Source organism: Gymnodraco acuticeps, unplaced genomic scaffold (genome assembly GCF_902827175.1).
Source record: "Gymnodraco acuticeps unplaced genomic scaffold, fGymAcu1.1, whole genome shotgun sequence".
In the NCBI taxonomy this organism is placed as follows: Eukaryota; Metazoa; Chordata; class Actinopteri; order Perciformes; family Bathydraconidae; genus Gymnodraco; species Gymnodraco acuticeps.
The window spans coordinates 5,556,328-5,628,416 of record NW_022990501.1 but is presented as its reverse complement, the minus strand read 5'-3'; the positions used below and the strand labels follow the sequence as shown (position 1 = coordinate 5,628,416).

The 72,089-nt window shown below is 41.0% G+C and overlaps 1 long non-coding RNA gene across 1 annotated transcript; it reads left to right on the top strand.

Moving 5' to 3' along the window:
• The first annotated feature begins 14,542 nt into the window (after positions 1–14,542).
• LOC117552886 lies at positions 14,543–67,729 on the top strand. Its single transcript, XR_004570049.1, has 3 exons — positions 14,543–15,000; positions 50,341–50,389; positions 64,835–67,729. It is a non-coding gene; the product is annotated as an uncharacterized LOC117552886 (long non-coding RNA).
• Positions 67,730–72,089: the final 4,360 nt, after the last annotated feature.

Genomic DNA, 72,089 nt, shown 5'->3' with positions numbered 1-72,089 from the left:
TCAGTTACCTCTAATCATTAACCCATGTTTGTATAATGTAGTTAACTCCGTGTGTTGCTGCTAGCATACAGAACACCTGACGTGGAAACGTTACGCGTGGATGGAGCTACAGAGCTGCTAAAAAGACGGTCGAACCCGGTACATTCCTCCGTCTGCATGCGGTGCACTTTTGCTAAATGTTTAGACAAATTGCTCGTGCGCCCTTACATGCTGAACTCTTATTGCACTTATGGTAACAAGTATTCTCCACATCGAGACGGGTAAAGTTTAACCACACCTCGGAGCGCGTTCTCTCCGCCATCTCCGCAGTGTGCTCCGCTGCATGTAGCAGCTGCGTGTGTGTAAACTGCCCCGCCCCCTCGCACACAGACGGGGGAGAGAGATCTCGTCTGATCGAAAATACATCATAGACGCATTTGTTGTCTTGCATATTAGAAACGAGTTGGCGACACTAAGACTGCGATATGTTTTTATTTTAATTTTAATTTTTTAGCAATAATACATGACATATATTTTATAAATGTCTCCGGTACCGATAAAAGACCAATACGTTGGAACTTAACGGCGCGTAAAACACACGTGATGACGTCACCAATGAATCGACGACTGAAAGAGTTGGTAACTAATTTGGTAATCGATTAAGTCGATTAGTTGTTGCACCCCTACTGCCGAGGAGATGTTGTTGTCGCAAATCCAGCCGTTGGTGCAACGGGAAACGGAATATTTCTTAGTGGAGAAGAAAGAGAAAAAATACGATCATTCAGTCAATAATCATTAAATTAATATTGGGAGTGAATTCCTAATTTATTTAGTATCTGGTCGTGTCATAAACAGAATAATGTGCAGCGACTTGGTCATTGAGGAAAAGAAGCCCTACGAAACGCCATTTATTTCAGGTAACACTGTGTTGAAGCTTGAAACTGCGTTAGTTACTGAGCATTGTAATGGGTAGTAATTACCCGAACTGCATTAGTAATGCAAGTAATACGTTACTGAACTCCATACTGTAACACGTTACACCCAACGCTGCCTGCTGGGACTTACCTAACCCTGAACTAAAGGTAGCAATGCATAGTGTTGAATTTCCTGTCGGCTCCCAGACCGTAGTCGAGGAAACGGGGGGGATGACTCTCTGTCGTCTCCCAGGGCAGAAGCAACACGCTTCGGGTTCAATAACCCATTTATCGGAGATACTGGAGAGAGGCGAGCTCTTCTTGGGAGGTCGTTGCATTTATTTAGCTCTTCTGTTTCGCAAGATCACAGACCTTCCTTTTTCTGCTGCCTCGTTATTTCTAGAAAACATGTATCCCGCTCGCTCTACCATACCATGCCCGCGCACACAGGCACGCGCCACACCCCTCTCTTAAAGGGGTAGCGATCTCACTCTGGATGACCCGAATGTCATAACGATATACGAAACATCTCGTGAATTTGTTGCAACTGCCTCTTGCCAGCGCTACCCTGACGCCTGCTTTAGAGGTGAGGCGCAGGAGGAGGAAGTAGCTTCAATGGGATGTAGCTTACGCCCTGCCTGCCTGCAGGAGGGGTTGTGGTTGAAGCCGATGGGTAAAGCTTCGCATGCGATGAGGACCCGTTCTGCGTGAAGCCGGAAGCGCCGCATTTGAGCGGCCCTGATGCCGGTGATGCCCTCTTGAGAGACTGAAGGCGTGCGTCAATTGTTTGCGTGAAGTAGCCCATTTCCATTAGCCGGAGAAACTTCCGTGGAGCCCGATTTCCTTGTCTTTTCCTCCCGCGTCCGTGTTTGCGGGGCGGCAGGCTGAAACCGCTAGCCGACTGGGGGACGCCGCCTGTAGTTTAATCCGCAAGACTGCGGAGCTGATGAATAATGCCTGGAGCTGGGACGAAGCCCTGCTGCTGCTTGTGCGTTGACACCTGAAATGACAACTGACAGGAAGGGGAGAGCAGATTTAAAGAGGTTAGCAGGTGCAATGATTGGCTAGCCGGGGCGTAATGCTCCTGATCACTTATTGAAATAACGTGTGACACCCGATGATGTTGTCTTCCTGATTGAACTTACGCTGAGCTACATTTGTCAGGGCTAGCATGAGGGACAAGGTTTATAGTGTCGGTGAGTAGTGATAGCAAGAGTACCGTTAACCTAGAGTTAATTTATTCACATTAGTGACATTAATTCCCATCAACAAATCCATTTTATGTGTCACATGAAATCTTTATTAGGCAAGGCAAGGCAAGTATATTTATATAGCACCTTTAAACACAAGGCAATTTAAAGTGCTTTACAAAAATGAAAGACATTAAGAAAATGGCATTTAAAATCAGTCATTAAAAAGAAAAGCTAATAAAATAAACATTAAAAGAAAAAATACATGGATAAAAGTTACAGTGCAGTCTAAGATATGAATAGTTCAATTAAAAGCAGCGGCAAAAAGAAAAGTCTTTAGTCTGGATTTAAAAGTAGTAAGAGTTGCAGCGGACCTGCAGGTTTCTGGGAGTTTGTTCCAGATATTTGGAGCATAATAACTGAACGCTGCTTTACCATGTTTAGTTCTGACTCTGGGGACAGAAAGCTGACCAGTCCCTGAAGACCTGAGAGATCTGGATGGTTCATAATTTAGCAGTAGATCAGAAATGTATTTTGGGCCTAAACCATTCAGTGCTTTATAAACCAGCAGCAGTATTTTTGAAATCTATTCTTTGACACACAGGAAGCCAGTGTAAAGACTTCAGAACAGGAGTGATGTGATCCACTTTCTTAGTGTTAGTGAGGACTCGAGCAGTGGCGTTCTGAATCAGCTGCAGCTTTCTAACAGATTTTTTAGTGAGACCTGTGAAGACACCATTGCAGTAGTCGAGTCTACTGAAGGTAAAAGCATGGACAAGTTTTTCCAAATCCTGCTGTGACATTAGTCTTTTAATCCTAGATATATTCTTTAGGTGATAGTAGGCTGATTTAGTAACTGTTTTAATGTGACTGTTGAAACTCAGGTCAGAGTCCATGACTACACCTAGATTTCTGGCTTTATCTGTTGTTTTGAACATTGCAGACTGAAGCTCAGCGCTAACTTTTATACGTTCTGCCTTGGCTCCAAAAACCATTACCTCAGTTTTATCTTTGTTTAATTGGAGAAAGTTCTGACACATCCAGTCATTGATTTGTTCAATGCACTTACTCAGTGTTTTAACTGGAGAATAGTCTCCTGGTGAAATGGTTACGTAAATGTGTGTGTCATCTGCATAGCTATGGTAACTTATTTTGTTGTTTTTCATTATCTGAGCCAGTGGTAGCATGTAGACGTTAAAGAGAAGAGGCCCCAAGATTACAAATATTACACACCAGAAAACACAGAAATATCCATGAAATAAACATACAGTAGGCTATAAACAATTAAAGGGATAATTGGGAAGGCATTACGCAGTGTGCGAAAAAGTACACGTCCCACCGTCCGGGACGTGTTATTTACAATATCGGACAAGTAGATCTTTCAATTGACTTGTCCGGTGGACAAGTGACGTTTTTCGCCCTGATTTATTGACAAATTATTGATATGTTCTGTTTACAAAAGGCAGAACTCATTCGCAAATTGTACGTGTATGCCATTGTTCGTTTAGAAATGTTAGTTTCGGTTCTGCTTGTTGATTCCTAAGGAAATGCATCTCGCCGCTCTCTGTACAGTTAGACGGGGCGGGGCGGGAAGTGTAGCACCAGTGGCAGGGTTGGGAAGCAAAACTCGGTTCCGAGTAGGAACAAATAACAATTGGTCCGGTACCGGGTATTAATAAGAGTTGTGAGGACGGGAGGCGAGGCCGAGCCCCGCGGACTGCAGCTCTCTCTATGCTCCGTATCAGCTGATGGCTGCACGGTGCAGCTCAGCCGTCTCTCTCTCTCTCTCTCATCTCAGTCTCCCTCTCTCTCTCTCTCTCTCCCCTCTCCTCTCCTCTCTCTCTCTCTCTCTCTCTCTCTCTCTCTCTACCTCTCCTCTCTTCTCTCTCTCTCTCTCTCTTCTCTCTCTCTCTCTCTCTCTCTCTCTCTCTCTCTCTCTCTCTCTCTCTCTCTCTCTCTCTCTCTCTCTCTCTCTCTTTCTACACACAGCGGATCCGCTGCCCGTTTAACAGCCTCATCTTTGTCAAACTTTCTTTCTCTAACACGTAATGAAGGTTATTAAGCGTTTTAGCTCCTGTGTTGTTAATATTGACCGCCATTTCCTTTATGAAGTGAAGCAGCCTCCCTGTCTGTGTCCTCGCGCTGTCCTCACATCCCGGACCCCCAGACTCGGAGGAGCACAGGGATGTCAGTATTGTTTATGAAGCAGGGTATAGAAAGTACATTATTGAAATGAAAATACTATTTATTTACTTTTACAAACAGTGAGCAGCTGGGCAGCTGCAGCATGTGTAAATAAATGCGTGCATGCGTCTTTGAGTTGTAGAAAAGCGCTAGGCCTATAGGCTATAAATATAATGTATCATTATTATTATTAGGCCTATGTGTTGGACATGTGTGGTTGGACTCTGTCTCAAAGGCAGGTTGCAGTGTAACATCAGAGGAGACTGGGCCAATTGTACATTCTCAAACTGCACCACTTAGAACTAACTAAACAATGCAGAGATTATTTTTATATAATTTTATTCAATAACCGTAACGAAATTCAACAGTATGAAGTGATTTGTAAATAGGAATACAGATTTGACTTAATGTTTTCATAAATATATTTTTCTCCCAGTTTGTCATAGGACTTATTTTGACCCTCTCAAAGAACCGGAACCGAAAATAACCGGAATCGAAAAGCAGAACCGGAATCGTTAAAATCCAAACGATACCCAACCCTTTGTGTGATGGTGTAAAATCTTACCGCTCACTTACGTTAGCGGTGTCATAAAAACCGTGGGAAAATGTAAAATACGATGGCGAAGAAGAAGATTCCAGTGGCCCCAATTTTTGTCCATTCTGGACTAGTGAAAAATGTATTCGGACAAGTAAATTGCCAAACTCACTTGTCCATGGACAAGTACTCTCTAAAATCTTTTTCTCACACTGACACAAATGTAAATATATTTTAAATAATAAAACAATCCCACCACCACAGGTATCTACAGGAGAAGAGGGAATTCTCTCCACAAAATGTGAATGCCCACGTGGAGAATGGAAATGCAGTCATGCAGCTGCATTAGCCATCTTTGCCATCCACAATTTCATCTGCACTGACACCCCCTGTCAGTGGAATAAGCCAAAGGCAGCTAAACGTACACATTCAGTGGAGGAGCTATTTCCTCCAACCAATAACTAATTTAACCCGCTGACAAGAGAGCCCACCTCCGAAGATCATGACTGGCTGAGGGACAGACTCGGGGGCAGGTTCTCAGGAATTTCTTGGCTTCTCTCCCCCGAGCCAGAAGAGGAACACTACAGCTTGGAAACACTTACTGTTCCTGAAATTATCAAATCTGTTGGGCATCAGGGACCTGAGACAATTGTGGCAAGCATGGCATTGTCTGAGGAGCAACAGAGGGCAATTCAGGTGGCTACCACTGGTCAGCGAACCAACCCAAACTGGCATTTGTTCAGGAAAGGAAGGTTGACTGCCAGCAACTTTGGAGCTGTCCTGAGGTCAAAGCGTGTGACTGCTTCCCTTATTGCCAGGGTAACAACAGGCCCTTGATGATGTTTTGTCTGTACAGTGGGGGACTATGAATGAATGTGAGGGCGTCAGGGCATTCACCACTGCAACCCAGATGCAGGTCCATGAGTCAGGTTTGTGGCTCTCCCAATCAGGATTGTTGGGGGCATCTCCAGATGGTCTGGTAGGGTCTTCCGCTGTGCTGGAGGTAAAGTGTCCCTACGGAGCCAGGGAAATGACAATTAGTGAAGCATTGTAAATCAAGGGCTTCTGTGTCAGTAAGGAGGGAGAAACATTCAGCCTGTGTGAGGAGCATCCTTACTGGCACCAAGTGCAAGGTCAGCTTCACCTCACTGCAAGAAAGAAGAAGAAATTAAGAAATTGTGAATCGTTTTTAATTTACATTTACTCGCCTTTGCAATGTTGTGGTTGTTAGAGTGTTAGGTTTCCTGTCAACTCGTCTGTTGGGAAGATATAAAATATTAGTTTCATGGAAGTTACACCGTCACATATAAGAGCAGTAAGACATACAGTACATAGGCTAAAACAAAACATCTAAAGATATAACCTTGCACTTTGTCTCGTGAACATTTTCACTATTTTGACATTTTTATAGATGAAAATTGAACTAAAGAAATAAAGGTAGATTAATCCATATTGAAAATAGGTGTCAGCTGCTACACTAATTATAATAGTTATATTTCTTAATGAATTAAGATAAGATATTACTGTATTGATCCCAATTTGGGAAATGTTTGTGTTGCAGCAGCATAACAAGAAAAACAAAATATAAGTTATTATATATACAAAAGTATGTGAGGGATGGAATATTAAATTGAATATAAATGTAAAATGTACATGTGATTTGACGTCCAAGAGAAGCTATGGAGCAGAGAGTTCTCTGCCAGCCAGAGGTGTTTTGTTATTAGTTCAATATGTCAAACTGATTTCCCTGACTACAATCTTTAGTTACATGGTGAAACGTTATGCTGCTTGTACTAATTAGACTTATCATATAAGCCACACAGGTTTTAATCGGATGTATTCATTACCTTTACTTATGTTGCGGTCTTTTCAGCAGTGCCATCTCTAAAACGGCGATACAGTCACTCACTACCCATCATTTACATTTCACCGTGACATGGACAAAAATGTAACGTCAGCTTAGCTCATGGCACGAATCCAGACTCTCCTTTGGAAAACATTGGCCGGGAAACGATAGAACGAGCACGTTTCATGCGAAGACCTGTGGCTGCAACCCGGAGCAAAGCAACAAACCATTGCATAGCTAACTAGTAGCGCTAGCTTTAGCTAACGTTAGCTAACGAAACGAACTGCCGAGTAAAATTGGAAAACATTGGTAATTAATTATTCTATAATTTGTAAAACTACGGTGTTAAAAACGAAAATTTCAAAAATACAGATTCTAATGGTCAGATATAGATATACAGATACTAAAGATAGGCAGGTACTTGCTTTCAAGCAGAACACAGGGGAAAACAAATGTAGCGGGAGTGTTTACGTGTTAGGCATAATGACGTACAACGGCCTCGACAATTTCTGTAGTCCTATTCAGCCACTCGGTAACAACCATCGTTTTTCACACGTAAACTCTTCAAAAATCACCAGTGGGGTCACTGCTGATGTATTTAATGTCGTAGAACAAAACGTGATTTATCTCTTAAATTTGTGTCAACCACAGACCTTATTTCGAGCTATTTTCCAAAACCCTATGGAGAAAATGCATTGCTTTTTGACGAAGGAACCGGAAGTGCTAAAAATGCTAACTTACTTCCGGGTTTTACGACGCGTCACTGCGGTTCTCTATAGTGCCCGTAATAGTGTTCACTGGAGTCCAGCACCTCAGCACCCCCACTCAAAATACCTTCCCGCGCCTCTGGCCAGGCCTGTAAGTCCAGGCGCTGTAGTCTGCCACAAAAGCAGCGAAGAAGACTTCCCCCCGCATGGTTGCCATGGTTGCCACGTTGTGGACGCTCTGGCTCTTTTTCTCCCTTCCCGAGGCAAGCGTTTGCTCCTGCTGCTGTAATTCTCTCCGGAAGTCCACCAGCAGATGAAAAACACCCACCTCTCCACCTCTTCCAAGGGACGAGGGGACCGTGCGGCAGAGTTTCAGTTCGATTTTTTTTCGCCATGTCCGTTAAAGTTGAAATCTTCCGGACAAAATTAGAAAAGTGCCGGTCAGAGGTCTTCTTTGTTATTTATTGAGCTTTAAAACAAATGAATAATGACTATATAATCATATAAGATAAAACACGGAGGACGGAGCCTCTCTTTTCCTCCCCATCTTCTGAAAGCCCAGCAGCTGATCTCTGAGCACGCTCCCCTCTCCTGCAGGGAGCTAATTTGCATTAAAGCAACGTCACAGAATCAGACCTTGCAAAAACAGGGCTGGAATAGAGCATATAGAGCGAAATGAGGCATGGCTAAAATGCATGATCTGTTTGGTATTTTGAAAAAACAACTTCACAGACATGTTTTATATAGGTATGGCCCTACAATATATTTTTCAAATATAGCATGATAGGTCCACTTTAAGGGGAAACTCAACTGCGCATGACATGACTCTATGACAGGGTTATGGCTAGAAAGGATCCGTCTTGTGTAAATATGACGTCACGTTCTCGTTGTAACTCTTGTTGGAGCGGCTCGGAAACACATCTACAGCAGTAACATGCAACATACACATGAATGCAGCAGCAATATTAATAGAGAAACATCAGACATCATAGTAAAACACTGAAAGGGAACATTTTATTGCACCAGGAGCTATCTTGGGACTTTTACTGCAACAACGTTGACTTGCCTGTGAATAAAAAATAAACCATAGTGTTGGTGATCTACAGTGTTGTCATTCTTCTTTGAACAGCAAGACTGCTAACACCCTATTTCAACAATCACACTCCCTGTAATTGACATCATTAATAGATAGTTTAGCTTCTCACCATCATTTGATGTGGCCCACTGATGTTAACGATCGTAACTGAAAGGCTGCCTGCCAAACGTAAACATTCAGCCACGTGACTTGCAAACTCTCGCGAGAGTTTTACACAAGACGGATCCTTTCTAGCCATAACCCTATGACAGGGAAAATGGCGGCCCTCAGATTAATTTATAAACAACGTAATTAATAATAATTTAAAAAAAGTATTATTATTTGTAATTGTTTTACTTGTAGTACTGATACCGTCCACTAGACTCCTAGTTATGTCGCGAGCTGCGTACATGATTTCGTTCAGCAGCCAAATACCGCAAAATAATCTGTGACGCGTTTGTGTGTATTGTGTTTGTTTCCCGGGGAATCCCTCGCAAGAAACACCGGCTGATGTTATGCCTGCTGTGACGTTAAGTTGCCGCTTGTAATTATGCCTTTACAAGCTTAAAAGTTGTATCATCTGAATTTGGCGAAACAAGTTTAATATTCTAAAAATCAAGACTTTGTTTATTTGAAATCAGATGAAAACAAACTGTCACAGACCCTTCCGTGTTATCTATGATTACTATACGCTTTTCATTCATAATTTCAGCGGGAGGGAGGGAGAGCGGCGCTAAGGAACAGCAGAGTGCGGGCTGACAGGTGTCTGTGTTGACATTCCCCTTATTGTGGAATAAGGGGAATGCAGAGACAGGCTACAAGTGTTTTAGGTTCAAGTTAGACAACTAATGTCTGGGTTAGTGTTCATGACTTCATGTTTATGTCATCTCAATGCACACACATTTTCCGTGCTTTCCAATAGTTTAAAATAGTTTTATTCCACTGTTTAATAACCTGTTCAATACAAACATGCCACTTGTAAAAATTAAATAACATTTCTGTGAACTGATATTTGTTTAGTGAGCTTATTAGGATGTTCCCTGAAAGATTGTAAAATGTCAATGAAGATGTCAGACTTAGTATATTTGTTAATAATTACATACACAACATGGAATTTGTGTGTGTGTGTGTTCCAAGTGAATCTGCGGCCCCCTGGTGGCCAGTACATCAATTATGTGGCCCCCACCACCATTGAAGTTGCCCATCCCTGACCTATGAGCACACATACGGGTACTTCTGCTCTGACAGCCAGGTATGACGGGTAATCTGTGACGTTTTGCTCTCGAAAATCTCAGGCCATTTTGTTCTCATGCGCCAATGAGCAGCCATAGGAAAGAACGAGACCGCGCCACCCACGCTGTATCCAGTTCTTATTATACATCCATGGCACATACGGGTACGTCTGCTCTGACAGCCAGGCATGACGGGTAATCAGTGACGTTTTGCTCTCGAGAGCATCAGGCCGTTTTGTCTTCATGCGCCAATTAACAACACTCATAGGAATGAACGAGGCCCCGCCTCAAACGATGTATCCAGTTCTTATAATACATCCATGGTTCGTCCTTGCAAGTTGATTTACGTGAAAAAAATATGCATCCGCTGACTTACAGACTTCTCGTTCCCCATTTTAAGTCATGCGAGCCATTTACTTTTTTGGGGCCCTCATGACGCATTGCGAGATGTAGTAGACTTTAGTAAAAAACTCTTGTTTTAGTCATTTTGGTGTTTGAGTAGATTTTAAACAAACAAAGGCTTGGCTTTTTGGAAATCAAACTTTGACCATATATTGAGCCATATTCAGACAATGAACACATTTCTGAAGCTTGTAAAGACAGGGTGACAACTTAAGCAATCGCCGCTCCCATTCCCTACATCTTCCTATTAAATGACAGCCAAATGGTCCATGTATAAGGGTTTCGCTCTGATTTAAATTAAAAACAAAGTCTTGGCTTTCAGAATTATTAAATATTATCGCCAAATTTAGATGATAAATACCGCATTGTAGCTTGTAAAATGTTGTGAACACATGACAAAAACAGAATTCTTAATCCCACCGTTTGTCCACTACAATATTGTTATTCTACGCACGGTTTACTTGGGGATTGGTGCCAAAAGTGTGAAAGAACTGCTGCAAAGATAGAACATTCAAGGTACCCTACATTTAAACAAGCAGTCTTTCACACTTATATTTACTGACTAAGCAAATAAAAAGGTTTTTTTTTGTTGAATCTTTTGTTCATTTTTAAAAAGCACCTTGAATTCTTGTAAAGAAACATGTTAATTATTTTATTGAAGTTTTTAACAATATTTAAAATGTATATACACTCAACGGTATATTAACGGTATATTCCAAATGTGTAGATGTACGTTGTAATCGTCACCATTCATACAATGCTTTGGCTATACGGGATGTCGTTATGCTCAAGCCAATACAGCAAGTTGAATGTGAGAGACAGACAGAGAGAAAGGGACCCGCATTAGCTGGGACACTTGAATGAATTTGAAGAATAGGTCACAATACTTGGCTCTGACTGGCAGACATTTCCAGCTTCTCTGATTCAAACGATGCAAACCTGCCTGATTGGAGGGATTCAAAAACGTGTTAAAACAGATCGCCCAAACAAAACCAAGTCCAGTGGTGTAAGCTTTACTGCTACTGAACGGCTAAAACGGAGCCTATTATAAAAAAAATTCTAAGCGTCTCAGATGCAATCTTTGAATGTGTTGTCAACTCTGTCACAAGACATGAGTATGAGGTGATTTGGTCTTCCGAGTTCTTCCTTCCCTTCATATCAGTATTATGTTTCACTGTGATTTTGTAGGAAAGCAAATTATCTACAGAGAATAATAACATTCAGTTACATTTGTTTTGCTATTGTCAATATGTCGCAAGCTTGTTGACCAACATTCAAAATGGACTAAAGCCATTAAATATTGATTATACATTTTAACTATAGTGTCTAACCCCTAGATTCTGCGTCGCATTACGGACGCGTTACGGACGTGTTACGGACGCGTTACGGACATGTTACGGACGCGTTACGGACGTGCTACGGCTGCGCTGCGGCGTTCGCCAAAATCGCGGCCACTCTAGTCAATGGGTGCTATTCCACCAGACTCAGTAGCGTGCGTCCCAGAAGCGTCTCGGCGCTGGGCTCCACTCAAAATAGGATTCAAGTCTATTTTTCGACGCGAGGCATTGCAGAGTGGACCGTGGACCGGTCAGGGCATCCGGCCCATCCCCAAAATAAACTAATTTTGCAGACCCTATCCCTCCGTAGTCTTTCAAGTAGGAGGAGAAATGCCAGCGTTCTCCTCCGGTTTACAGGCACTGTGTAAATTATATTTATAGAATAATTATGATGATGAATGCTTTTCTTTACCACTAAAATACAGCAACACATCTTTGATTCATGTCGTTTATAACTTGAATATTACAATTATTATTAACTTTGTCTGTACAAAGTAGCCTTTGCAGGAAATATGCCCAAATCAACAAAAACTGCAAGCCGGCAGGCAAGACGCTCCGCTTCTGAAATGCTTCTAACACGCCCGGTAGACAGACCCGGTGGAATCGAGGGGTAAGAGTTATCTGAAATTAAGGTACCTTAAAAGTACATTGCAAAGCCAATCTCTTGTCAAATGATTGTGCACAAATGATTGCCATGCTATTATGTGGCACAACCATAGACTGTATATATAAATGGACGTAGTGTCCGTGACGTCACCCATAGGATTCTGCAGAGTTGCCGTGAAGCCCTTAGTATGCGGAGTCGGCCACTAACGGCTTGACAGCAACGTCAGAGTCTAATCCCGCCTGCTCCAAATAAGGGCAAAGAGGCGGAGCCGAGGCGGGACCTGCTGCCTCCGAACTGGAAGTAAACAGAGCTAGCTCAGGCTAATAAGCTAAGCTAACATGAAATACATGCATACCAAGTTACTGCTAACAGTGTAGTTCCCCTATATAAACGTTACATTCATAATCAAATGAGACAATCTGCAAGAGAATTAGCTATATTTTGTTTTTCTTAATGCTTGTCATTCACACGTTAAGAAAATAAGTACCGATACATAGCAGAACAATTGTGGCGATGTTCAGCTTAATAAGCCTTGTTCAACATAATTTATTTAGCTAATACTACAGCAGGCGAACCAAGTCTGCGTTTCGCTGCATTCCTTGATCTCCAGTTATAACGACGGACTCCACCGCCCGGACCTAACGGAGCCGCAGTGGGCTAGCTCCGGGACGCCGGCTGGAGCTAGCCCCCTTCGGCTCCGTTAGCTCCGGCGGCCACCACTGGGATAATTGGGTCTCCTATTAACATTTGCTCCCGTTTAGCATTATGGGCGTCATAGCCATAGACTATAACAGTCTTACCCAAGGCTGAATCATAAACTAAAATGTATATGTATGCATAAAGGGTTACGTCCTTAGCTGGCTAATAAGTAACAAGCTAAGCTACCAAGCACACAAACACCTGCGAACGGGGTAAACATGTATAATATTATCATTTTAGACTTCTTAGAAGTTCTGTTAGTACATTCAAGCGCACAGCACGACATTTTAATTGTCTGGTATTTGTAACAATATTCCCTAAAAGGCACAATCACCACGAACACGGCTAAAGCTAAAGGGTCAAGTACAGTACTATGACTAACTAACGTTGTAGCTAGCCTCTATGGTTGTAGCCTAGCAGAGTGGACAAGTTGCTGTTAGCTGACAGTGAGGCATGTACGTGTCCATCAAAGTGACCACGCCCTAATTTATGCAACAACTTTAAGACCTAATATAAATAAAAGGGTCGCGTTAGAAAACAATTCACTCACAGATCCATAATCATGAAGGTGGAATCTAACTATATCGATAATAAAAATGTATGGAGCCAGGGGTAGAAACATGTTTTTTTCTGCTGTAAAGTTGGGCATTTTAACATGGGGGTCTATGGAAATTGCTCCTTTCTGCAGCCATCGCCTATCGGCCAATATATGAACTGCAGTGTGTGGCACTTCCGTATTGGCGTCCCGGCTCTTCCCCAGAGTTTGCCGCTTGGGCACAACACAACATGGAATGAGAAAAGAAAAATGTATTACATTAAAACAAAATAAAGATTTTTTTTAAATCCTAATGTGTTTGGCCAAAAAACACTGCAACCTGCCTTTGTATCTCCACTATGATGGCCTATACATAGGTATGTCGTCCAAACTATTTTTCAATTACTTTCAACTACAATAAAATGTATTAAAAAAAACAAATTTCAAAAGTGAAATATAGGGTTTGGTACTATCCTCTCCACATATAAAACAGCTCTATTCAAATTCCTCTTATGGAGAGCAGGCAGCGACGGTGTGTGTGTTACACCAATCAGTGTTACATTGATTGTGACTTGTTACAGCAGAGTACATGTTCCACAGTAAAATCACTGTACGGTCATGTGATCTCGTGAGGCAAAGCTGGCCCCACAAATGTAAGTATATACAGACATAAAAGTAACCCACCCCTCCTTCCCTCAAACACACACACACACACACACACACACACACACACACACCATGTATACATCACTTCAGGGGACATTACATTGACTTACATGCATTTCCTGGAGACTTATCCTAACCTTAACCATAACCAACACATGCCTAACCCTTACCCTTAACCTTACCCTAACCCTAATCCTAACCAAGTCTTCACCCTAAAATTAATGATTCCCCTCATGGGGACCTCCAATTTGTCCCCATAAGGGAGGCGAGTCCCTACACGTGACTGTGTAAACAGATTTAGGTCCCCACAAGTATAGTAATGCTAGGCCACACACACACACACACACACACACACACACACACACACACACACACACACACACACACACACACACACACACACACACACACACACACCCACAGCGTCTGACCCTGGGGTCAAGGTGCAGTGACTCTGAGGGTTGTCTAACTGGGCCCCTTGAAACTCTTGCCTTGCATTCCAGCGCCCGGAGGAGGGGTGGGGGCTGCAGCCAGGCATATTACCAGAGAGCGAGAGAAAACAGAGAGAGAGAGAAGAGGGGGGAGAAAGAAGCTGGAAGGTATTATGCACTGTTTCCTCGGCTTTCTACAAGGTCCCTCTTGTTCCCTCCCACTCCTACGACAGAAAGAGGAACGCTCAAAACTTGAACCTGCTTTCCAGATGCCTCGGCCTTCCTCACCAGCTCACTTTGTGTCGTTCCTTCTCTACGCTTCTCTCCCCCCGTCCCTCTCCCTTCCTCTCTGGGCTGTGTGTAAGAGGATCACTTTGTTTCCGTTGTCTTTTTTCCGCGGTGCTGCAGAACACTCGTAGAGGAGAGGATTGGATTTGAGGAGATACTGACGGGGGTGCACAGCTGCAACAGTCCCCTCCATCTCTACACTTGGACTAATGCACCCCCCCTCTCTTCTCCTTCTCTCCGACTCTCCCTCTGTTGCACTCTTTCTGCCTCTCTGGGTGGGGGGTGCCATATGGGAGCTCAGAAAAATGGAAGTGGATCAGAGATAGAAGAGAGGAATCTTTCATTCTCGGTCTCGGATAACGGGCTCGACGTGGTAAGTGCTTCTCTCTTTCTCTCACTCAACACTTTCTGGAAGTTCTCTCCTCTACCAAGAATCTCTGTATGCCTGGGTTCCCGCTCCGTTGATTCCTCATTGCTTTTGATTCATGCAGTTACCTTTTTTGAGTTTTATTGTTTAATTGGCAGTTCTTCAAGGGGAAAACATTTTCCTTCACTTCATATGTTTCATTGCTACAAAATATTTGCAAGCTGTGACAAAAGGGGCTCTATGCATTTGATTTTGCTCACATTTTTAAGGGTCAAGGTAGAGCGAGATGGAGTGGGGGAGGGGAATTTGGAGGGGTCAAAGAGAATGGCACTTGGCCCAGGCAGCACAAAGGCTCCGAAACTTTACTAGTATGACATTGTCACTGCGGAAAATGTGCCTTGGAACTACTTATTGTTTCAGCCGGCTTGTTGGAGCTTTGTTGTAAAGATCATTTATTTAGGACATGAAATTGATCATTTGCTCGGCGGTCTCACTTTTTCACATGGTTGTGATTTTAAAGTTTTGTTTGAGTGCAGTTTCTGAGACATTAAAAATGTTGACTCACCCATACCATCTGACAAAGCTGTCAAATTTTATTTTAACCTAATTTATTTCGAGAAATGGCACACGTAGAGGTGAACAATGACTTTCAAAGATAAGAAATGCACTGCTCACGTATTCTGTTATCTGTGGAATATATTCCATATTTCCTCAGGACACGTTTCACTGCTTCATGAATGTAGAGGATAGCGGCTTTAAAAAGTTACTTGTTGCAGATTATTAGCTGTAGGTTCATCTCCATAGAAACAGGTCTCGGTGGTTTTCTGATTCGCCTTATATGATAATTGTACTCTTTACCTCTTTAGCACTGGACTCGCATACAACCATTAAAGTTTGTTTTACAGTAATGTTGATGAGGAATTATTGCAATTAACATTCCCCATACATTTTTATTTCATTCAATTTTAAAGACTTAATGGGATTGAATACCTTTTTTACTAGGCTCTAGTCTAGGTTTGTGCACAAAGAATCATTCCCTAAAATACAACTGTTTAAACAACCAACCAGTCTTATCCTCTACCTCACAACAATCTTTAATATAAAATGTATAAATTGAAATACACTTGCAGGCTTAATTCTAAGAAATAATGAATAGTCTTCTCTCCTCATAGTATTTGTTCTCCTTTTAGGAAGCTTTGAACTTGAGAGTTTTGATTTATGCGTCTCCCCTCGGTGGTTCTTTAGCGGTTTAAGGTTTTGACCTAACTCCCAGGACTCTTCAAATCAGATCCCGTCCCTCTGACCGGCCCTTTCTGTGCCTCCCTCAGTCCCTCTGTTCATTAGACATAGTACTGACATGGGAATGAAGTGTCCTCACTGGCCTCAATATACTTTTTTTCTTCTGTTAAAGGCAGCAATAGACGCAAAAATGGTTGAGGTTAGTTTTGGCTGTTTGAATTCATTGTTAGTCTGCTCTCTGTGTACCATAATTAATTTCACTAGTATGCACAGGAAGCTTCTGGATTTCAGTCTATCCTTAAATACACTCAAACTCTGTCTGCAGCTGAATCTAGTTCTTTAATTTGGGCATGTGGGTCACAAGCTAATGAAGCAGCACTGCATACCTTCCTAATGAGAACTAGTGAAGTCACTGTCAAAGAGCTGCAGTCTTGGCTCCTGCCACAGATATATGACATGATAAACTATAAAAGCATATATTGCCTGCACAGTAATGGAAAATAGTGTTTTTGGATTACTGTTTGTTGATAACAAGTTTCAAATAGTTTCTCTCACAACATTTGAACAGTTATAAAGAATCAAAATGAAATCAGGAACATTTCTGTGTTCACTGCCATCCCAAAGCTTTCTGCCAAGTAACCGTGTTTTTAGAGAATTACATGTTTTGTTGTGTGCATTGCTTATATACTGTATATTTCATTTTGAGGGACATTCATCAGTTACATTTTTCTAAAATATAATGAACAATGTGAGAGCCTTACTAACGTATACATTTAGGTGCAGTATAACTGCCTAAATAAAATGACTGGATTATTTCATTCTAGGATGTATTTTAGGATTTTAATAATAATGGTCATCCAGTGTATGTCTAAACATCATCTTAGTTTTTGGTTTTCCTTTATGCAAATTAATACATGTTGCAAGATAACCTGCCTGACCTCTTCGCTTATTTTAGCCTCTCCCTCATGCCTCCTCTGGTTATAAATTAGCCTGGTTGCTGTTTGCAAGCAGTGCAAGGAAAAGCTCACTTATGGCGCATTTCCACTACAGCGCGGTTTAAGCGTGCCGCGCCCGGTCCGTTTTTGGTTGCGTTTCCACTAGGCGTAGTTCCGGCTAGCAGGTACTTTTTCACAGTTTTTCTGGCTCTCCAAAATCGAGGTTCTTTCCGGGCCAACAACCGGGCTGAGTATGCTAAACTAGTGAGAGAATCGCTGGCAACTACAACAAAATGAACATATTTTACCATGATTTAATTGTAAGACACATTTCAAAATGATGCCGAAGTAACAACATACTGATACCGGTTAGTGAATTAATGCTTTGACAAGTCTGCGAAAAACCTTTTTAAGATGCGTGTTTTCTGAATGGAGATCGGCTAAGCTAACGTTGTATATGCTCCGACCGTCCACACTCACAACAACGGCCTACAGACATAAATAAACCAGCGACTGTATTCACCATGACACAGACAGTCTGTGGTTTGTACTTGTTTAACTTTTGTCTAGTTTCTGAACAGATATGAGGAGCTGTGAGCTCTGAGGGCTAACAGCTAACGGCTGGTTTTGTGTTTCGCATTGAAGATGACCTCACGGCTCCGCCTACACTGCGTTACTATAGTTACTACCTCAGTTCCTAAACTGTAATGGTAACGCAGCATAAAGTGAGCCTGGCCTACCAAGGCCTAACTATACCGTACTAAGCCGTATGAGGCCCTGCAGTGGAAATGTGCCATTAGTAGCAGTGATTTATTAGTTGTTAGCCTCCTGCTGCCTAGTGAATGACAGAGGTCCATTCACGGTGAAAACAGAAACCCTAAAAGCAAGCGGGATATGACTTCTATAGGAAATAGGAGGTGGTTTCCTTTAGTGCCACTCAAGCAAAAGAAAAAAAGCACAATTTAACTTTTAGTATTCCTTCCATAATACATTAGGTTGTGCAGAGAGCATGTTAATAGTGCAAATCCCTACTCACCAGGAGTTGTTTGATAGCCATAAGGAGCTGTGAACACCTACAGAGATATTGGAATGTAAAAGTAACATTGGGTTCATTACTTTTACATGACGTTAACACAAAGTTCTTATTTTATCCCGCCTTAGGCTCTTTCTTTAAAGACACTGCTTTGCATGTGGTTCACTCTGTGACTTAGTAGTATGTGTGCAAAATCTGCACAGTTACAGTTAAAAGACTAAATGGAGCATACATGTTGAGTCATTTGAAAATGGGAAGAGTAATCCATCTCTGAACATTTAGTTGTGGCTTCTCCAATTACCCCATTAATGCAAGTAAGATCATTATGTCACAAATCAAATCAAAGTTGATTTATAAAGCACATTTAAAAGCGATTTTTGGTCGGGCCAAAGTGCTGTACATGTAATAAATACTACAATCACATAAAAACACATTACTACAATCACAATAAAAGTAGGGCTGTCAAACGATTACAAATTTTAATCAGATTAATCACAGCTTAAAAATTAATTAATCATGATTAATCACCATTCGAACTATATCCAAAATATGCCATTTATTTATGTATATTGTTGTGGGAATGGAAAGATAAATGAAAGAAGGCGGATATATCCATTTAACATACAGTATGTAGGCCTATGTATGTTTATTATAACATTGTTCTGTGTGTCAAAATGAAAGACACACCTATCAATCATCACACCGTGGGGTCTTATTTCATTAGGCCTACGTGTTGATTTCTATCAACACGTAATGTTGTATCGACGTATAGAGATGTACTACAGCAAAAGTATTCTCCGTAGGGACTTCCTGCAACAACACCACGCCGTTATCTTGATTCTGATTGGCCAGAAGACATTATCAAAGATGTTCTATTGAGAAGACGATCACTACGTGACAAAAGTTTTCAAAACCGTTTCTAGTCTTCGGTATTGTGGCTACTGAAATCAATCTTACTAACTGCTGTCTGTGCAATTTACTCCGCGCGAGTTGGCGGACTTTATTTTGCTTACTTTAACATCATTTTTCATGGTGGGGCTAAGCCATTTCTTGGTATGGGTGTAGCCTACCCCAGCCATACCCTGGCGCTGGGATGTATGGTGGGATGTATGGGGCGGGCCATTCTGCGCATGCGTTAAATGCGTTAAATATATTAACGCAATTAATTCAATTAATTCAAATTAATTACCGCCGTTAACGCGATAATTTTGACAGCATTAAATAAAACAGATATATAAAAAACACAAGGAAAAGTCAGGAGTCGTGCTCCGCTCTGACTAGAAGGCCAGGGAGAAGAAGTGTGTTTTAAGAGTAGATTTAAAAACCCCTAGGGTCTGGGCCGACCTCACATGGAGGGGCAGAGTGTTCCAGAGCCTAGGGCCTGCTGCGAAGGCTCGGTACCCTCGGGTTTTGAGCCTGGTCTTGGGCACTACCAGCAGCAGCTGGTCAGCAGACCTTAAAGCTCTGGCTGGGGTGTAGCGCTGGAGGAGTTCAGCTATATAGGCCGGAGCCAGCCCATTTAGGGCTTTGAAAACAAATAAAAGGAGTTTAAAATCCATTCGGAACCAAATTGGAAGCCAGTGCAGTGAGGCCAGAATTGGGGTGATGTGGTCACGCTTTTTGTGGCCAGTGAGTAGACGTGCAGCTGCGTTCTGCACTAGCTGCAGGCGTTTAATTGACGCCTGGTCCATACCCACGTACAGAGCGTTGCAGTAGTCCAACCTCGAGGTAACAAAGGCGTTAATAACCCTTTCCAGGTCTTTAAAGTGACATAACAAGAGAGACAAACAGGGTTCTCTCTCATTGTGTTTAAATGCTTTTTAGTAATTCGATTACAACCCGTGTAAGGCAATACAGAGATTCTTGTGACTGACGAACAAACATTGTGACCAAGTCGTTTTTATCTTTTAAAAAGTATTCATGCAGGAAAACCCTTCCTCTGGAACAAGGAATACTTTCAGGCACAAATCTGAGTTCCCTCTGTGAGGCTTTTCTGCTGTGAATGGGAAGAACATGTGAGGTATTCTTAATGCTGCACTTCAGTAGACTAATGGCAGACACAACCTAGTCTTGAAACTGGACAAAGGGATTTTCCTCATGTTGAGTTTTGCTGATTAATGTGGGAACACAGTGTGTGACTGTGAATCCCTGCTGTTCCAGGAAGGAATACGAAGTGAATCGTTTTGAGAATAACTGCTCCAACAATGCAGCTGCTCATGCAGTCCGAGGAGGACGAGAGAACAAGAGCCCCACCGAGTCCATCTTGTTCCATCTTGATGAAGCGTTTCTCAAAGCGTTTTCCCAACATTGTCATCCATATCCTTTTGCTCAAGCAGAAGGTCCAGCCAAAACGTGGTTAACAAAAGAGTAGCATTAGTGTCACAGTTAATATTTGAGTTTTTTCTGCTCTAAGCTAGTCATCTTTTCTGATTTACAGCAATTACAGTAGCCCAATTGCTCACCATTGACTTGTACAAGCTTCCGGTTTTATTTCCCTCCAGTTCTGAGCAGTGCTGTGGTTCACTTGACCAGGACGGAAGCCTTTGTGTGTGGTGAGAGGAGTCTAACAGACATGCAGCCTCTAATACCTCTTTACCAAGGTGGTCCCAGGGCTGGTTAGGGAACAGTGCCCAAATGCGAACCAGGTTTTTGGGTTTCAAAAGCAGCGGTATCTGCTCTGCACTCGAACAATGGTTAAAATGGATCACAAACATTCTGCCGTATATGTTGGGAGTAGAAAGTTGTTGCAGAAGTGGTAGCTTTGAGCTACAAACAATAACCAGGCAATAGCAACATGAGCACAACGTAGTCCGCCATTGTCGTTATTGTCAGGGATATTCACGCTTTAGTTGCAGCAACAAAAATTATGAAGTCATGACTCATGATGTAACTTCTCTCAGGCTCTGGTCATTAGAAAAGCAAAACAAGTTATTTTGGTGGTTGAAACCAACTTTGATAGTAGACACAGCAGTGGCGAACCGTGGCCATCACAACTGGACCTTCTGTAGACACACCCATCCCCCCGCCGCTGCCCCTCCCCCCCCTCCCCTCCGCGGCATTATAATGTCCGTCTTTTCACTGAATTGTCGTCTTGAAAAGGGTACTCACAACAATTCCGCAACAACTTCATCTTCACCTGTTGCACTTGTCATTTCAACGTTAAAAACAATAAAACGGCATGAATAGCTTCGTTGCATTCGTTCTAGATCCTCTGTCTCGAGCCAGTGAACTAGCGGGCCTTCTAGAATACCCTGGAACCGAGGGGAACTCTGAAAGAATACGCCCATTGGCTAGAAATCAATATATGATTGGTTGATCAAACTGTCAGTTCAAACGTACGCTCTCATTCAGTGCAACGGCCAGGGCATTCGATCAAGGATGTAGAATACCTTGGTTGAAGGATGTTCTACCCAGAGACCCAGAACAAGATCTGATTGGTTGCTTTCTTTTCTACTGAAATGCGCATGGTCCGAGAAGGACAAACAAATCAACGTAACACTGTAATATTACAGATCAACAACACAGATACGATTCTCATTTATTCATTTTATATACATTTTATTTATATAATTAAATCGATTTTTTGTTTGTTTTATCTGAGTGTTCCAGGGTATTCTTTGAATACCTTGAAGGCCCTGACGGTTCGCCACTGAGAGACAGTGATACCTAAACATAGAGCTGAAACCTATGCAATGATTTTCAAAAAACTTACTTGAAAATGTAATTAATATGCTGATAAACAGTCATGACATTAAGGATCATTAGCACAACTTACTCTGATTACTTTGATCAAGGACAGATGGATGCAATATGTAATTAAACACTAGGATAATGATGACATATAATATTCATCATAAGTCATATTCTTCATTGAATTATTGATGACTCGAGCCAAGTCCTGGGCCTTGTCAGTGGAAAAAACCCAGATGTTTATTGGTTTCTGTAATAAATGTATACCCCATGGCTACATTTTCCAATTAAACTTATGATGAACATATGAATTAGAAAAAAGTAAAACAACATGTTGGTCTTTTGAAGTGATACAAAAAGTTTCAGCTTGCATGCATGGACATGCACGTGCACACACACACACACACACACACACACACACACACACACACACACACACACACACACACACACACACACACACACACACACACACACACACACACACACACACACACACACACACACACACACACACACACACAGAGCATTCAATTCCAGCACAAATGGCCCCCAATGGGTTGGTATAAAGGGGGTGATGTCATGTCTGTGATGGCGACTTGCCAGTGATCCATTTCTGATCCAGCTGTCCTAACTGACACAAAGCAGAGAGAAAGAAAGGAAAAGGAGGAAAGTGGACAAGCTCCATTTCTGTCCCTTCCCCCACCTGCTTTAAGACACCCTTTTCTCTGCCTTTAAATTGTTCTTATGATAAGTGAAAGGATGCTAAATAAAATTTCAAACACCTTGTTTTACAAAATGCTGACATTCTTCTTTTGTGTATATGTTTGTGTGTGTATTTGTGTAAAGCCCAGTATTTCTAGCCTCCTCATTTAAGCATCTCTCAAAGTCAAAACATTTTGGAAGGGTTTTTGGTTAGATGCCTGAGATAAGGTCAGTGGGTATAACAAGCCTCAGAGTTTTTCACATTTTGTTCTGCCACATAAAATATTTGCCAGCTAGAGAATGCACAACACATTAATGTGTAGTAAAAATGGCATAAGTTAACAAGTGTCTAAATGAGACTACTAAACGTAACTACACCAACCACACATCTGCCTTTAGCTTAGCATTGGCGATACAAAGTCACGTGACCGTCCTGAAGAGCATTTAAGCTTCAAAAGTCATAAAAGTGGATTTAATATGTGGAGATTATCCTGCTGAAAGAAACGTGGAAGTATCATAAATATGTGTTTGCCAAAGATCTTAATCTCTGCAATATTCCAAAATCCAATACAAATTCCCTTGCTTTTTGATGAGGGAGCCCTTGTGATACTAATTTCCGGGGTCAATCTACTAAAATGCGTCAACACTACACCACTTTACCATATTTTACTAAATTCTTATATCCGTTTGTTCTGCTTTGCTTTGGTGCATCCAATTTACATATTTTTGCACATCAGTGGCGTGTGTGTGTGTGTGTGCTTCTTTAACCATGTCAACCTCTCGGTGGGGGTGGGGGACACTGGGAAATGGCTTCCATACACTTAGTGATTCTACTTTCAGGGAAGTCCAGTGTGGTGCAGCGGGGTTGTCGCGTCAAAGCTGTGCTGCGAGGGGGGGTGGAGGTGCTGAATAATGCAGACACAATGGGCTAAGGCAAACATTAGGAGTGAGACAAAGGACACTCCACTCAGGTCACAGGGGGGCCGACTCTTCCCATTATCTAAGGAAGTGATCTTAACTGGGGAACTCTTTAAACCCACCAGCAAATTAGGGGCTGTGCTGAGTAGCTTTGTGAGCTGCTTCGTGATCAAAGCTGTTTGTAGAGGGCGGCTGTAAAGCACAGCAGTCACAACACCACACAACACACGGAGCATGCTATCATGGCCGTGTTATCATTGTCACAGCCGGGGTGTTTACTCATGGGAAGCACAGGATAAGTTCTTTCTCATCTACTCCAAAACCACAATAAGCACTGAGGCCACGTTTACACGGAGACAAAACGGGTTGTATCCGCTACAGTTCTCTATCGTATGGATGGACGGTTCGTCCACACAAGGCCATAACGGAACCGCGGAAACGGAGCCCTCAAACGATAACGCCTCCCAAGGTGGGTAGATCTGCGGACGAAACGCTCTGGGGGGGCAAACGGCTCCGTGTGTACGTCCTATACGATCATTTCCTGATAACGATGACGCCATAGCCCCGCCTCCCCCCACCTCTGCTGCTCACCCCCGCGTCATTGCTGATGTGTTTCGCCAACAACAACAACAATGACGGATCACAGGGTTGCTTTCGTGCTCCAGACGCTACTGACCATGCTACAGATGTTAGTGCAAAATCTACAACCCGGTCTCACGGCATTTCGTGTTATAGTCACAACATTTAATCTATTGATTCGTGTTCACCAACACGATTTTCCCCTTTTTTTCGTGTCACACAGAACGATTTTAAAAGCAATGTATTTCTATTGGTAGTATGTTTCGTGCCTGCAGCACGTCTTTTTGTCCGTTCGGGTCTTGGAACATCGGAAGCTGTGGGGTTCATAAAAACATGTTCTTACTCAATATCAAGCCACGATTATTATTAAAATCGTGGCTATATATCGTGGATATTTTAAATCGTATAATGTCGGACTTTTGTTGTCGTCTGTGAGGAAAAGAAATGGGGCTCAGAGCCTCAGAATACTGAAATCTGTATTTTTTTAAATCTTTTTTTCCTTCTAATTTGTTATTCTTTTCTAAATAACACACTGTTATTTACTCACCAATAACACACAATTATCCTTGTTTTTATTTATTTGTTTAATTCCATAATCTCGGGCTTGTTTGGCGTCCGTCAGAAAATGAATTTCAAAATAAAAATAACCGTAAACAGACGTAGATACCCAGCCACTGAACTGATTACCCAAGATCCTCATCTATGGTTTAAGCTCGCTGATTGGATGTTTTAGCCGTAATGCATGTAGGGATATGGTGTTAATGCCATATAAAATCCGAAAAACATTTCTGAGTTTAGAATGGCCGAAGACACTACACTACCCATAATCCCCAGCTATCGTTTATCCCCGTGATTAATCTTCAAGCTCTGGGATTGGATGTTGGAGTGGCAGTGCACCAAGGTTACGCCGAGCGTCAAACAGCTGTTTGAAATGGAACAAAACCACGCCAGACTATCTAAAACTGGAATCGAACGCCCCCCCAGAACTACACATGCTGGCCATTGTGTTTCGCAAAATGTTCTATGGGACGTCTCTACTGAACGTTTTCGTTTTTCCCACAATTAGAAGTTGCCAGTATTAAACACATTGGTGTTATCAAATGTAAAACATATAATTAATAAATGGGTGAAAATCGCTTGTGTCCATAATGCGCAGCATTAATATATACCCACATGACAGGTCATTGTTACTTTGTAATTCTATTCCACTACAATTCAGAGGTTAACCTGGTATTTATTTTAAATCAGACTTTAGTTACACCCGAGTAAAATTCAGGGAAAGGTGATTGTCAAGTGCCAACAATCAGGAGAGATATTTGATAGTTGGTGCTTGAGAAGACTAAACATTTATCTGCAATTGACATGAATGGAAACGAGTAATAAAGCAGCTGAGGTTCCTCAACAGTGCATTACAAGACATCTATCAATATGTGTGTATACCTCCACCATTAAACTGTCATATTCTGCACATTTCTTATACTATCTACATCAGGGATGGGCAACTTTGATGGTGGTGGGGGCCACATCATTGATGTACTGGCCACCAGGGGGCCGCAGATTCACTTGGAACACACACACACAAAAATGCCATGTGTTGTATGTAATTATTAACAAATATACTAAGTCTGACATCTTCATTGACATTTTACAATCAAAGGGAACATCCCCAAAAAATGGGAACATCCTCTAATAAGCTCACTAAACAAATATCAGTTCACAGAAATGTTATTTCATTTTTACAAGTGGCATGTTTGTATTGAACAGGTTATTAAACAGTGGAATACAACTATTTAAAACTATTGGAAAGCATGGAAAATGTGTGTGTATTGAGATAAACCATTAAGATGACATAAACATGAAGTCATGAACACTAACCCAGACATTAGTTGTCCAACTTGAACCTAAAACACTTGTAGCCAGTCTCTGCATTCCCCTTATTCCACAATAAGGGGAATGTCAACACAGACACCTGTCAGCCCGCACTCTGCTGTTCCTCAGCACCACTCCCCCTCCCTCCCACTGAAATTATGAATAAAAAGCATAGTAATCATAGATAACACGGCAGGGTCCGTGACAGTTTGTTTTCATCTGATTTGAAATAAACAAAGTCTTGGTTTTAAGAATATTAAACTTGTTTCGCCAAATTCAGATGATAAAAACAACTTTTAAGCTTGTAAAGGCATAATTACAAGAGGCAACTTAACGTCACAGCAGGCATAACAACAGCCGGTGTTTCTTGTGAGGGTTTCCCCGGGAAACAAACACAATACCCACAATACACACAAATGCGTCACAGATTATTTTGCGGTAATTTAAATCATCTACGCAGCTCGCGACGTAACTAGGAGTCTAGTGGACGGTATCAGTACTACAAGTAATACAAAAAAAAGAGGAGGTGTATAATATAACATATTCATATGTATAATATCAGTTAAAATAAGTACTTCAACATAGTTAACATTGCAGGAAAGCAATATATTAGACGTTAAGTACTTTGGCAGGCTTAATATTTATCTGTAGATAGATACCCCCAACGTTTTTTTCTTATTTAAAAGAAGAACTTAATCTAAAGTATTCTTTAATGTGTTAATAAAGGTTAATTAGTTTGTCTGTTTTGCACATCCTCCTATTAATATATTTTTACATCCTGCACTAAACTCTTTTATTGTAGAGATCACTAATGGCGCGTTTCCACTGCAGCGGGTCGCTCGCTTTAAGCGTGCCGAGCCGTGCGGGGCCCGTTTTTGGTTGCGTTTCCACTTGGCCTAGTTTTGGCCCGGGGCTACTTTTTCACCTTTTTTCTGGCCCGACTAAATCGTGGTTCTAGGGCCAGGAACAACCAGGCTGAGTATGCTAAACTAGAGAGAGAATCGCTGGTAAGAGGGCTACAACTACAACAAAATGAACATAGTTGACTGTGATTTAATTGTAATACACGTTTCAAAATGATGCCAAAGTAACAACATACTGATACCGGTTAGTAAAAACTATGAATTCATGCTTTGACAAGTCTGCAGACAGACGGCAGGCGAAAACCCCTTTTAAAATGCGTGTTTTCTAAACGGAGCTTGGCTAAGCTAACGTTATATATGCTCCGACCGTCCACACTCACAACAACGGCCTATACAGACATAAATAAACCAGCGACTGTATTCGCCATGACACAGGCAGTCTGTGGTTTGTACTTGTTTAACTTTTGTCTAGTTTCTGAACAGATATGAAGAGCTGTGAGCTGTGAGCTCTGAGTGCTAAGAGCTAACGGCTGTGTTGTTTTTTGGGGTGCTCATTGAAGATGACGTCACGGCTCCGCCTACACTGCGTTACTATAGTAACTACCCCAGTTCCTAAACTGTAAGCGAGGCCGGGCCTAATAAGGCCTATCCAAACCGAGCGAGGCCGAGCGAGGCCTGCAGTGGAAACGCGCCATTATAGTATCTTCTTGATTTTTTATATTCTATATTTCTATCACAGACCTTCTACTTTCCCCCTATGAAAGTATGTACTCTTAATATTTTTTTCATCAAATATAACACATAAAAACAATAATTCAATCACGTGCACACAAGGTACACACAGCCATTAGTAACTTTGAATTATTAGTGTAGGACACTTATGTATGTACAACATCTGAAGATGTGTAGTTTTATTCATGTTTTCACATAATTTTACAGCATATTGCTATATTATTTCAGACTCATTATTTACATTCTTATATTCAAAGAAAATCAGTAATATCTTTAAAAACGACAAGTCCTTTTATATCAGCTGTGCACCGTTATGGTGTAAATATAACCTATCTACGAATTAGATCAAATGTAAAAGTCAGCCGAATTAGTGTTGATACTGCAAGGATACGTATTGTGTGAAAATAAATTGAAGATGTTGTTTAATTGCTGATATATTTATGATCCACGTCAAGTATTCAGTTTCGGTGGCATTTCTTCCAGTTTTTCCAAAGGTCTTCTCATCAGGGCTCTATAAATAAAGAACTACGGCAGATCTGTAATATGTAATACAGCTGAACCGTGTATTACAATGCCGTTATGATGACTTTCAAAGAGTAAAGCAAGAACACTCGGAATAAAGTATTATTTTATTTTTAAAAAACGTTTTCAGATTTCACATCACATAAACACCAAATCCCCGCATGCATGCTAAACCATCCAATCAGCGAGCTTAAACCATAGCTGAGGATCTTGGGTAATCGCTCGAAATGCCTACGTCTGTTTCCGGTTATTTTTATTTTGAAATTCAGTTCAGGTGTATTTTGTGGCAAGCGCCACTTACAGGCCCGGCATATGTACTACAGCGTCTCCAGCGGGTCGAGTGTCTCGTGTGGACGGACACGTTTCTTGAGGCGATTCCGTGTGGACGGAAGACTTTTTTGATATCGACTAAGGTTCGTTTTTCGTCTCCGTGTAAACGTAGCCTTAATGTCAGAGGCTCAATTTCCACATTGTATGCATCCACTAAAAAAGCCAAAATGCTAGTTTAGGGGTGAAAGTTACTGTATTGGTTATCAAAATAGCTGCCGATTAATTGTATCTGATGGATTTATTTCTCTTCTAAACACTCTAAAGCTCAGGTGTAGGTCAGCTGTATTTCTATTAGCTGAACAGCCTGTCAAGTTGTGCTCATTTATTACCTTAAAACAAGGTTTCAATTACGTGCTAATTACACGCCATTAAATCTACTGCTTTACTGCTAGACATTATGGAGATTTGTTTGGTTGCCTCTCTGGTTGTTAACATGAGAATTTACGCCAGCGTTGTTAAACAACTAGGAAATCCAATGTGTTTTTTTCATAGAAAAAACAGATGTAGGCAGAATATTTCACAAATCTTCAATATGGCTCGAGTGAATGTCTGTACATATTTACATGTGGTTGTCCAACTTTGTGTGCTTTTTTTTGTATGAAACCCTATGCGTGTTTGTGTGACTGAAGGGCCATTATGGGACAGGCTTTTAAGGGAGATCTGGGAAGTGGAAACCTAATACTGGCGGACTGCTGCTCTTGTGTACATGAACCCCACAGCTGCTGGAGAGAGGGAGGAATGAGGGAGAGATAAAGGGGGGAGGTAGGGGTAGAGGAGAGCAATGTGCGCTCAGTAATTAGTTGTCTGGTTTTGTATTGACCAGTCTGGTGCTAAGGCCTTGGGGACTGTTAAATTTGCCATTGAAACTGAAAGGATTATGCACCCAAAATAAATTAAACGGGAGCAATGAATAGATCGTGACTGTACGTAGCGGACTACAGTTTATTTTTCTTCCACCAGCCTTCACTCTCTTTCAGTTAGACAAGGTTATATTTGTCAGAAACTGCTGTTTTTCATGTTATAGGTCAAATGAGAATTGCCCTTAAGGGTCATGGGTTTTATGTTGTGATAATGACACTTCATTCACCAGTTAAAAAAACACTACACAGTCATAGAATCTGTTGGGTGCTGGTTATTGAACTGAAACAAAATCATTTCTGCATGTTAGCTGTTGAAGGGTGTGACATTGGGTGGTAGTAATGAGATGTGTTTAAATGCAGACGTGGTGATTGTCTGGAATTAATGCCTCCTGCTTGGACAGCCGAAGGGAAGAGAGATTTGTGTTTGTGTTTACTCCTGCTGAGGTTAGTCTATTACAGGTCAGCAAGCAGCGTTTTCCACATGCCTGGAGAGAGACGCTATTCTCTTATTATTCAAATCCAGCATGGTGAAACGTTGTTAATCTCCCTGTCAACATAGTGTCCCAAAAGAATCTGCTTAAGACCAAACTGTAACACGATCCCCATGTAATTGTTATGACACTCAAAGTGTGTTAGGCATGCAGGCAATTTGGGGGACGTTTTAAAAATGTAACTGTAAAATGAAGGATAATGGTTAATGGACTGATTTGATAACCATTTCTACATTAACTGCACTTTTGCATCTCATTCACTTACAAACACATACACTGATTTGTCCTTAAATATCCTTAAACTCAGATATGAGTTTGCATTTTACTATTTCCAATTCCCTTTGTCTCGATGTTAGGGTTTTTTTTTATCGGTTTTTGGTTAGGAATCTAAATTACATTAAAATCCCTTCTGGGTCGATCTACAACAATATGTCACTAAAGCAACACACCATTTAGAGAAACTCATGTTCAGTGTCCTGCTATAGAAGACTTCATACAGGAGGATGTGAACCCTAATAGTCAAATATCTTTCTCAGGGAGTTAGCGTTGGCCTCCATCTGCAGGAAGGCTTTGAACCGGCTGAACCGTGAGCCTCGGGTGTATCCAGTGCATGATAGAGGGCTGATGTCATGTTCTCTCTCACTGTTTGTGTAGCTGGCAGAGGTCGACACTATGACTCAGTGGAGACCAGAACAGCCCAGTAGGACATTGTCCAAAGACCAGGGTAAAATCAAGACTCCCTTTTCTGTCCCTCCACAATCTTTTTTGTGGGTTCTCTTTGATTGTGTTTGGACATGATGATTTAAAATCTTGTACAAACATTTCATGTTTTTAATCTGTTTGACTCTCTTGTAACTTTTTGATCCGTACGGGAGTGAGCTCTCTTTGTAGATAAGACTTTATGTTTTATCTTCAAAGAGCGCTCACTGTAAATACAATCTGCGATCCCCTTTGTGATTATCACAGGGTAAATACAGTAAGGCCTGGGCACAGGTGCTGCCGCTGGGCTGATGCTAACCAGACCGGACTGGTGTCTGCACAAGTGAAATAAATCACTGCTGTAACATCACAGAAAGTCTTTTTTCAAACTGTTGTCAGGGTCCTTGAAACATCAAACAGGAACATTTTTGTTCCAGATTTCACATTATGGCCGAAACTATCCTTCATTTTCAATGATTCCAATTATTTTCTTTATTAATCATCTGGCTACAAAAAGTCAAACAATTGAAAAATACCTTTTAAAATTTGGATGGGATATTCAATGCCTCATGAATGCATCCACTACTGTTTAAAATAGCTAGCATACAATCATAAGATACATTAGAATTGGCTTTAAGCTTAGTTTGGGAGGGACGCCAAACATGTTCATGGATCAACTTGTCTTATTTGACAGATTATTTTAGCTCCACAATATATCACAACAAGAAACTGTAACAAAGCATAGTCAAAATGTGTTATATATCACCAGGTTCTGTGGATGTTACACATATCACCTGTGTGTTACATCAGGTACTGTAGGTATCAAGTCCCTGCATTCTAAATCGCTATTCCAAAAGTAAAAACATGAACATGCACATGTGTCTGTCCCCCAGTGATGCAGATCTTGTAGCATGATTCAGTTGAGAGACAGTGTCAGTCATTACTCTGACAGAGTTTAACTTAATTTCCATTTAATGCACTTACTTGCACATAATAAAATTACTTAGGAATGCTGTTTCAGAAAAGCAGGCTGTTTGACTCTGTTTCAGAGAGCTAGGGTTACCATTTGTTACTTTGTTAATCCAGTAAGATTCCAGGTCAAAATAGCGATGCCAAAGTCTTTTTGGAAAAAGACCCTGCATTTATTGAACCTCTGTTTTTTCTTTCGGATTGCTCTCATACAAAGTGAAAGGTTATTTCCTTTTTCCAAAATTACATTGGTATGCATTTTATTTTCTTTCATTTAAATACGTTTTAAGATGTCGATGTTTGTTTATTTAAAAAAATAATAATCTGGTTACTATCATCAGTAACGAATTGATTATTTTTGATTTAGTTAATACGTTTTTCTTGCAATTACATTGATTTCGGTTGATGTTGAAAAAACGGCAACGTTTATGATAGTTACGCTTCAAAAAATATGTAATATACATTATAATTATTGTTTATCAGAAGTCAAAGAACCGCCAATACAAACGGAATATGATTCTGGTTTGTGAACAATAACTGCTGCAACATCTGCAAAAAGATATTTGAAATACTTATTATTTCTGACATCATAAAGGGTAGGAAAAACCTGTTCTTATTTCACAGGAAACATGAGTAAATCTGGATGTTCATTTGTATCTGTGTGTGGGGCTCCCAGCTGATGTAGCTTTAGGGTGCTCTGACCCCCCATCATCCCTCCTGGTAATAGATGGCCTCCTCTCTGGGTTTGAGCCCACCTTTAAACAGCTACATATTGTGACATTGTCAGTGTTAGCAGAGGCCCACATCACGCAGCAGCACGTGGAGGGTGTGTTGATGCAGGTAGCCGAGGATACAGGACTCTCAGGGTATGCAGATCTGTTTTTCACTTTCACTCTCACGTCTGCTGTTTCTCCATCATAGCTTTATGCTTCTTCTCGATGTGTACATCTGTGCATCACGTTCATTGCCGTTTCAGCTCCCTGCTGTTAGTCTTTCAGGACGAACCCTTTGTCTAGCTACCGCCTCTCTGCCGGGGCTGGAAGGAGCTGCATGGAGCTGTTCTCGTGTGTCTATTCATGATAAAGCATTTCTAAATATCTGTAAGCAATTGTGTTTGTCTGGATAAGCTGTGTTGACCTTGGCTGAGTTTAAATGTGTGTGGAGAGAAGATAGAGAGAAAGAGTGTGTGTGTGTAAGTGGATGCAGTTTTCCCCTTTTTTTAAAATGATTCTATCAAAATGTGCTTATGATGCCAATATGCCTGTTATTTGCCAGGGGGGAGGATGTACAGTGTTTCCTGCAAAATGGGTGTTTTCTCAGCCTGCCGAGGCTCCCTGCATGGGACAAGGATCCTGCTTGTTTTTCTTTAGCATATTCCACATTCATATGGAAATGGGGGGCAGAGTAGGGACAGAATCTCACATCAACTTGATCTGGTCATGAATAGCTGCCAGTGTTTGGGCTGACCTCGAGCTGTCTTAAAGGCACTGCCCGGCCTCGGCCCCCCCCCGCACCACGGAGCTGAGAGCATGGCACATTTCAGCTGCGACACACACACACACACACACACACACACACACACACACACACACACACACACACACACACACACACACACACACACACACACACACACTCACACACACACACACACACACACACACACACACACACACACACACACACACTACTTACACTAGAGATGAAAAAAGCAGATGCTCATAATTGCACTCACACAATTAGATACAGTTGAGCACTTGTGAACACAGTCTCAGTCACTGTCTCACACACCGCCTCACTTAATCCAGAGAGAGGCCTCTGTTGCAACACACTCCTCTGTTCCCCTCTCAGATCCTTTATTTGATCAACCCTTACTTCACTCTTTTGCCCCCCCCCCCCCCCCGACAAAAGAAAAAATATCATACCCAGATGATGATGCTCGATAACTTTGACCGCAAGTTTATTGAAATGCGATTTATGGTTGAAAAGGCCAGAAAATGATGTAACACATACATACATCAAATTTAAAGAGGGGTCACATTTTATTTTATTACAGTTAACATTTAAATGTGACTTTAGTGTATTCATCTGGATTAAAAGAAGAATGCCATAAAATGTATATTTATATATTTTTTAGAACAGCAGCAATTAAAACAATTTATATGTGGGCAATCAAATCAGGTTTAATGTTATTTTTAGTGGTTTTGCAGCACATAAATACTGTAAAAGTTATGTTAGGGTTGTGCATTGCCCCTGGGAGAATGCAGATCAGGTTCCCGGCGGTCTGTGAGTCCTGAGTGTGTGTGAGGAGTCCTGTTTCTAATGCAGTGTGAGTGTGTTTCCTTCACACACAATGGGCCTCCCAGACCGGGCCGGAGCGGCTCCATCGAGCAATGGGGAACCATCAAACCGCATTTGTCTCGGTGGATATTCCTGTTTTGTCCTTCAGGATTAGAGCCCACCACCCAAATCCAATCTCAGTTACTTTGTGTTTCAGACACAGTTGCCCAACGTGTGCCTGAAGAGTTTCAATTCGTATCGTAAAGAATAAGCATTTTATTTTGTTTCCAGCATATTTGAAATTGTCTCTGACTTATTTCAGTGATTTGCTACATTTAAAAAAACACAAAATATGATGAAATAACAAAAAAGGGGAAACTTGCTTTTCCTATTCAATTAAATGAAATACCAACCTGCTGTAAAAATTAGGGGAGTATTTTAATAAAACATTCCTAATTTTCAAAGATTGCAGGAATTGCGTGACAGCCTATTTTACAGTTTTGTGTTTCATATTTTTATTTAGTTTTAAATATATTAAATGATATTAAATTTAACAACAATTGTCTGGCAAATTTCTGTCTCAAAATTGCTTTAGACATTATTTTCTCTTTATTTAAAGGATTATTCTTGTTATTTCTTTGTTATTAGTCATTTTACATTTATACAGGTATACATACATATCTGCCAAGCTGAAGCATGGTATGTTTCAACGTATAGAAACAATTGTTCTCAGGCTATAAAAAGAGCAGCGTGTTTGTGTGTGTGTGTGTGTGTGTGTGTGTGTGTGTGTGTGTGTGTGTGTGTGTGTGTGTGTGTGTGTGTGTGTGTGTGTGTGTGTGTGTGTGTGTGTGTGTGTGTGTGTGTGTGTGTGTGTGTGTGTGTGTGTGTGTGTGTGTGTGCTGTTTTGTCTCTCCATTAGCACCCATTCAATAGACAATGCGTTAGAGAAGCAGACGATGGGCTTGTTAACACACACGCATTAGTGAATCAGTGTGTGTCTTTGTGAGGGAGGGGACACTCCTCTAAGTGTTATGACGGGGGTCTTTCAGCCACCATACACTCCAACAGCACAAGTGTCCGGCCGCTGAATGGGGAGGATTTGTTGCTCTACACCTAATTAAACAGTGCTTCAAGTAGTGGTTATGGTGAGGGGCCCTTTGTTCCAATTCACCTTCCGCGGCTTAATGTTTGACTTTAGTGACAGTGATGGTGCGCCGCGACACAAATAACTGGAGCCTCTGGTCCCCGGCTGGGGTCTACACGAGGGGCCGGTGTCGCTAAATGTAGTGGAATAGTAGGAGCATGATAGTGTAATGAAGATGTTTAGGATTCAGGGAGGTGAGGACATTTTGATGGTGTCTGCAGCAGCCTCTGGGCCTGACCTGAGGGGGAGACAGGCCTTTGTGCCCTGACAAGAGACACAGAGCACTGAAAGGAGGAGACACAGATCACTGAAAGGAGGAGACACTGGGGAAAATGCTGCTCGAGAAAAAAGCAAACATAATTTGTTTGTAATAAGTAAAGTAATCTGCCAATAGAACAAGTGAGAGTTTGCTTGGTAAGATCTCTTGGAATTAAATGGTATGGATTTGGATAAATCAGATCTTGTAATAAGCTGGGTAAACTTATTTTGAAATATATTTGAACAGAATCAGGAAATGTTGTGTGACAAAATAACCCACACATGATCAAAAGTATTCTGTCTTCTGATTTTCCAATAGAAATGATAACAAATCTGAGATACAACTCAAAATTAGATGTTTTCAAGATACTTAAGATGCATTGTCTAAAAAGAATAAGGCCTTTTATCTCGCTGTTACTTCTTAAGTCATTATGTCTTAAATCGAGTGTACAGACATATTCTGATTAGACATTAGACGAATATACTTGGGCAGATTTTGAGTTTTTGTGGTGCTCTGATCTGTTGCTGTGGGGGTAGACTTTGCCTTTTATTTTACATGAAATCTTATCCAGATGTTCCTCTTTGACCACAGCAGCTTTTTGTAAAGCCTGCAGTAACATTTCCTCACACATTTTATTCCTTTGTTTAATTATTAATTTACTTTATTTAATTTCTTTATTTAAAGGGATCATTTCTCTCTGGATTTGTTCACGCCTTTGAATCGCCGTAGTCCGTCACCCGGACAACCCTTAAAGAATTTCATTAGTTTAGATTTCAGGGCCGTTTTAGTCCTAATGCTGTTTGAGAGGCCTTCGACATTTTTAAGACCCTGACACTAATGGAATTCAGATTTGATTGCATATGCTGTATTTATTTTGTATTCATAGGGGTTTTTCAGAGAGGTAGCAGGGTAGAGTTTCAATGACAGCTTTAGAAAAAGGTGAGATATCAATGTCAACATATCAATGATGTGTAATCACTGATTCACAACCCAAAACTCATGACGTTGTTCAATGGACATATTACTCTGACTTTTAATATATTAAAACTGAAAATAATCTTTCCACGTTTGTGATCATGACTTATCGTATTCAATTTGGTAAAATAACAGAAATTAATTTAAAATGTTAACAAGGCCAAGGTCGACCAATCAATGTTTTTTATGTCATCAGATACCATATTTCTAATATTTTATTGAGTGTATTAGAAAAAGATGTGATGCATTCTTGGTAATAAACTATAAGTACTGCTGACTTTAACTTGTGAAATCTTATATTCATAGTCAAACATGAAATACCCAAAGCAGAAATCAACACTGTCTGTGCTCTGCTAAAACGGATTCAATATTAAAAGATTGAAATGCTTCATTTGTCATATGCACAATAGCTCTGCTGTAGTTTTGGCAATGAACATCTTCATTCTAAAGCCCCGCTAACAATGCAACAACAGTATCATTAAAATAAAAAGGAAAGTATATGAAGAAATTCAATACACATAATGGTGCAGCCAGGAGTAATACAATATGAACATTTAAAATCGAATGTAAAATGAAATACTTTGGATTGGAAATAATGCAGTTTATTGTAATTTTGTATTCATATAAGAATACAAGGATAATGAACAGATGTACAAACGAACAGTGATGTCACATGTAAGTGATATTCATAAGGTTCACATCGTTTCTGCATTCGAGAAACTAAGGTGTGTGTGTGAGGGGGGGGTCTGCCAACTAACTAGGGAGCAGGGACCCCTCATCCCACAAACTCTGCTCTTGGGGGGGGGGGGTTCTCTGCCTTGTAATGATGCGTGAGTGCTGCTGATACCGGGGAGAGGTGGAGCAGCACGGCATTCTGCTGCCACCGTCTCCAGCTGGGGGGGGTGTGTGTGTGTGTGTGTGTGTGTGTGTGTGTGTGTGTGTGTGTGTGTGTGTGTGTGTGTGTGTGTGTGTGTGTGTGTGTGTGTGTGTGTGTGTGTGTGTGTGTGTGTGTGTGTGTGTGTGTGTGTGTGTGTGATATGAGACAGGAAGGTTGAGCGTTTCGCTGTCGGTGTGTGAGACGTCCCCCCCCCACCCTGCTCCACCATTGTTCTGCTACTCTCAGCCGGCTCTAATAATGTTCTGCATTATTTGGAGGACTCTTTCTCTATTTCTTATAATTGTTTACATCCTATCTTTATTTTCCTTTTAAGTATAGAAATCGCAAATAACAATTATATTATATATAATATCTTATCTTTATATATTTTCTATCATTTTAGTTTAAAACCAAATGAAAAATATCAATCATTTCCACTCTAGTTTTAGTACACTGTATTAATATATAACAAATATATGATACAAAATACATAACTAGCAGACAAAGAATAATTAAAATTGTCAAGATGTATTTATCAGATAATAACCCCAGTAAATCTTCATCACTTAAACCTCAGACTAAATGTTACATTATTTTTGCTGCTTGTCCGAAACGCTGCTTTTCAGTCTGTTTAATTATTCCGTATGTGTTCCCATAAAGCGATGTCTGTCCCCTGCCGTGGCCCTTGTTCTGCAGGGTGGATGGTGTCGTGGTGTGGATGTACTTTAGAGGCCGGCCTGGCTCTCAGTGTGGGAGCAGCCTGGATGCTCGTGCTCACACAATGCCTCTGCCTTCTTACTTCACTGCTTCCTTTGCTTTCCTACCTCTGCCTTTGAATTTGCTCATTTTCTGCCCCGTTCTGTCCCCCTCCGGCCCCCTCCGGCCCCCTCCGGCCCCCTCAGCATAGCAACCTGTCAAACGGAGCATGGAAGCTGAACCTGCTCCTCATCTCAGCATTTTGTCTGCATGATTTACAATTGATTTCCAACCTTATTTAGCTGTGTTTTTTTAACTGTCATCATGCAACTCAACACGCACACACACACACATATATGTATTTCCTAGAAAGCATAACAAATTCAGTTAAAATATAAAGATGTGTTACCATAATGGTATTTAAATAAATAAAATATTTATATAGGTTAAACTATATATGTAATCATTTGAAATTAATTAATGCTTTTATTTTACAAAAATGTTATGTGTAAGGTTATTTAAAAAAAAAAATGGAATAGTATTGTTTCTTTCTAAATCAGTTTAAATATTAAAGGAAAAGTATTTGGTGCTAAGTAATACCATAATATGTCCATTCAACAAGAGGATGAGTTTGGGTTATGAATGAGATAATAGTGCCCGTATCAGTGGCCTCAGCGCTGATTGAACATTATTGATATGTTGACATTGATAATCTCACCTTTTAGTAAAGCTGCCTCCTTGTAAAATGCACCTATACCATTTACTGCTTCATGATCATACAAACACATCATCATATCAGCCCTGAAATGATCATTCGTTGTAAGTAATTGTGCTTGATGACAAGACTTAGATTTCTTTGTGTGTTTTCAATTATAATTATGGGTCTGGTGACTTCATTTTAAAATCAGTTTGGAGGAAGTGCAATCATTTTAGTGTTGATCTTAATTCTCTCTATATAAAGATAATGGTAGATGAAATTACTAGCAGCTTTAAGGAATCAAGCATCAGTTTAAAGTTATAGATAGTTTTGTTTCCCTATAATATTTCAGTATTTAATATAAAAGGTTCCAATTTATTTTTAGATGTTGCAAATCCATCAAAAATGTAATATATATAATTGCTTGGGATTGCTTCAAATGGAAGTGGCTTATTACTTGATTCATTATAACACAAACATGTTATGTTTGTTTGCACTATTACATGATTTTTTGTATTTTGCACGGATGTACCAATTTCATTTATAACTCAATTGAATTAAAATAAGTGTATGCTGAAAACAAAACTCATCAAATGATCCAAAATGAACAAATGCATTAAACCTCTTTTATGTGTTTCTTGCATCAGGCAGCAGGAATAATTAAAAAGGAAAGAAATGTGTAAAATACAATTCTTACAATTAATAGTAAAAGAAATCACAGCTCTGGCCCGCAGACCTGCGAGGAGAGGGGGGGAATGCTTGCTAAGCTATCCGTTTCACACACACAGGGACAGAAGGTTCGATATTCATTCGATCGATGAATGAAAAGGCACAATGGCAAAATCGGACGGGCTCTTTTTCAAATCCACGTCTCCAATGTCCCCCCGCCACCCCTCCACAGTCTGCAGTCGCTGGGCGGCTGCTGTGGCAGGCTCAGAGAGAAAGAGAGAGAGGAGAGAGCAAGGGTTACATCAAGGCTGCTCCCTGGACCGTGCAAACAAGTCTAGACCGGTGACCCGTTCAATGGCTCCTTTTGAGGAGGGGGGCAAGTTCGGTCAGAGCGAGGAGAAAGGCAGGCGCAGCTTCTTTTCACAGCCAGAGCAGCTCCCAGCCTGCGATCGACAGGAGGTAAGGAGGGCCGGGAGGGCAGGCATCTGCTTCCATGGTTACGGGCCGGGTATGGGGACCCTACTATTGAGGAAGCTCCGTTCTCATGCTCCCACAGAGGCAATGTCACGCATTTTAAAAATGCATCAGGCCGGGGCGAGGACCATATCCACCAGCGGCAGAGTCGCCCTTTGAGAGGGGGAATAAAATGATCAGCAAGAGGAGGGAAGAAAAAAAGAGTAGGGGGGACGCTTGGGGCTGGGGGTGGCAGCATGTGCTCCAGTAAGAAAGAAATGCGTCACATGATCGTGGCAATTCAGAGTAAGATGTGTTTCTTTTTTTTTATTGTGAGATTTTAGCGATGATATTCTCAGATTTGCCGGGCTACATTTTGAGCTGCTTTGTGGTGAGATTGTTTTGTTCTGTGGGAGTCAGATGATTTATCCTCGTAGGGGGCAAAGGTCAAGGTGTATGTGCTGAACTGCTTTGTTGAGAGGCCGATACCGTCCTAATGAGGATTCTCACACAGCAACTTTCATGTTTTACGCAGAAAAGAGGGGCAAGGAAACAATCTGTTCTGCTCTTTCACCGGGACTCCTTTGTTTTTTTATTATCATAAAAATGTGAGCTGGTGTTAATATTTAAAAGGACTTTTAACAGATCAGTTAAGGCAAACTAATTGTTACTGTGTGTGTGAGGGCTTTGGATTGCAAATCTGTCGGTGAGGAGTCACATCTGTCTGTTTGTTTGTTGATTTGTTTGTGTTTGGGCACAAGCTGTGTGTGTGTGTGTGTGTGTGTGTGTGTGTGTGTGTGTGTGTGTGTGTGTGTGTGTGTGTGTGTGTGTGTGTGTGTGTGTGTGTGTGTGTGTCTGTGTGTGTGTGTCTGTGTGTGTGGTGTGTGGAGTTGAATGGATGCTTTGGGCTTTTCTTCATGAAGGAGGGGTGTGTTGGAACGTTGAATTTGGTCATGCAGCTGACGCTTTTACCCCCTCACACACTCCAAACAGAGCGGACAGATGGCCGGCCCTCAGGAAGGGCTCGGGCGGTGATCTGCTCTCAGACCGTGGGAAAGTCTCCGGCTGAATTCACCTGCTCAGCGATGTGACCGGATTAAAAAGCAGTGAGAGAAAGGAGAGAGAAACTTGGACGCATTTTCTCATATCTTCTTTAAGAGAGGAAATAAAACAAATACACTGAATAAACTGAACCATTGACTTTAATTAAATGTATTATATCAATGAATTCCAAATAACTGTATTAGGTTAGAAAGCAATAATATTTAGTTGAACCTAATATATTTGTATTTAAACTCAATATTATTGCTTTCAACTAACCTCATACAGTTATGTGTAATTTGTCGACATAATACATTTAATTAAAGTCAACGTGTCAGTTTCTTCAATATAGACTTTGTATTTGAAATTATTTTTTTACCAGCAACCTGTAAACTATTATTTTAGTACAAAAGGACACAGGGTGGATGGGTTCATTCTATTTGGTGCACGCCTCTTTGTAAGCCTAATTGGAAACAGTTGATCCTCAGTTTGTTGGGACATACGACATGATGTTTGGCTATTTCTCCCTCTGCTTTTCATTATCTCTGTCAGGGAGACGGCCATGTGCACACTTTGATTTATTGTTAATAAAAAAGGAACGGAGCCGTTTGTCAACTTTGCATCTGATTGATGCTGAGATGCATGCACACTTCAAATTCATGCCCGTTAAGAAACCACAGGCCTGGCATTTAATGGCTCATTAATTATCAGTTTGAATGTGCAATAAAACTAGACGGATTAGATGGATTTGTGCTTAAAACATTGTTCTTAGCTCATTTAATTAAGTTTGAGAATGTTGGAATTTATGAAGACACTGCTTAAAAGTGTGAAAGTCCAGTTTAAACCATACAAATGAATTATCAACAAACAAAATCACTGTCATAACTGGAGTAATGGTCAGTGTAGCGTGAAGTCCAGACAGGTAGCTCTTCATTTACCACTCGGGAATTCCCTCTGTTATCTGAGAGCAGATTCCAGCAGCAGAAAAAGAAACATACAGTATGTACCGTTGATGGATCAATTCTTACTCTGCTATAAATATTATTTTGTTGCCGTAACCAAGTCGTTATAGTGTACTTTAAAAATGTTTGGATGGTGTGTACATTTGTTTTATCACTCACTTTAATCTGATTTAATGACAGATTCTAAATGAATCTTGCTGAATTACCTCTTGCTCTGATTTACTGGAAAATACAGAGACTATATATCTGACACACATCATTATGCGCTGGCCAATAATTGCCTAGTGTTACATACAGTATGTTTCTGACACCGGCCCAGGCGTCAGTAAACGTTGATTCCTAACCACATAATCCCTGCTACTTTAAGGGCCACGCTCAATGTAGCAATCCACTGCAGTTTGGCTACAAAAATACATTTTCTTTCATACGAGGAGAGTGCGTAAGAGTTCAATTTGGGAACGAGTCAAGTGCTCTTCATGCAAGAAGGGAGTGTGTGCCTGCCTGTGTGTGAGTGTGTGTGTTGCTGTTGGGTGGAGGACTAATCATATGTGGTTGTGCGCAGAGCAGTGTTTTACAAGAAACGTGAAGTTGACTGCAGTGCTCAGACCTTTGTGAGGAATTTAGGACAGAGCAGTTTACATGGAGTTACTAACAACTAAAGTTACTCCAGTACTGTAGGCTACATGAGCATTTCCACTGAATGCTATACTGTATTCTAGAAGCCATTATTGTATTTCTTGATAGCTTTACTTACTTTGTAGATTCAGATTTAAGTAAAGTATGCAGCAGGAGTATACAAAGTAATGAAACACTTTTATTGGCTTTACAAGACATATTAATGTATCAAAATCATAATCCACATAGTGTATTTTGATGCCAATACTACTATAAATAAACAGTATACTCGATGATGATGATGATGATGATGATGATGATGATGATGATGATGATGATGATGATGATGATGATGATGAATGTAGGATTTTCCTTTCACAAGGTATTCAGGAATTGTAACTTTTACTCTACTTTTTCTTTTTTTCTGTACATTTGCAACACATTCCAGAGCAGTGACGACAGGACAATGTCAACAATAATTGATATGACACGGCTTCTTTCTTTTTATTCTCTTTCTCTCAGTGAAGGTGTTGCTGAGACTATCTTAGCACTTCATTTAAAGAAATATGAGGCTCTGACTTTTTCCTTTCTAAAAAACACAAACAAACCCCACTTATCTGTCAGACTGCAGGGCTGCGTACCATTCATCTGGATGGAGCTGGTCTCTAACAGAGGCCCAACACTAATCGGGTCACTGGAGCAGTCGCTCACACACCTTGAATAAATACTCACCCAGAGACATTTTGTGCTCTGGCCCCGCTGAACCGCTCACATCATGGTTTATTTTTATAGTGGTAATTTGCCATTGGCGCGATGGTTTGGTTTCAGAGGCCCACATCATTAATCATGGAGGGCATTACTGCAGTATAATTACACTTTCTCTGAGTGGACCCGCAAAATGTACCGCGTGTGTTATCTGTATCCATAACACATCAAATACACAAACAGTCGCGATGTAGTCAGCTGCTAAGTATGCTCAACACAACGGTGCAGTAAAGCAGTGGCTGATGCTGGAATACAGCAAACCAATTGTGGTTTCACTGAGGAAACTGAAACGTTGGCTTCAATTAAATGCATAATGTCAACAGATTTCACATTACTGTATTAGGTTAGTTGAAAGCAATAATATTACGATTAAATAAAAAACATTAGGTTCAACTTTACAACCTTTGAACTAACCTAATAGGAGGTATAATATCTAAATTAAAAAATAAACGTCCATATCCCTAGGGTTAGGGTGTTGGTGTGGACTGACTACACGGGCACGTTGTTTTAAGGCCTTAGCAAGAAATTAACTCATTAGGAGTTGACAATAATTGAAACTGCAAACACCCCGGGAAACAAATGAATGTGTTTGTGTGGGGGGGCTGGAGTCAGTGGCAGTGCTGTGTAACCCCTTTAAGATCATTCTTCCACACAAAATGCATCCCCGGGGTGTGTGACACTTTTGTGAATGGGCTCTTCCACAGGATTTAACGGGTTAAGAGCAGACAAAGGGAGCTGAGAGCATGTAGCCCGGCGGGGGGGGCGCCCAGTGGAAACACCAGGCTGCCTTATAATCTCTGCTCTGTCCAACCCGCTCACTGACATGTGCTCTGCCAGGCTACATGGCTGTGGGTGAGAGGAGCCACATGTTCTCAACTGGAGCGCATCTCTGCAGAACTGCCTCCACACACCTTTCCCACCACACACACACACACACACACACACACACACACACACACACACACACACACACACACACACACACACACACACACACACACACACACACACACACACACACACACACACACACACACACATACACATACACATACACACACACACACACACACACACACACACACACACACACACACACGCATTTGTAAGCTGAATGAGTAAATGATCATAATGCCAAATGGACATGAACTTTGGACATATGTCTTGAATTTATGGTCTAGACCTGCTGCATGTGATTTTGTGTAGTAAGTCTTGATCTGTCAAACATACAAATATAGAAGTATCAATACAGTTCACTATAGGTGTACATGTGTCATATGGTCCACGGTGTATACTGCAGCTCATAGAGGCCTAGCAGAATACATCCAGTACATAATGCAGGGTGAAGTCTGCAGTATCTTTTATCTGTGGTCATTTAGGTCTGTAACGCTATTTAAATACCATGTAATACCACTTTTTTTGCCCATAAAAATTAAGGTTGATAATAATACAATTCAATTCATTATTATTATTTTTATTATATTAACTAATATTTTTATTATTTTTTATAAAAAACTTTTTTTATTTACAGTATCAAACTTGATATTGTTGGTAATATCCAACCAGACACAGTGAAGTAACTTCATACTTACACTTCCATGTTAGTTGTCTTATAAAGCTTGATCATTTGAATAATGTTCACTAATACTGCTAGCTTATGGCAAACATGTGGGCCAATCCTTTGCTAAACATACCTGATGGTACAGTAGGTCTTCTACATGAACTGTGACCTTTTTCTGGATGTAAAAAAGCAATAAAACAAGTTAATTCAATATTTAAATGTCTATGTCTAGTGTTAGTATTACCTAAATAGTTATGAATAATATTCCACTTATAATGTGAGTCAATTTCTATGGAATAATACATGGATGGTTATGTTTCTTGTTGGGTTTTTCACACATCTGACAATACTTCCAGGATTTGGCATTAATAAGCAGTTTGCTTCCATAAAAACGTGCATGTTGCCAGTTGTTTGGCCTGATAGACGTGCAGGGTGCACTGTGGATGTCTTTAGAATTAAGAGCTTGTTTCCAGAGCCCGTCAGACGATGCTTTGGAAGTCAATTACCAGCTAATAGTCATTTTTATTGGAAGGCAGTGCTGACTCACCTGCTGATTTACCTGCAAGTCACCTGCTTTATTAGCCACAATAAGAGCTGTGCACACTTTCCTCTATCTAGTACTCGACTGAAAAAGCATCAAACGAGCATTTAAAAACCATCATCAAATACAAAAGAATCTCTTCTTGCTCATGAGTTGTATCTCATCGACTCCTACCTCCTAATTGTGTCTGATTGTTTTGCAAGGGCCTAATTAAAGCCTTGAATCAGCAATCATTCTCACATAGTCCTATGCTAATTCACGTAATTTCCAGTGTTCTTCTCCCCATTGTCACACAATTGCTTTGATAATGAGAGGTTGTGCAGAGGGATTATCCTTGGGAAAGCCTTTGGTGAGCTCTGGCAGAGAAAAGGTATCATTATAATAACCGCCTACTCAATGAGAAGTCATCTTTGATGTGGTCGATAATGGTCTCTGAAGATGGCCTGTGGAAAATGATGTGTGCAATATAATGTTCTGGGTCTCTTTGAAATACACACACCTGTCGCTAAGATCTTAGCAGAAAGATCGTTTGATGGTGTTGCTGGAGTAAAACTAGAACTTGGTACTGCATGTGTTCGGATTCCTCAAATAGATGTTAAAGATGTACCAGATACAAACTGGAAACCGTTTTTAAAGCTTTTTTGGTAAATAAATGATTAAAGAACCTTTTAGATTGCGTTTTAAAAGCTAGCTGGTGTGATAGCGTATTTTTTGGTAACTTTGTCAGGGTTTTAAATAAGCTGTGTTTAGAAACCTCTTGAGTTTTAGCTCACCTGCTTATTCTCTCATGGTTTGGTATTGTTGATTGGATGAACTAATAGCATTCAGACTCGTGCTTTGATTCAGCCTCCTTATTAGAAGTTGTTACGCTTTTTTTGCAGTCACGAAAATGTGAGGAATATTTGTTATTCACACAAGCAGCTCATCAAATGGCTTGACTTATGCCACATTTCAAGTCAAAACCACCGTACCTACTCACCTGAGCATAAAATTAGCAAATACTTCATTTTAAATTCTTATGGTCTGATATAAGGTGTAAAATTGCTAATTATTCCCATTAAAGAATCTTTAAAAAATAACTACTTTCTTCTAGGAACGCATCCACAAAGGCAGTTTTAACATAATTATTTTTACCATCGATTTGGTTTTATTAAAAGCCATGAAAATAAAGCACATAAACAGTGAATCAAACAAAAGCATTGAATATTGACTAAGATCCATCACAGGTTCCTGCTGCTGTGTGCTTTTTAATTACATTTGATTTCAGGACAATGCTAACCTTATCTCTGTCGAGCACTAATTCACTATAAAATGCCAGTCTAAGCCTTTCATCATTTCTCCATTGTTGTTGTCGTATTGCCTGAGCTGCCTGATAGGAGACAGTGGTAATTAAAACACAAGGCCAGATGAGCAGAGCACACAATAAAAAGATTCCAGGACGAACCAAGGTGCCGCGCAGGCCGATCCATTTTAATTCTGGCCTGGATTCATTTGAAAATGCTCAGGTCAATCAAGAAGATTCATTCCTTCGGCTGTGTGTAATGTCATATTCATCGATCCCCAGATGTTACTTTATGCACTCGTGTGGATACATTTATGTTTCTGAAACTGCGCCGTGAGGAATTCATTAAGTATTGATCCGTTTTTAGCGACGCACGGTCTGATAGCTGCCTCGTCTGGAGCCAGGTAATCAATTCTGCACCACTCAGAAGCACATGCCCTTTACTGTGTTATTGGGATGCATCTACATTTGGCAAAAGTCTATTTCTATTGCCAAGTGTCTTTAAATGAAGAGGCAGCAAAGACACCCTTTGTGCTCAGGGATGGGATTTCCCTGCAGTTTTTATCTTGGCGGCTTCCTTGTTTGGATGAGGTTTGGTTGTCTCTGCACACCCTCTTCCCCTCCCTCCTACAACAACTGTCTGATGGCCTCCATTCCTCTCTGCGCTCTGATTGGTTGCCGGTTAGTCAGCTGCAGCCAATAAGCCTTGCTGAAAATCTCAGTGTCTGGTGCTAGGCAGCAGAATCAACAGACAGGTGGGTCAGGCCCTGGCTGTAAGCTTTTAAAGCAACACGAGAGCCCGGGGTATCTGTCCCTAAACATCATTCTGTCCTCCTAAAGAGTCCATATTAGTGAGCATTAACAACTGTCCTCTAAAGCCAGAATGTTGGCATTAAGCCGTATTTGATTACACATTCATTGAAGCTTGTATGCCTTTGATTTTGCAAAATCGAACGTTTCGGGGACGTCGGTTTAGATCCTGCCCCTGAACCTTTTAAGCGTATAATCCCTAACCCCCTTTCAAATCTATCACTATAATAAAGACTAAACTGGCCAAAAATGATCTAAAAAACGGAATGTTCCATAATGGAATCACAAACCTGATCTCATTTCATTTCTGTTTTGCTTCTAGTTTATGCACTTGCTGTTAATGTCAACACATCCTATTTGTTCTAGCGTTGAAGTCATATTTCTGTATTTGTGAATCCTGTTTGCTGGCTGGGCATTGAGCCTCTACTGGGGGAACAAAGTAAATTCTGTGTGCAGCCTCAGCCATCTTATTACTAGTTTGCAGTATCCTTTCTTCCAATATTTAAAATGAATGCACAGTTATCCAAAATATTATTCAGGACATTTTTCATTTCAGCATTGTGGGTTCTGTATTGTGTTATTCTATCCTTGGCAAGTCAAGTCACATACTGAAACACAACAACACGTCTGGATGAGTTTGTCTCTCATTACACTGAACTCTACAAACTTCTGTCTGGATGAACCTGTTGACTGTTTATCCATCATAGCTTGAAGCAACATTAGTTTGATGGAGATACAAGTTTTGAGCCAAAAATAATAACGTGTCTGTGCCTGTGGAGAATAACACACACACAACTCTTCCTTCTGTATGAGCTGCCACTTTGCAGATTTTGGTAAAAATAACACATTGTTTAACTTTTGGATGTAGAGCAAAATGCCAATCATCGAGTGAACAACTCCTGATGAAAACAACATTACATTACATTAAAGTACAGTGCAATAAACCATCAAGATACAAACTCAGAACAGCAAGATACATGATACATTTGCTTACAGCCAAACTGTAAGTGCTCGTGCTTAGAGATGTCTGGCCACTTAGCCTATCACGTACAATGTGTTGGAATGACAGCCAATAGAAGCGTGAGTGTTACAAAGTGATGTCACTATGATAAGGCAGTAAACAAAGGAGTCCAATGGAGGTGCTTCAGGTCGTGAGAGAAACTCCCTCTTGAGGGATGTTAGCCTTTGCAGACCATTGACATGCACAGAAACCTATATAACACAATACAGGAAAGGGAAAAGCCCAAAAAGCATAATAGGGCCTCTTTTAAGCATGCTATACTCAGCCACCCCTTTGTTGTCCAGAGGACTGATATCTTTGGAAATGTAGATCACAAACTATCAGATATTATGCCTCAAAAAGATGAATAACCACTCCGTCCAGCCTGTAAATTGCCCTCATCTGATCAATTAAGTGATTTACAGTGATTATGGCTAACTAACAACCCTAACTGAAGCTCAGAATAAATGAAAAGCTTTGCAGAGTTTACACAGTAAAGTGATTTTAGAACAATTGACAACGGCAATTATACTCGCAATCCTTTGTTGTCCAGCATTCTGATTATATTTCTATAATTATGTAGTCATTTGAAAAGTGAGCCTATGATGACGTTTAGACTCAGGCTCAGTGTTTTTGTTACAGATATTCTTTTATCAGTGTTATTTTCTGTAAACTACCCCCAGTTTAAATGATGAAGCTCTTCATATCTGAGCTCATGTTGTTTGTGTCTCTCCCTCCTCCACTGACTATAGATTTTTCACATCTCATGTATTACCATGTTGAGAGGTCTGTCTGGTTTGTTCACCCCTGTCTCGTGTGCAGTGGTATATCCAATGCTCAAGGGAAGACCCCCTCTTCCATTCTCATTTGAACTTTGACCCCGCCTCCTGCCTCTCAGGATATGAAATGACCCTCTCAATGGGAGAATGTTTTGGAACTGTGTCAGATGAGACTGTTTAATGTAGGCTGGAGCAGAGGGCTGCTTGGCCATTTTGTAGAGAGAACTAAAGGCTCTGTTTAAGCTAAGCTATCATAAAGGAGATCATGTCAGTTTTCCTGTAATCAGAAATATTTTGGTCCGATCCCGTGTCCAGATATATTTAAATCTGGAGGAGTTCATCTTAGTTTGCCTTGCATTCAGTCGCTTGTATTTACTGTAATTGTTGGCATCAGAGCTGAAATCTCAAGCAACCAGCACGCCCCTAGAGTTGACTTTGGAAAGCATTAAGCATTCCTGCTCCACACCATATTAGCCCCTACTTCCCCCACCTCGGGGTGCTGGGCAGCCTGCCAGGTAGAGGTTGCCATGACTCCTAACACCACCCTTCACCCAGCCCCCTGCCTGTCTAACATTTTGATTTAGACAAAAGATGTCTTCACAATGTCAGCAGAATATTTACTGGGAATGCTGTGGCTTTCTGGTAGGAAATCATGTGATCACTCCTGCCAAGGTTTTGTGATGGTGCCAGGCGAGAGCGAGTTAGACACACAGAGGGCGAATAGAAGGAAACAGGGAATAATGATGCCGGCGAGACGTTTTATCCGGTTTTTCCTTCTCTTGTTCTTGTTTGTTTGGGAGAAAATGGCGTTCAGAGCACCGCTGGAGTTAACTTGTATTGTCAGTGCCTCTTGATCTTTCTTTGCATAACCAAAAAACTGATCAAAACTAAATTAAAACCCAACGGTTGTAACGCTCGCAGAAGGATAGGGAAATAATACATTAGACAGGATAATAGAAATCTGGGTAAGTGGAATTCTCACTCTTACTTTGTCGCACTGCGGCCGGTGGAATACGGCTCTCTGACACTGGCACGGTTAATGGTAGCTCCCCATGGCATGCTTGATTTCACTGGCATCCCTCTCAGGCTCGGCTCTCTGCGGTCTTGGCTAAGTTGAGCTAACCTCTCACCGCAGCCTGCTGCTGGCCAGGAACAGCACTGCTATGGCAATCCTGCGGCTAGTTTAGCATAGCAACACTTACAATTGTTATTGTTATGGACCTTATTTCATATCTAGGAACTGCTGAGTCATGCGATACTCCCAGACAGGGCACAGAAATGTATACATGTTCAGTAATTTGTGTTTAAATGTCGCCCCCCTCTCCATGTGGATCTGGTGTTGTCCGAAGTTATTAGCATGTACTGTAGCATGCTCCTTTCTCACATCATACTTCTGTATGGTTTCTATTGCAGTTTACTGAAAGTTGCTAATATTTCATAAAGTGCTGTCCCTTATTATCCATCAGTGTGTGTGCGTTTTTAACTTTCTTTGTCCTGTTTTTACAGAGATTGACCATGGCAGCAAACCCCCCCGAGCGAGACACTTCCCTGAGGGGTAAGTTATCACAATGCTTTCACCATCTGTCTGATGAACTTTCATTTTTTGGCTGAATCTCAACAAATGCTCCTTCTGCAGTTTCTCTAAATGTCAGCTGAAGTGAACCGACTTTCCACTCACTGTCACTTTTCGCCACACAAGAGAAGGACATTTTGAGATAGTAAGTCACGCCTGTTAACTTGTATAGCTCTTTGTCACATTATCAGAGACTACAGTGCTTAGACTTTATGCTTTATTTAATTATGTTCATACTTTGGCTATAACCATTTGGCACAAACCCGTAGATCCGATCTTGTGGCGAATCTGACAGCACAAGCTCGCCTCTGTGGGTCTTTGTCATCGTGGTGTGAACGTCGCCTTTAAACCCTTTTTTGAATGTTTCGCTTTAAAACGTAGGTCCCATTTATGATATGAAGTGTACATTGTATATTAATCATATGTCCCATGTACATAGGAAATAATTATCTTGACATATTATGCTGGTGGTAATGCTTTGTGTTAGATAAGAACGACAAAGAGTCCTTATGACTAAAGAATGATATACTATGAATAGTAAATAAAAAAGGGGAACCCTAGTTGAAAATGTGTGCATCCGGGTTGAGGTAGTAGGTTGTATGGTTTAGAATTACATCCTGGGAGTTAACTGTACAACCTTCTAGCTTTCCTTGGAGTACACGTATGACATCAGTCTTTTGTTTATAATGCAGTGTTAATGGTCTTTGTATTAATGTGATCCATGCTCAGTTAAGGATCTGATTTCATAGCTGACCTTCAGCCTGCTGCGGCTCGAAACCTTCAATGAGCGTTAACTTGACGAATGCTGTATTTTTAGACATAATGCATTATGGTTAGTGGGAGTAACCACGCAACATCGATTGCATCATGGTGTTCCTTTAACTGCAGTACACACACAAACAAAACTAGATGCAGTCTACTGTTTTCCTTTGTCTGCATGACATACGACAAAAGTCATGTTAATAATAGTATAGATTGTTAAATAGGCCCAATTACGATGATGTGAAATTGCTGAAGCAACGCTGTACATTTTGGGTTACTAAAATGTTCTTTTGCTGCTTCTGTAACGGTGAAATTTAGTGTAAAAAGAGTGTTAGAATCTTGTAACTGGGGTTTTTATACCGTCTATGTTAAACGTTACTCCATCTTTGGCCTGTAATACAGTGTCAGTGTGGCATCTTCAGTCCAGTGTGAGCTGTGCACCAAACATCATGATGTACTTGGTTTAATACAAAGACAAAATAGGAAACATAATAATCTTAATAAATCCCACTTGTTGTGTTTAACAGGTTCCCCATGTGTATTCCAGGCCCTGTGGTTTCAAAGCATTGCTCTTTGCACATTACATTTGTATATTTTCCTACAGCGGACTAAGGTTTGAGGTACATTTCCCCAGGATTTTGGTTTTATTCAATTCAATTCAATTCAAAACCTTTATTTATCCAGGTAAAATCCCATTGAGATCAATGATCTCTTTTTCAAGGGAGACCTGCAGCAGTAGGTTCCACAAGAAGACATAAACAACAGAACAACAAAAGGACATTATTATTATTGACATAACAAACATATTTAAGGCTGTTTGCCCCAGGAGAACTCAGCAATATGTGTTATGATATTTATATGTTGTCTCTGGGCCTTATATGATATACTGTTCAAGTTCAAAACAATTCGCTTTTGTCGTTCGGAGGTTTAGTCTCAGGTTTGGGCTTGACTCAGTGACTCTGAAGTCTCTGGGTGTTTCTCAATGTCGAGGACGCTTTCTTGGAAGCACATGTCTTCCGAGTCACTTGCTTCAGAAGCGAGGCAAGAATCCTTCCTAGCCTCGGAAAACGAAGAATTGCGCAACAGGCTAACAGGTGTGCAGGTGTGCGTCATATGTGAGGCCCCGCCTTAAATGGAGCGCGATTTCCGCCAAAGATTTGTAAATTGGTCCGTGCGCAAAGCATTGTGGGGATTATAAGACCGGAGTCTACACATGTGCAGCCTCGAAATTTCTCGCTACGAAGTACGCCGGCCTCGGTAGAATTCCAAGTATGCTTGACATTGGAACAGTCCTTCGGCGGCACTCGATGACGTAGTATGCTTGAAATAGTGGCTCTGGAGCAGCCTTTACTCGACATTGAGAAACACCCTCTGTTTCTGGTAGACTTGTGCACTCGGCTGAATGCATCCAACTTCATATTTTTCCGGCACAGAGCCATGGCTTGTAAAATGACTCCAAAGCAGCACACAGCAGAAAAGTGGCAACACATTTCAAGACAACGCTATTTAAAAAAAAAAAAAAAGGATTTGAGTAGGTTGCATTGTTTTGTGAGATGGCACAGCTTTTGCTCTTTAAGTGGACATCTATTCGGCAAACTTTATCATTATTTCTAATTGGTTTGGGTATTTGAAATTGCCTTTGTATTCATATGAGCCAGATGTGTTGTTGTACTTTAAAAATCCATCTGAATCCTATAATCATACAATTATCTCTAGACGATTTGCTCTTCCCTTTGGCTAAAGAACTCAAACTTATAATAATAACCAACTGAGGGTTAGTGAGGAATGTAGGTCACACTCCCAATGCCGTACATCATGGGACTAACAAACCAGTCTTCGAATTTCATTTCCTGAAATCATCTTGGACCTGTGAACAGCCCTGGAAAACCCCATTTGTGTTTCCTATCAGAGCACAAACTGAATGGGATCAAGTGGAAACAGTCATTTCTTTAGATCAGGAAAGTAATTCAATCTGGAGAGATACTTACACCTCTATTGAAGCTGCTCGGTCTCGCATCGTCATTGTCGTCAAACAAGTTTCTGTGAGGGAATCTGAGCCCGGTAAATCCCTGGAAACCCAAGCACTCCTTTTATCTCTTATGTCAGGAAGCTCACTCCTCATCATTTGACCCAACATAAACAGTGTTGCTGGTGATGAAGAGTTGGTGGCTCAAAATTCTTCAAATAATCAGAAATATATGTCATTTTTTATTTTTTGTTTGTGGTCACAAAGCATTTGTATATCATTTTGGTCAGTTAACAGTTTAACTTTGTTTAGTGACCCAACAATAGGGTCAACGTACCAGACAAGCTAACGTTCAATTACAAGTACAAAAAAATAAGCAAAACTAAATAAAACTTGAAGAAAAAATAAAACAGTAGACATGGGGCTTTTTCTGTGTAAAGGAAAAAAAGACAAAAAAAACAGCAGGGATTATACAACAGCGAGCGATCAGACAAGGGATGGTCGTCCCTGTAAAATATATTGCTTCCACAATTTCCAAGTTTTTTCAACAAATACATCATTTATTTAAAATTGTTGCTAGGTTTTTTACCTAAGCTTTCACAAATTGACATGGAGTGTTTATTTTATGAACCTTGATTTTCCTCCTCTCTCCTCACCTCTGAGCCCCAATGGTTCCTCCAGATGTGCGGAGGAGAGCGGTGCTGCCTCAGCACTCCCCTGTCCAGCAGCTCAACTAAAAGTAATTGGTTCCAGCTGCGCCTTTATTTATGGGATGGTTAAACAAATAAATGATAGGATTAGATAGGGGTGGCTCAAGTTCTGTCTCCAGTGCTACAACAACCCCTTTGAGAAGTCCGTTTGCCAAGAGTCTCAAGGTTCTTCAGCCGACTTTAAGCATTAAGAAAATAAGAATTGTCTTCATTGAATGTGGCAGCTAGAGTCCACATTTTGTGTAGCAGGAAGTGCCGTAATTAGGCTTGACAATCATTTGATGAGTCACCTTTATATTTTTTCGATGGACAAACAGAAAAAGCAGTTAACCATTAATAGAATAGAAAACCTTTATTGTCATTATACAAAAATATACAATGAGATTTTGTAGTGCAACGCTGTCACAGTGAGCAAACGAAAACAGGCACACAATAAACCTAAACTTTGATTATTTTGAACAACAATTAAAGCTATCTATGGTCTAAAGTTCTTAAATGAAATCTGCCTCATCTCATTACTTTCTTATTTGAACATTACATTACAAAGCGACTTACATACTCAATACTGTGGACAATCACCACAGGAGCAATTTGGGGTGAAGTGTCTTGCCCAGGGACACAACGAAAACGCTATCAATTAATTGCTTCCTCTCTTTTTTCTTCATTCTATGGTCCGTTGAATCAGCATTAGTTAGTCTACTGTCTCTTATAGCAAAGGCAAAAAAGTAGATGGAGAAGATTCAAAACTGCTTATATCTCTAGCTGAAGTAAACTCCTCAACCTAATGCAGCAAACAGTCCCTGAAGCCACTTTATTTCAGTGTCAGTGCAGTGGTTTGTTTGTGATCACATTGTGGATTACACTTTTAATTTATTTTAGACATCTGGGGAACCATATTTAAAAGGAATCGACCCAGCAGTCAAGGGTCATAAACTTCCTGATACTTTCTCTTCCTCAAGTGTCCGAGATCCATCCAAATCCATCACAGGAAGTGAAGCAATCTTTCACAAAAAACATGTCAAATCAGCCAATAGCCTCTTGCGCTTGTATCTGCTGTGCGTGCAGCCATTGGCTTCTCGTTGTTGACGTCACTCACAGGCGGAACCCTTGGTAACAAATCGTCTGAGACCAGAAACACTGTCGTTCCGGCCAGATTGCTACTTTAGCTTCCTAACTCATAAAACCTCCCTTCCCTATAAAAGCGAGCAGCCCCAAGCCCTATTTATTCCAAAGGAAACATATTCCCTTAATGTGCTGGGGGTTAATGGCAAATGAATAATCATAACACACCGATGGCAGACGGGGGGTGTCATCGATCTGTCTGGTGTCAGCCCCTCTCCGCCTGCTGCATCAGCCACTCTCCCCCTATTGATACGCTCTTGCCCCTTGACCCCTGGGACAGATCAATGGCATTGATTTGAGAAGGGCAGGGACAAGGTTAGGATCTGCTGACTGGCCGACAGCTAGTGAGACAAGACATGATCGTCATTAATGTCCGGCTGGCTGGCTGACTGGCTGGCAAGGCGCTGTGCATCACAAATGTCCTGCTCCCCGTCCCTCCTCCTCCTTCGCTCTCCACCTTCACCCCCCTACTCCTGCTGCTCCATGTTCCCGTTCGGTGCTGCTTGCACGGACCGAGATAAGTCCATTGTTCCGATACCTGTCTAATGCTGGCCCGGCATCTCTCGGCTGAATAATGATATTTGAGCTCATAAACTAACGGTATCATTGCTGCGTAACGTCTCTTGGATCATTGTGCATTTTGTTTATCAATCATAAATGAGCCCGACCTATTTCATGGGTGCTTTGAAAACGTCTTGCTACAATTCAAAGCGAGTACATTGAGATACTCTATGAACAACGTCAAACCCCACCGTAATAAGTTACGCAGCTTTTGTTGAAAGAGTGAGATACTGGCTTGTGTATCTCCTATGCGCCATTTGCTCATCTGGACCAATTTCATCACACCAATAGGTTGTATCTGCAGTCTAGACACTGTGTGGTGTGTGGTGTGTGTGTGTGTGTGTGTGTGTGTGTGTGTGTGTGTGTGTGTGTGTGTGTGTGTGTGTGTGTGTGTGTGTGTGTGTGTGTGTGTGTGTGTGTGTGTGTGGTGTGTGTGTGTGTGTGTGTGTGTGTGTGTGTGTGTGTGTGTGTGTGTGTGTGTGTGTGTGTGTGTGTGTGTGTGTGTGTGTGTGTGGAGGGGTGATGGGTGGGATGCAGCGACAGCTCCAGACTCTGCAGTGAAACGGCTGTAATGGAGCTGATTGATCACCTATATGGCCGCCTGCTGGCCCCACTGGCTTTAGCATACAGCAAACTCCCAACTCCCCCCCGCCTCTGCGTCACCACCACCATCACCGAGCCAACCTTCCAAGACCCACCATCCCCCATAGACTTCAACCTGGCCACGGTTTTGACATTGGCTGCAGGATTTACTTCTTCAAGTCGTCGGTGCTCGGCTCGCCGTTCTTCTCCGTGTGTTCCGTAGTAAAGAAAGGTACCGAAATACATTTTCACATTCAGTCTTTTTTCTGGTGGAGCAGCTGAATAAAAAAAGCGGCCATTTCCATTTAGATTAAAGGGCATAATCAATCAATGATAACATTTGCAGATCTCTCTCCCTGCCCCCTACGTGTCACACGGGGTCATAACCCTAATCTATCCGGGGTGTTGAGGGTGATTAAACTCTGAGATTAGAACAAGCTGTCAAGGGCAGATCTCGTTCAGACAGACACAAAAAACCTCTTCTTTGTTTATTCTTTTCTACAGCCTTGCCCCACAGTTGAATTAATATTGCACACTACAAAAAAACATTTATCCCATTTGCAGTATGTAGAAAAAGTGGATATTCTGCTGTGAAAGAACAAAACAAATGTCATCCCTTTAACGTTAATTAACTTTAAATGAACTATATTTAACACACCCTCTGGCAAATGTGATCCTACAAGATGTTTTTTCATGTGCATTAGACCGTATATCATAGAAGATGTGTGTATAATTGTATATTAAAGTATTCAGATGGTAGTCCACATTATGGTTACATGGTTTCTCTATGTAAAGGCCCCTGTGTGTGGTATGTGTGTTTAGAACTATACATGTGCATGTCTGCAGATCAGGAAAAGTACAATTATTGACAATTAGAAAATATAATATCTTTGACACATTAACAAGCACTAGCATCTGACTCGGAGTGATGTGTGGCTTACTGTTTTCGAGCCTCGGTCACACTATTGTGACAGTGACAGTTTGTGTTCATGCTTGCAGTGACCACACAGTGCCGAGCCGCTATAGTGTCATCCTGTGTCCTGCTTTCGCTTTCCTGCATCGGGCATCTGTCTTTTTTTGTGTGTGCAGCCAGTGTGTGTGAGTCACTATTTGTGTGTGTCAGATGACTGTTTGTATTTTGTATCACATGCTCTATATGTTGATCAGCGTTTGCATGTGAGCAGAATTCCTGCTACAGACAGTGGGATGGCTGCGGTGCGTCCTCCACACGCTGCATCGTGTGTGTGTGTGTGTGTGTGTGTGTGTGTGTGTGTGTGTTTGTACGCGGCTGGAAAAGAGAAGAAATTGATCAGCACAGGGAGGAACGTGTTCACCGGCAAAGGCTGGATGGAGGGTGTGTGAGAGAGAGAGAGAAAGGGAGGGAGAGAGCGAGGGCTGTCGCTGCAGACTCCTGCTGCAGTATCTCACTTTGGGCAAGCAGCTGCAGACAGGGAGTAACAGGCAGAGAGACAAGCAGACAGGTACAGACCTGGTGTGATGGGAGGGGACGAGGGGGGGGTGGAAAAATTGGTAGAGGGCAGTAGATGCTGGAGAGGTAGGGCTTGGGGTGGAAGGGTCAAATGTGGGAGGGGGGATGGTGAGAGGAAAAGGTAGCGGGTTGCGGCGGCAGGCGGCGGGAGTGAATATTTTTGGCTTTTGTTTTTCTTCGTCTTTCATCGTGTTGGACCTGTGGCGATAGAGGACAAATATAAAAGTAGATGACAGTGTCAAGACATGGCTGATGGTCCTGGTGTCTGGAGGAGGAGGAGGAGGAGGAGGAGGAGGAGGAGGAGGAGGAGGAGGAGGAGAGGAGGAGTGGAAGGAAGGAGGAGGAGGAGGAGGAGGAGTAGTGGGGGGTAAATGCTGGGCTGACAATCAAGTGCTGCTGTGCTGTGGGGGTGGGGGGGGGGGGTAGCGTCCCACCTCAGTGACTGCGTCTGGCCTGCAAACCTCCCGCGACAAACTCTTCCCCCCCCCATCTTTCTTGCACTCCCTTCTTCTTCTGCCGCATTCCCCTCTGTTTCTTCTTCTCTTCTTCTCCTTCTACAGCTCGGGAGGCAGATAACAAAAGCCGTAGATTCCGGGGGTGGGGGGGGCAGAGCAGAGGAGCGAGCGTGCGAGGCAAACACGCGGGTCGTGGCGGGAGCGTTCCGTGAGCCTCCACTTGCGCCCGGCGTTCCCAGAGAGTGAGACCAGTCAAGAGACATCTATCCATGTTTTTGTTAATGTCTGGAAGGGGGAGGAGTTGTGAGTCGGGTGGGCCCGGCTGGGGGGCTGAGGAGGGGGGGGGGGTGGGTGGCAGTGTGTGTGTTTGGGGACATGAGAGGCAAAAACGTTTTATTAGAATATAACCGATATACATTTGTATTTACTGCAGTTTTGGCATTTTATGGCAATTCATTATGTTTCTGTTGGATAAAGGCTTTAATATGTCTGACTGCGGCTTGTTGCCTGAGACAAGTCATCTCATGTTAGCCGCCATCGCTGTAGAGTTTGGTGTGTAGGGTGGTGTGGTCTGGAGTCCAGGGTGGTGCAGTCACTGTGGAGTTTACCTGTGTTCTCCTCCACGCTGAAGATACCCGAGCGTATCGTGCGGTGTAAAGCCAGAAGCTGATGGAGTTCTTTGAGTTCTTCGCTCAATGCAAAGGGACGCTCGGCTTCCAACAGTCGGGTCCAACCTTCCTGGAAGAGACAAACGCAGACTGATGATCGGCCGGTGCTGTTTAGGACAAAGAGGCGAGCCTGGCTGTTTGGCTTCTTTTTTCTCTTCAGCACAAAGGCTAGTAAGCTCAGAGCAGCCCGGTCTGTCTGAGCCTCTGCTTCTGTCTGGGTGCTGCCATGAAGATCATTAGAGTCCGGCTTCCTTCAACAAACTAACGGCTTCATCTGCCTTTTTGATCTCTTTTGCTGTTGGCGTGGCATTTAGTATGTGTAAGCACGTGTGTGTTTCTACCTTTGCATGCTTTCCTTTGCACAACCAAGCTCAGCCTTCTAAAGAACACAAGTTATCTGCAGTGGAGGAACATGGAGACCTTTTTGTGTCCAATACACTGATTTATTTTAAATGGAGCCCATCTCTCATTAAATACAGACACTTCTTGGACGTGGATGCTTCTGGGCAGGAGTTGTGTGTGTGTGTGTGTGTGTGAGGGAGGGAGGGAGGGAGGAGAGGAGAAGAGAGAGGATGAGAGAGAGAGAGAGAGAAAGGAGAGAGAGTCTGAGGAGAAGAGAGAGAGAGAGAGAGAGAGAGAGAGAGAGAGAGGAGAGAGAGAAAGAGGGAGAGAGAGAGGGAAAGGTGGCGCTCGGTGCCCTGCAGCTGACTGCGGCTCCTCAGCAGACCCTGTCGTACTTCACCTGCTCCCTGAGACCCTAACTTGTGAGCTCTTTTGATAAAAAACCACGGGTTAGGCTCTTGGGACGTGGGCGGAGGGCACAATCGACTTTCTACCAAAATTCCGAAAAATGAGGCATCAATGATTTAAAATGTATATATGGTAGAGACGACGCTAAGGAAACAGTCGAGCAAAATGAAGAGCGAATGGTTTTTGACTCTAGAGCTGACAGAACTGTATATTAAGGAATGTGCATGTTTGACTTTTTCGAAGAGATTAAGCGAGAATGACGTTAATGAACTCAACAGTGTCATCGCCATAAAACCGAATCCCTCGCTGCACGGTGCCGTCGACGACATGTAATCTGTCTTTGTGTCAACATCTTTGTTTAAATACCATTCTAGTTACAGATGATCTGATTAGACCACCACACCCAGCCTGATGAACCCCTGTCAGCATCAGGGACCACCAATATATCTGATCCTCCATTACCAACACAGTCTTTGTGTTCTACATCACTCCGCCGCTTGTTCCACATTTTAAACTAAAGACTGTGATACATACTTTACAAATTCAGCTTTCAGTAGTCTGTTCATTTAATTCAAACCCCCGACCAGAGCTTGCGCATTTGTGTTTTTTAATACTCACACACACATACACTCACACAAAATAGATTTTAGTAGTACTCCTTAACGAGTTTTAGCATTTCTCTGCAAACTGTCAGAAAGTGCAAGAAATGATTGTGAGTAATCATATTGTTTTTTAAAATCCATATAAAAATGAAGCATCTGATCTTTCAGAATTTCCCAGAAGAGTTATCTAAATTAATGTTTCAAAGTTTTAACCTTATCATTTACAAATATACGGGATCCCCAGGTATAAATGGCCAAACATGAATTATCATTTGATAACATTTTTGTAAACTATTTAATCCAAATATAAACTAGAATTTACAAGCTTAATTTTTCTTTATTTAAAGTATTGACATTTACATAATTTCCAGAAAATTAAGCATTGTTAAAATAAGAAAAAAGGACAAATCATAAATGTATTTATTAATATTGAATACAAATCAAACCACTTTTAAAGTGATCATCAGTTCCACTTAACTTATTTCAGTTGTAATGTTTGATTGTCATGAGATGTTTCAGCCACAATGTTGTAAATAAATATTTAAAGTGAAGTCAAGTTGAGTAGCACTTGAAATGTTTTGGCTCTATGAAACCTGATGTACTTATATGACTCTGTTTTCTTCAAGGTTGTATCTTGTTGATCGAACGCACTTATTGTAAGTCGCTTTGGATAAAAGCGTCAGCTAAATGCAATGTAATGTCAAGGAAATTGTAATTCAACACCACAGGCCGGTAAAAATGACAAGATTGAACATTGAATAGAAAATGAAAAACTGCACTTGTCCCCATAATAACATGACTATAGGAGTCAAATTAAATAAATGAGGCCCTTTAAGGGAAGTGTTCTGTTTCCTTATGTGATGCAATGCTGGGATTTCAGCCTGACCTGGTTTTTAAACTTTCAGTTTTTCCCAAGACAGCGTGCCACTTCTGCAAAGTGACCCATATTACAGATGCAGCTCAAAACAATTGATTTTCTTTCGAATACTCTCCTCTGCACCCCCCCACCCCCCCCATGTCTCCAGTCTCCCTCTCTCCCTAATTATGTTTTTTGTTGTTATTCTCGTCCCCCCATTTGGTTTCTAAGTGAACAATGCTGATGCCAACTAATCAGTGCCTGTGCCACAGAGCCCCAGCAACAGCTGAAGGAGCCCCCTGAATACCAAACAGCCAGGCACAGTGCGACAAGTGAGCAGTCAGACGCAGCACAGCCTGAGCGGAGCGCTGCCCAGAAACAGCCAGACAGTTTTATTAGGGTCTGTCTGACAGAGTCTGGAACACGGTAGCTGATGGAATCCTCACGGCTTCCCGAACAGTAACAAAGCAGCATGTTTCCGCCAGGGATCCAATAAATATCACCCCGTTAACATCAGCTGCCGGCTAGTTTGTGAGTCCGCTGAACGGTGAATAACAACTTTCTTCAAAGTCACACTCAGTTAGAAACTACTAAATTCATCTCTTCTGTGCCATCCACACTTCACACTGTGTCTGATGCAACAAGGAACCAACAAGGAAACTCCTGCAAGCTGCACAGTTAGTGACTTGTTGGTAATGAGTATTAAATGTACATTTATTTGACATCAGAATGACTTTGTTTTAAACAACAGCGGCGCTTGTCATTTTTTATTTAAGTGTCATCAAATATTCAAATTTCAATATAATAAGATGCTTTCTTAGAAAATCTGAAAGTGGTTGTCAAGGTCAAATGACTTAACAGCAGGTGTAATAGCAGCTTATGATGTATTTTCAATACAACCATTTATGTACTATGTTTAGACAAAGCCACTCAAATTATTTTACACAAATGAAAATAATAATGGCGAGAAAAACAAGTTTATAAAAACTAATCACCAAGCCGACCTTCAGATTTACTTTTTGTTACCGGGACCTTATGAAAATGATACCTTATTGTATTATAAAATATGGAGTGATACGTTTTATCCTCACTTGTGCTTAATAAACCAAATTCACGATGCGGTTTCTACACGTCAGGTTCCTGCAGCAAAGATTGATTCAGACCGTGAATAGGTGTAGATAAACCAAAGGCTCCAGCTGATGGACCCGAGTGTGTGTGAGAGAGATTCCACTCCATTGTTCAGAGGTGGTCATGTAACACACCGCGCCGCCACGTCGATCCCAGATAAAGTCAGGAGGACAGATTAACGCTGATCCTCTGAATCTGGATTTGGGCTGGAGCTAACATGGGAATGGCATGGATTTTATTGAATTAGCTTGTTTTATTATTAATGTCATGTTGTGTTGTCTGCTGAAGCAGCTTAGTGTTCAGTGGATCACAGCAGGATGGGGGAGGAGGGGAATATGGGGGGGGGGGCTTCAGGTATGCCTGATAGCCGAGCAGCGTGGAATGGAGGGGGGGGGGGGGCAGGGGGTGTGGGGCACGTGAGTTTCCAGACACTGCGCCAGGAGGCCAGACAGTCACCTGAACACACACACACCTAAGCAAAGCATGCATGCACATATTGTACACGCTAATTCAATTATTGATTCATTATTAAATCAAAGGTATACATTGTGCTTGATCTAATGTAATTATCCCGTGCATCAAAAGCAAACAACTTTGTCTTTTATTCTCTGGCGACTGTTTCAGATACATTAAGTGCTGTGGGGGGGGGGGGGGGGGGGGGGGGGGGGTCTAATGAAGGGACAGTCGAGCCGCGCTGAGATTTTGAGGATGTTCACGGTGGGCCTGTGGGTTCAGAGGAGTCTGGAGACCTGGGCGGAGGATTAAAAACAACAAAGCTCAAGAGGAGCTGACTGTCGGCCTGCGGGCCAGAGGTCTCAGCCGACCCACTGGAACCGAGTGGTGCAGGGATCACGTCTTTCTGTAGGGTGACCTGGGAGTTAGCAGAGCAAGGGTTCCCTGAACTAAATAAATGATATGTTATATTCGATTTTAGAATAGTGCGGAAAATAAGATATGTGGCAAACACACATTTATGACACATAATTGCTAAATATTAAAACTTTTTAAAAAAAATGTAAGCGTAAATGCAATCACCAGAAGTAAAAAGATAACATCAGTCTATAAACAAACAGCATGGTCACATGACTTCAGTTTACCTTCGCTAAGCTAAAGGTGGCTAATGTTCGGCGTGATTATGACTTGTCTAGTTTGGTCACTAATACTGCCCTTTTTGTGATACTTAAAAACTTCAGACATGCACCAGTAAGGTATTTACTGATGTCAAAATCTCTTCTGCTTGTGTTAACCACAGACCTTATTTCATCTAACCAAAAACACGTTCAGGAAAACCATTGACTTCGAGATGAGGAAACCCAGAAGAGCTAAATGCTAACTCCTTCCTAATGCATGTGTGTGGGTGTGTGTGTGATGGTCAGTCCTCTCCAGGTTTGGTCTTATATCCCCTTCTCTCTCTCTCTGGTCTGTGAATCACTTCGGAGGCGTTGCCAGGGAAACCTGGTATCTGGCTAATAGCTTGATGGAGTTGTTGAACTGTAACTGGCTGGGATAATTACGCTCTGTCTTGCTGTCTGGCCGTCCAGGGGCTGGGACTTAAATGTGACCTATAGCCGGCGTAGCATTGTCGCCACAGGCAGAACAGATGCTTTTAACCCCTCGGACACTGGACAGTTGGACTGCAGTGGCTCTGGCAGATATCAGAGTGTCTACTTCCATACTGCTGCTGTATTAGTGCTGAAGTCAGTTATTTTGTAAACATTTGATGGCCTCTTGTTATCATATGATAGAGCTTTATCATAAAAGGTTTCTTGCATCACAGGAGCTCCATTTGCAACATTAACAAGGAAACAGACATTTAACATGACACATTACCGTCACGGAAGTAAATATGTTTAGGACCTGGGATATTTCCCAGCTCTGCTTTTAATTTAAGGATTGACAAATGCTCTAACTTAATTAAATCGTGGGACCCTGTGTCTCTAATTTGACAGCAACTTGTCATATTCTCTGTTCAGGACATGGTAGTGGTCAGAGTCAATGTTGCTAGCAAGCCTCAGTATATTATTATGGCATGTTGATTTATAGAGTTTTTCAAAGGGTGTACCTACAACCTTTGAGCAGATTTTCATTTACTGTAGCCATTTTTGCTTTTCAGCAGTTGACAAATACTTGTAGTATTGCAATATTGTAGAACACTGATAATCACAGATGTAAACAAAACTGAAGAAAAACGTGTCTACTTTCCCTAAAAGACCTCAGGCATGGAGAATAATGAATGAATGTAGATATACTTAATGTGGTCTTTCCATCAAAGCAGATCATTACACCCAAGTATTTATATGACACTACCTGCTTTAGTTGTTCAGTCTGGGGGACTTTGTGAGAATCAGATGGGGGACCAAATACAATTTCCTCCGTTTTCATTTTGTTGGTCTACGAGTATTATTAACACTTTACTCAACCTCTTTGTTCACACCATGTTGGCTAGATGTTAGTGGTCGCTGTAGCACACACACACATACAGTATGTTCAGCTCACCTCGCCACATTCTGCTGATTTGCTTTGTGTCCATCAAATGGGTCATGACCACACATTCCTGCTGAGTCCTCAAGTGTGTCCTCTCAGCCCCGGCAGGTGGACACTTCAATGATCACTGTGTGTTTTACAGGAATCACCACTAAAGAGTTGATGTTTCACGTAGACCTTCTGCTACAGTTTTTCTATAATGGTTTCCAGTGACATGGTGATCCCTCCTGTATTCTCTAATATGAAACACTTCAGTACATAAACTAAATTGCTATCATTATCTCTTGTTTAGGAGCCCTGTCTGTCTCTCTCCACACTCAAAGGTAAGATTTGTCACAACTTATTTAACAAAATGTTCAAAAAATTATGTTACAATTAATAGTTACCTGTAGTAAAATGTGTAATCAGTAATAATAATAATAATAATATTTTATAACGCACTTCATATCTGAGTTCAGATCCCGAAGTGCTACAAGCATTTAGCATGGAACAAAAATAAAAACAGTACACAACACGGTAGAATGAATAAAAAGCAGTAAAAACAAACAATAAAAAAAATAATAGGGTAGTAATAAATAAGATACAAGGTTCTATTGAACAGATGGGTGTTGAGGCCTTTTTTAAAAGCCTCCACGGTCTGTGGATTAGTAACCTAATCTGTGTATACAAAATGAAAGTAATTCTGTTAATTTTGGATGTATGCAATGCAAATAAATACAAGAGAAAATAAATATCAATAAGATGTTTTATTTATTTATTTATTTTTTATTTAGTATGAAAGTTTCCTCTGCTGGGAGATCTTATTTATTTATCATTCAGCATATTCAGGCAGCACACACTAAAAAAGCAGAAATAAAGTCTGAGCTGACAGAAAATGCTCCGTTTTAGTTTAACAGACACAGTTAAGCTCACACACACTAGTTTATGAACATATGAACCTGCTGAATTAAAAACAGAACAAATGAAGCAAAGAAAGTGAAAAGCATAAAGCAGATTCAGGCAGTAGGCGTATAGATTCACACTGAAAGTATTATCCTACAGAACAGAACAGCTCTAAGAGAAGAGATAACACCTGATCCTTTACAACAAACGCTAGATGCTCTTTTGAACTTTTTAGTGACATTGTAATCCTGTTATTTAGTAATCCCAATTTTTGGAAAAATAACAGTCATCTAATTATTTGAATATAACTTTAAGGGATTACATTTTGTTGTACCCTGATTACGTAATCTGTTACTCCCCAAACCTGCTTACTTTTATAATGCTGCCTCCTTGGATGGATGTGTTGGGTATGTTAGTCTAGACTTTCATTCATAAAAATGTGTGCAATATCATGTGCAATACATATCCTGTGCAATTCACGCTCTAATTTTTCTTTAAATGTATTTTTCAATCTGTAAACAGTACCAGCTACTCTATATTTTGATATGGTCTTTTTTTTTTAACTACACTGCTACTACGATCTGTTATTTTCTGTTATTTGTTTGTGACTTATTGTGTTTATATTACTAATAACATGTGCCTACTTTTTTTAATATAATATGTAAGTCTACTCTTTTGAATGAATCTGCACTCTTGCTGTTGTAGTACGGCACAGTTCCCTGACAAATAAAGGAATTCTGATGATCTGGTCTGTCCCTTTGCTGTAACAATGTAAATGTCCCCCTCTGTCACAAATAAAGGATTTGTGATTCTGATGTCCCGGTGTGATGCGTTCTTGTTGTGCGACCGCCCTGTTTTGCGTGCACTCTTCCAGCTGCAGTGAAAGACAGACGGCCTGCTCATGATCCGCAGGCTGCCCGGAGCCCGCTGAGCAGAGGGAGCAGAGACGACCTTTTACTCTGCTCCGTCCCACTGCACTCACTTAAAACAGTGATGGATGTTCCTCCTTAACACCCGCTCCCCACCAGTGCTGCTATTCTCCCCCCTCCCTCTCCCTCCCCCTCCCTCTCCCTCCCCCTCCCTCTCCCCCCTCCCCTCCCCTCTCCTCTAACACCACTCTCCCCTTACGTTGTACCATCTCATCTCCAGGGTTGGGAGGGTACCTTTAACAATGTAATCTGTTACAATGACTATTTACATGTAAAAAAATGTACAGTGAAAAAACTGAAACATTGACTTTAATTAAATTTAAATGTAATATTTGCTTTTAACTAACCTAATACAGCTATGGGAAATCAGTTGACATAATACATTTAATTAAAGTCTGTTTCAGTTTTCAGATCAAGTAATGTAATTTCCATTTCTCTTAGATTACCTTAATATCAGATGCAATCCAAATAAATAAAAGAGAAAGGAAATATCCATAACATGTTTTTTTACTTAAGTGTATTATATAAGACAACAGAACAATGTGACCTTAGAAAAGAAAAAAACAAGATATTTGCTATCAAAAATTATAGTATAGATTCACACTTAAAGTATTAGCCTACAGAACAGTAAAGTTTACATAACATAAATAAAATCGGATCCTTTTACAACGAACACTATATGCTCTTTTCAGTTTTTCTGTCACATTGTAATACCTTCTTTTTTTTAATCCCGATTACATTTTTCCGTTACATGTAATCTGCTACTCCCAAAACCTGCTCCTCTGCTTCTAGTTGTTCTACAATCCTTTTACAGGAAAGGGAAAGATGGGAGGATTAGTGGAGATTGAGTGTGTGTGTGTGTGTGTGTGGGGGGGGGGGGGTTCAGAGCAGAGTCAAGAACCCCCCAACCCCCCTATCCAGTTCCTCATTATATGCAGGCTGTTGCTCAGGTGACATGGCCTGTGGATTGAGTCAGAGGAACATCAGCAGAGAGGAAGAGAGCGGGAGAGCAGGTGAGGGTGATGGAGACAAGACAAGTAAGGAAGGCAAGGGTTGGTCTTCTTTTACTACACCCCCACACACACACTCCCGTTTACCCTGCTGTAATACACCCATATTTTCTCATTCAATTCCCGCCTCCTTCCCAGAGCCAGTGGAAGTGTTTGTTGTGTTTGAACAGCATCTGCTGCTGGTGGAGGAATGTTAGTAGTACATGTCTGCAGGTATGTTTATTGTTCAAATATCCTGTAATTTAATTGGTTGGTGCAGTTTCCAAAAGCCATGAATGTATGTATTTTCTCTTAACAGTAAATGTCATATTTGTATATGTTTCTCATTTTGTGATTGCTGTGATTTCAATAAAGGTCTCTATTGAATATGTTCTGTGTTTGGTTATTTAGAATTATAATGGTCTATTCTGTGTGAGCAAATAATGAAGAAATCCTGCAATTTCCCCTCCAAACATTTTCATTGTTTTCACATGTGAGGGTTTCATTTCTCTTGATATGTAGGATATTGGATTTGTAGCCAGAGGCAACAAAGAGAGGTGTATTTGACAAATACTCACACATTCTGTAAGTGTGTGTGTGTGTGTGTGTGTGTGTGTGTGTGTGTGTGTGTGTGTGTGTGTGTGTGTGTGTGTGTGTGTGTGTGTGTGTGTGTGTGTGTGTGTGTGTGTGTGTGTGTGTGTGTGTGTGTGTGTGTGTGTGTGTGTGTGTGTGTGTGTGTGTGTGTGTGTGTTGTGTGTGTGTTGGGGGAGCAGTGCAGGCTGCAGATATAATCCATCTCCCTGTCAGCGGCCCAGGGGCTGCTGGGAAAGTGGCAGACAGCTCCCGCTCTGAAGCAGAGGCGTCATCCTAATTTTCCGACACACAGAACGCGTTAAAACCCTGGGCAGCTACCCCCGCCCAGTACAGATAACCATTAACCCCACCATCCACCAACAGAGCACAGAGCTCAGCCACAGGGCCACCGCTGGCTGCAAGGCGCATCAGCTCCCATCATGCACCAGCCGTGACCGTGAGCAGCCACACTTTGTATGAACTCCACACACTAAGAACACACAAACATCGCATGTTAAAGCGGCGCATACAGAGGAACGCTAGGAAATGATTTTTCAAAGCAGATATTATTTGTCAGTAGTAGTTATAATAGTAGTAATAGTTAAAACACTGCAGGGATTTCATTTGTAAAGTGCATTTTCAAAATAAAAGTCCACCTGGCAATAGCTGTAACTAGATTACATGCTTTATTGTTAGCCATGACTAAGTGTGTTAGAGCTGTTGTCAGACATTCTATAGCTTTTGTTATAAGTGTCAGCATTTACCATCCCTCTAAGTGTTAATTCTCATATCTGTTGGTAGGCATAAAATAAACATTGACATGCAGGCTAAATGTGTGTAACTGGATCGTAGTTTCACTAAAGTCAGGAAATGAAAAATAGGGAATATTTATAATGAATAATAAGACTCACAGTTTCTGAGCACTCACCTGAGTCCAACTAAATCTATCAGTGGAGAAATCATGTATGAATATTGATATATTGGGGATTACCCAGCAGAGGAGAAAGTATGAATATTTCTGTGTAAAACAAAATGTTTTGTGGTAAATTTCATGACAAATGCTCAATATGTCTAATCTACTTTTCTTACTCTATTGCCATGTTAACACATTGTGCAAGGTAAATATACTTGATGAGTAAAGCGTGTTATGTTTTATTTCAATTCACTTGTGATTTTAGTGTCCTTAGGATTATATTCAGCTGTAAGAAACTGAGCTGATACTCACTGAGATATTATTCTAAATCATTTTCTGGCCAATTAGATTGAAATGCTGTTACAACATTTGTCCCTGGTTAACGGACGTAGTTCACCAGAGGCTCTATACATGCAGCATGAGGGTTTTCTCTAACCAGTTGATGATATTAGGAAAGTCATTCAGGGGTACCATCTTTTAAATATACTACATACAAATATGAATAATAAACTTTATTAAAATATCAAAACATTTAGATGAAATTTAAAATAGGATAATAATAATAATAAAGAATGTTGAAGAATATTGAAGTGCAGGTGATAATAAAGTGGTAATAATGAATATAACATTTGAGAAGATTCAACACTTGTTGAAGGAGTTTTATTTTGAAACTTGTGCATTTATGATGAAAGCTGTGAGGAAAAGGCCTGTTTAGATTTGTGATGATTGATTACACTCTTGTTTTAGCACAGCAGATCACAATTCAATAAAGTTGAACCAAAATCCCCAATATAATGTCTCCAATGCATTATATATTAGATATAATACATGTTATGATCAAGTCTGAAGTAACAGTCAAAGAAATCATCACTTATATCAAAGCAAATGATGTAAGGAATTTATATTTTACTGTCCAAATGATTTATACATTGGTATCATTTCATGTAATCCCCTAGCGTGTATAGGCAGTAAACTGTTTTTTATGACTTTTTACACTTGCTGGTATCTTAATTCATAGAAGAACATCAAAATCCATTAGATGATTTGGCTTTTGTATTAATAATATTAACCTGCAGCCTAAAAAGTGCATTTGCTTACAAATTGCAGTACAGTAGAAGTATAAAGTAGCATAACATGGAAATACTCAGCTAAACAAAGCACTTATATACTAATAAAGGACTGGCTTATCTAAAGCCTGTTGAGTAGCACTTGAAATGTTTTAGCTCTATGAAACCTGGTGTACTTATATGATTCTGTTTTCTTCAAGTTTGTATTTTGTTGGTCAAACGCACTTATTATTGTAAGTCGCTTTGGATAAAAACGTCAGCTAAATGTAATGTAATGGAATGTAATGTAAAGAACAAGTACCTCGAAAATGTACTTAAGTACAGTACTTGGGTAGATGTACTTTCCAGCATTGTTTTTGTGTGCATGTTTTAGAGCTTTGAGTCTTACAATAAAGATATGTTGTTCTTGCCTTTTAGGAAAATAATAAATGTACTGCCGTCACTCACCAAATGTCAACTTACAGAGCATCTCAGGAGGAAATAACCTGCTCTAACTTGATATACACTTTCCATATAATAATACCCGCTCCTTCTCAGATCTGGTGCCGTATTGTATTTTGGATGGAGCTTCCAAGCGTTTTTGAAATCTTGTGACGGTTTTATCACGGCTTTGAAAGCCCAAAGAGGCCTCTGAGGCCTGGGAACTAACGGTTTCTAAGAACACTGACTGGTTTTGATTTATGATGAGTAAAGCAAACATCATGCTTGTACATGTTACCACAACCTGCTGACTGTGCCTATGTCAGAAGCCTGTGGGAACCGCACACTGGGAACAAAAACACAGGCTTCTCATATATTGCAAATTAGGCTTGAAAACACACATAATATAGCAACAGATTTTGGCTGAAAGTATGTTTGTGTGCATTTGTTCACATCCCAAAAAAACCTGTGTGTGTTTGTGTGTGTCAACAGATGAATATATGCAACTGTGATCACGCTTTGCTTTTGTAATATCCACAAGCACAAGAATAATGTATGTACTTAGTGTTTGATCATTGCAATATATTTATTTATACATAGGGCTTTGTTTTAATGCATTTGAATACATTTTCTTCCTGTGTTACATAAAGGAAATGTCCCAAGCCACTTGGGATTACATGGCACTCCACATATAAACAAAGACTTCCAGTGACTTGTGACTTCCAACTTACAGTTTTGTGTTAAGCAAATGTTACCATGCTAACATGCTAAACTTGAAAAAAACATTAGCATGTTAGCATTGTCACTGTTAGCATGCTGATGACAGTATTAGCTTAGAGCTAGCATGGCTGTATGCACTAAGTCTGCCTACTTAATCACTACATTGTAAAGACAACAAATTCAATACGTTAATAACTTTCCCTCTTATTATTTCAGCATCTTCCAACAAGCATCTTAGTTTGTAGTTCTTACTCTCATTCTTAGGTGATGATATAAATGCCAAACTCATTTTATTTCCTATTTCATGACTCATCTTTTTCTTTCAACCTACATAACGCTCTGGTGCATGACAGTAATATTCTAACTTAAGAGACACAGAGATCTATTTCTCTTATCATTTTCTGTATTAAATTCTTTTTTCTTTAAACTATGTTCTGACCTTCTTATAAATCTCAGCAGTCATTTTTTCTATTTCATATAATAACACAATCTGGAATCCAATAAATACTTTGCAATAAAAAAACGTTCAAATTACACGCTTTTATCCAAAGCGACTTACATACTCAATACTGTGAACAATCCCCACAGGAGCATTTTTTGGGGTGATGTGTCTTGCCCAGGGACTCAACGACATGCAGTGGGGTTTGAACCTGTGCTCCCCTGATCCAAACACCTACGCAATATTCCACTGCGCCACATGCCTCCGTCCCAAATTAAATGTAGGCACCCTACAGACACAGACCTGAAAGAGTCAAATCATTCAATTCTGCTTGTGTTTTTTAATCTCCATTATGTTGTTGTATTTGTGTTTATACATACAGTAGAGGTACAACTTTTTAAAACATTCGCCTGTGACAGAAAACATAAAGGAAAGCTTGATTGCATTGATCACTTTTCATGAATTGGTCTTCGATGTACAGAAGCCTCTGTTCTTGAGTGATAAATAAAGACATTCAGTTTATAGGCCTCTACATTGAACACACTCAGTTTGTGAGTCATGACATTATCCAACACCTTTGTCGATAAAGTGCTTTAACGTGTCAACTTTCCTGTT